Source organism: Gossypium arboreum, chromosome 11 (assembly GCF_025698485.1).
Source record: "Gossypium arboreum isolate Shixiya-1 chromosome 11, ASM2569848v2, whole genome shotgun sequence".
NCBI lineage: Eukaryota > Viridiplantae > Streptophyta > Magnoliopsida > Malvales > Malvaceae > Gossypium > Gossypium arboreum.
Window position 1 is genome coordinate 32,632,833 of NC_069080.1, and position 72,089 is coordinate 32,704,921.

At 33.3% G+C, this 72,089-nt stretch overlaps 2 protein-coding genes and 1 long non-coding RNA gene across 6 annotated transcripts; 2 read left to right on the forward strand and 1 right to left on the reverse strand.

Moving 5' to 3' along the window:
• Window positions 1-11,968: 11,968 nt before the first annotated feature.
• Window positions 11,969-14,205, reverse strand: LOC108463802 (uncharacterized). Of its 4 annotated transcripts, none has more exons than XM_017763727.2 (4): window positions 14,019-14,205; window positions 13,844-13,915; window positions 12,513-12,998; window positions 11,969-12,422 (listed from the first exon to the last, which is right to left on the reverse strand). In XM_017763727.2, exons 2-4 carry the CDS (start codon window positions 13,853-13,855, stop codon window positions 12,369-12,371), a joined length of 552 nt encoding a protein of 183 aa, XP_017619216.2. In that variant the 5' UTR covers window positions 13,856-13,915; window positions 14,019-14,205; the 3' UTR covers window positions 11,969-12,368. The 4 variants fall into 4 exon arrangements, with proteins under 4 accessions (XP_017619216.2, XP_017619218.1, XP_052878217.1 ...); XM_017763729.2 differs by having other exon boundaries at window positions 12,513-12,887; window positions 14,019-14,202; XM_053022257.1 differs by having other exon boundaries at window positions 12,513-12,890; window positions 14,019-14,202.
• A 3,143-nt stretch (window positions 14,206-17,348) lies between these two features.
• LOC108463803 (uncharacterized) lies at window positions 17,349-19,029 on the forward strand. The gene is made up of 5 exons (XR_008274584.1): window positions 17,349-17,639; window positions 17,866-18,046; window positions 18,167-18,267; window positions 18,350-18,711; window positions 18,847-19,029. It is a non-coding gene; the product is annotated as an uncharacterized LOC108463803 (long non-coding RNA).
• A 4,367-nt stretch (window positions 19,030-23,396) lies between these two features.
• LOC108463801 (uncharacterized) lies at window positions 23,397-27,977 on the forward strand. Its single transcript, XM_017763726.2, has 5 exons — window positions 23,397-26,025; window positions 26,111-26,416; window positions 26,489-26,655; window positions 26,927-27,392; window positions 27,471-27,977. The coding sequence occupies exons 1-4, from the start codon at window positions 25,756-25,758 to the stop codon at window positions 27,132-27,134; spliced, it is 951 nt and encodes a 316-aa protein (XP_017619215.1). The 5' UTR covers window positions 23,397-25,755; the 3' UTR covers window positions 27,135-27,392; window positions 27,471-27,977.
• Window positions 27,978-72,089: the final 44,112 nt, after the last annotated feature.

Consider the following 72,089-nt stretch of genomic DNA (forward strand, 5'->3'; position numbering starts at 1 on the left):
TTCTATCCCATGTCTGTGCCACAATACTTTCACTAAGGCTATACTTTTGTTTCTTAACTGTTTAACTTCTCGAGCCAAAATCTTTATTGGTTCCTCCTCATAGGTCATATCCGATCGAATCTCAATTTCATTGGGAAATCACATGTGAAGGATCAGAACGATAACGTCGCAACATTGATACATGAAACACGTTATGAATCTTTTCTAACTCTGCCGGTAAGGCCAACCGATATGCCACTGGTCCAATTCTCTCAGTAATCTCGTACGGCCCAATAAAACGCGGACTCAACTTGCCTTTTCGACTAAATCTCAGAATCTTTTTCCATGGTGACACCTTCAAGAACACTTTATCACCCACTTGAAATTCAATCTCTTTTCTTTTTAAATCAGATATGACTTTTGTCGATCTGAAGCGACTTTCAAGCAATCCCGAATTACTTTTATTTTCTCTTGGTTTCTTTAACTAGATCAACTCCGTGAATCTGTTTCTCACTAAGCTCGGTCCAATATAAAGGAGTCCGACACTTACGACCATATAAGGCTTGACGGTGCCATTTGTATACTTGATTGATAATGTTATTGTAGGCAAACTCAATCAAAGATAGATATTTCTCCCAACTACCTCCAAATTCTAAAACACAGACATCTAAGCATATCTTGAGTACGGATTACTCTTTCCGTTTGACCATCTGTTTGTGGATGAAATGCGGTACTAAAGTTCAATTTTGTACCCAAAGCTTCTTGTAACTTTTCCAAAATCTCGAGGTAAATCTTGGATCTCTATCGATATTATAGACATAGGTACTCGTGCAACTTCACAATTTCAGCAATATATAATTCGCTAATTTATCAAGTGAGTAATCAGTGCGTCTTGGTATAAAGTGGGCTGACTTTGTTAATCTATCAACCACTACCCAAACAAAGATCCTTCTTTTAGGAGTTAAAGGCAAACCGTTACAAAATCCATGGTAATCTTGTCCCATTTCCACTCGTGCACCATTACCGGTTGAAGTAATCCTGAAGGTACTTGATGTTCACTTTTACTTGTTGACAGATCAAACACTTAGTTACAAATTCGAAATGTCCTTTTCATACCGCCACCAATCTGACTTCTTTAAATCATTATACATTTTGTGCTACGGGGTGAACTGATAAATGACCATTGTGCGCCTCATGTAATATTTTCGAATCAATTTATCATTTTTCAAGACACATATTACGTCTCGAAACATCAAACAGCTTATCTGGTCCAACTCGAAAATCGAGTCATAACTCGATTCGCATTGAGTTCTCTTGATCCGCAACTCACTATCATTCTTTTGAGCATCACAAATCAACTGGAGAAATAACGGTTTAGCTCTCATCTCGCTAAAATTGACCCGTCATCGACAATGCTAACCCGTGTTCATGGCTCTCAAAGTGAAAAGAAATTTTACGCTCAAGGCCAAGAACTACATTTGCTTTTCCGGATGATAATCAATCACTAGATCATAATCCTTTAATAATTCAAGCCATCTTCATTGTCGCAAATTTAGGTCCTTTTGATTCATCAAGTACTTCAAACTTTTGTGATCGGTAAAAATTCGCATTTTTCACCGTATAAATAATGTCGCCAAATCTTCAAGGCAAAAACAACAATGCGAGCCCAAATCATGTGTAGGATAGTTCTTCTCATGCGGTTTTAAGCGCCTCAAGCATAAGCTACTACTTTGCCCTCTTGCATCAACACACATCCAAGGCACATCAATGATGCATCACTATAAATTACGAACTCCTTTCTCGACTCGGGCTGTACTAAAATTGGTGCTTCATCAATCGTGCTTTCAACTTTTCAAAACTCGTTGACATTTATCAGTCCATTCAAACTTAACATTCTTCGCAACAATTTAGTCATAGGAGAGGCAATTATCGAAAATCCTTCAACAAAACGCCTATAATACCCGGCCAAGCCTAAAAAGCTTTTAACCTCAGATACATTCTTGGGCGGTTTCAATCAACGATCGCAGAAATCTTGCTTGGATCCACCGAATACCATCACCGAGACTATATGCCCCAAAAATCCGACTTCACGAAGCGAACTCACTTTTACTAAACTTGGCAACAGTTTCTTTTCTCTCAAGATCGCAATATAGTTCTCAAGTGTTCGGCATGTTCAAACTCATCTCGAGAATAAATTAAAATGTCATCTATAAACACTACTACAAACTTATCCAAATATGGTAGGAAAATCCGATTCATTAAGTCCATAAATATGGTGGAGCATTTGTTAAGCCAAAAGGCATCACCGAAACTCATAATGTCCATACCTTGTCCTAAAGGCGGTTTTCAGACATCGACTCCTTAACTCTCAAATGATAGTAACCGGACCTCAAATCAATCTTTGAAAACACTGTGGCCCCTTTAACCGATCGAATAAATCATCAATCCTCGGCAATGGGTACTTGTTCTTTATAGTCACCTTATTGTCGACGGTAATCAATGCAAAGTCTCATTGAACCATCCTTCTTCTTTACGAATAATCTGAAGCACCCAGGGAGAGAAACTCGGTCTCACAAATCCCTTGTCTGTTAACTCCTGCAATCGAGCCTTCAATTCTTTTAATTCAATGAGCCATTCTATATGGAGCAATCGAGATCGGTGCAAGATGCCGACAACAAATCAATGGCAAAATCTATCTCTCTGTTTGGAGGTAACCTGCAATTCCTCCGAAATACATCCGAAACTCACAGACTATAGGTATCGATTCAAATTTCAGTTGAGACATCTCAACATTCATTACATAAGCCAGATAAGCTTCACACCCTTTTCTCATGTATTTCTGTGCAGACATGTGCGAAATCACCATAGGCAATTTATTTGATTCGTCTGTTTCAACCCACAGAATTTCTCCATTTTCACATTTTAACTCTAGTGTCTTTTGTTTACAATCTACCTTAGCATCATACAATGTTAACCAGTCCATTCCCAAGATAACGTCAAACTCACCAAATGGTAATAACATCAAGTTGGCCGGAAAACAGTGACCTTGAATCATTAATGGGCAATTCTTGCAAACCTTGTCAACTAGCACATATTGGCCTAAGGGTTCGACACTTTAATCGTAAACTCAAGAATTCAACAGCAACTTTTATTGGATACTAAATTCATGCAAATATAGGAATGGGTGGACCCGGATCAATCAATGCAATAACAATAGTATCATAAAGAGAAAATGTACCAAGAATGACATCGGAGATGATGCATCTTCTCGAGCACGTATAGCATAAGCTCTAGCAGTGCTCTAGCTTCGATCTTGCCGTTAAATCTTTCATCACAGTTCTACTACTAGTCCCACCTCCAAGATTTCTCGGTGGTCTACCTCTACTAGCGGTGGTATTCATCTAACACTGAAATCTTTCTTCTTTAACCTTCTCCGGACAGTCTCTAATAAAATGCTCATGAGAACTTTTTGAAACAAGCTCGCTCGGTCCCCAACACTCACCATAATGTTGCTCGCCACATTGTCGACACTCGGGCTTTCTAGGTCGCACATTACCCACACTTGCCACCAAGTAGCTTGAGCTTTAGACCCCGAATATGCTCTACCACGATCTCGTGTAAATCCCCAATTGAAACTGTCATTCGAGGGTTTGTCTCTTTGGACCTCTTTGGTTGAGATTGAAATGGCTTACTTATCTGTCTTTTTCGACATCTCGAGCCTCAATAGCGACTTTTCTTCTTTCTTTGTTCAATTCTTGACTTTAAGAGCTCGATCAACCAATACTACAAATTCTTTCAACTCCAAAATCCCTACAAACACTTTAATGTCCTCATTCAGCCCATCTTCAAATCTTCTACACATAATGGCCTCGGTGGACACACATTCTCAGGCATACTTGTTGAGTCTTACAAATTCGCGTTCATACTCTGCGATGAGACATTTTTCCTTGCTTCAATTCAAGGAACTCCTTCCGCTTTTGATCAATAAATCACGACTTATGTATTTCTTTCTAAATTCTTCTGGAAGAAATCCCAAGTAACTTTTTCTTTTGGCACCACTGCAACCAAAGTCTTCCACCAGTGGTAGTAGAATCTCTCAAAAGTGATACTGAGACACTTTAAGCATTCCTCGGTGTACATGAGAGCTCATCAAATACACGGTAGAATTTTCAAGCCGAATTCCGCTTTCTCGGGATCATCATCAACCTTTGCTCTAAACTCTTCGCCCTTGTTTTGAATCTTGTCAACCGGAGGCTTGTTCATTCTTACCAAATTTATACCTTGAGCACTCTGAGAATCGCCCGAGGTATAGGAGGGGTGGAGGAGGTTGAGCATTTGGATTTGCTCGAATAAATTCAAGATACCAATTGTTCATCATTTGGAGAAAGGCGTCCAGCCTCATCTCCTTGTCCCAATGTCTCAGTCTACTTTCCACAGTAGCGGTCCCTTGTGCGGGAGCCAGCGCATTACTAGCAAACATCATCACCGCAGTTCCTTCAGGATCCATTACTATATTAAAACAAAACACGCTTTAGAATAATCAGAGTCACCACACTATCACAATATTTTTATGGCATGTATAGCTAGACTTTTACACACACTTTATTAGTCCGAGAACCGACTAAACCATAGCTCGATACCACTAAATGTAACACCCCTTACCCAATTCATCGTCAGGAACAGGATACAAGGTATTACGAACATAACATATACCAAGATAGAAATATGTCATCCCATTTGATAATGCATCGTATAACATATATCTTGAACAATATTAGCCAACTTTTATGGCTTGTACAAAGTAACTGGTCGAAATCAGTAACTAATATTTTAAACCTAGACAAATATGACACATAACAAAATAATTTTTGCCTACTATACATGCCATAATTCAAAACATTTAGTTCAAATACCCCAAAGTATGATAGTGCGGGTAGATCTTCACGATCCTTGACTCTGAGCAAGTGGAGAACACTATAAGACAAAAGAGAGAAACGAAGTAAGCTTATAGCTTAGTAAGTAGTATGTAAATACTAATTTAAGAATCTAACATGTTTACACAACAATTCAAGTATGTCTACTTTAACTTCACTACTTATTCTACTTGATTAAGCTGTCTCTGCTGTGTCATATTCACTAAATAAATCATAACTCGAGTTACAAAACTCGAAATTCATATCCGTAAAATTTCCTTGAATCTAGACTCATAAAGCTTCTTGCTAAATTTTTTTATAATTTTGGTTCAGCAGATTAGTACAGTTTATTAGTTAAAGTTTCCCCTGTTACACAGCTCGACTGGCCTGACCTCTGTCCACTACGAATTGAATTTCTCTCAGTACATAACTCAAACAACCCTGAAGTCTGTTGTATTTAAAACTAGTCTCAATAAGGAATTTAGGCATGTAAACTATATTTCTTAGTTTGCTTTGTACAATTTTTAATGATTTTTCAAAGTGGAAACAGGGGATCACGTATTCATCCTGAGCAAGTCAGTTACAATTGTAAATATCTCAAAATATAGAATTCCTTTGCTTGCCCTGCTTCTTTTATATGAAAGTAGACTCATTAAGCTTTAATTTCACATCTCATTAAACCTCTAATTATATTCCTCCTATTTTTGGTGATTTTTCAAAGTCACGTCACTGCTGCCATCTAAAAACAGTTTTAATACTAATTTCACTCTTTCACACATTCTTTATGCTAACCTCATTTTATCGTATATATGTATATGCCACAATTCATTTTCACCACATTTCATTCACTATAAGTGTAGGTCCAAACCACAATGTCACCACAAAACCATCCCGTTGAACAATTCGGATCAATCCTCGATATTTAACGGTTTCAAACACTGACCCCACCATCATACTTCATTTAGTTCGGCTCTCTTGTACACATGGGGAACACTTAGTACCACTCATGCGACCTAGCCGATTTGTCTCGTAGCTCTCTTGTCTACATGGTGTCCTTCACTTGGAATCACGCATGCGACCTAGCTACATTTATCTTTCACGTAGCTCTCTTGTCTACATGGTGTCCTTCACTTGGAATCACGCATGCGACCTAGCTACATTTATCTTTCACGTAGCTCTCTTGTCTACATGGGATACATCTCGTATCACGCATGTGACCTAGCTACTACAGGGTGTCTCGTAGCTTTCTTGTACACATGATGTGCACTCAGCATCATACATGTGACCTAGCTACGCCCTCTATTTCATTCGATCTCTCCAATGTTCAACCGGATCTCTCTCTGTATTTATTTCCATTCTTCCCATAGTCAATTTATATTTTAACATCAGCTAGTATATTTATATAATAGGCTGAAATATAAGAATGTACATGAAATTATTGTAATATTTACATACAACTTACCTTGGTGCAAAATATGGAAATTTTGCAATTTAGTCCAAAACTTTTTCTTTCCCCGTTCGAGGTCGGTTCAGCGCCTTTCTTGATCTATAATAACACATTTAGCTCATTTAATACTCATACTATTTATTTCAATCCAAAAATCACATTGTAGAAAAATTACATTTTGCCCCTAACTTTTACAAAATTACAATTTTGCCCCTAGGCTCGGAATTTAATTTCAGCCCTTATTCTTATGTTTTATGATATGCTGAACATTTTCTCTTCTACAACAACATCAAATTCCCACTCTATCATATAGTTATGAACATTAGGTATTTTTACCGATTATCTTGCTTTTACTCGTTTTCACTTAAAACCGAGTAGCACAAATTATTTAACACAATTTAAAACCTCATATTCTATCATAAAACATCAAAATACACAAATTTCACCTATGGGTATTTTTCCAAATATGAACCCTAGGTTAAATTATTACTAGCATAAGCTTAATCGAGCTTCCGGATTCCAAAAACGTAAAGAACATTAAAACGGGCTTAGAATCACTTACTATGGAGCTTGAAAGTTGAAGAATCCTAGCTATGGAGAGAGTGAAGTTTCGCAGCAACTAAATAGGAAGATGACTATTTTGTGTTATTTTTCCCATTTTATTTCATTTAATATCAAAATGACTAAAATACCCTTACTACTAAACTTTCCAAAATTCCTTCCATGTCCTAAATTTGTCCATGAACTTAAAATTGGTAGAATTTCTATTTAAGACCTCCTAATAAATATTTCAAAACAATTTCATACTAAAATTTCTAGTATGCAAATTTTGCAACTTATTCGATTTAGTCCCTACTTTCAATTTAAACACTTTAGGCATAGAATTTCATCACAAAATTTTCACACAATCATGCAATCATATCATAAACCCCAAAATATTTATAAAACAATTATTTCTATCTCGGATTTGTGGTCACGAAACCACTATTCGATTAGGCCCTAATTGGGTTGTCACACACGGCCGTGTGAAAGCAGGCATACATCTCGACTTGCAAGACAGTAGATGACACTTGGTGTGCCATGGCCGTGGAAAATCTGGAGGGCTTACTGACTTGGGTCAAACGGCCGGCTACACGCCCGTGTACCAGCCCGTGTGCCACACACGACCAGTAGACATGCCCGTGTGTCTATGCCGTGCCAAACCTGTAGGGTATACTGACTTTAATTCGAAGGGTACCCCCAGGAGATACACGGCCGTGTAGCATAACTATGTGTCACACACAGCTGAGACACACGCCTGTATGGACAAAAATAGGCCATTTGCAAAGCTAATTTGCCACCCTTCTCTCATGCACATAAAGTAACCAAAATAGTTCCAATTCAATACATATATAGACAGCCAAAAACATGCCAATTCATACACATATCATGCCATCTATCCGCAACCATTTCAACTAGTCAATTCCACACTAAAAAACATATCAAATCAATATGCCAAAACCATCAAGACTTACATAAGTTCTAAATGCATTTCCTCATTAGCTTATCATCTATTTCATGTCATCAAAACACACCATATCATCACCCCAAAATCAAACCACAATATACTAACTTCCAAGCAATAATACTCCAACTTACAACTATCCAAAAGAGCAATCATATACCATACCAAACAACCCAACACTTAAGTCATTATATACATCACATATACCACTTATCAAACATATAATTCAAGCCAACTTAAATGGCCATATACACCAATATTTACAAGCCAAATCTCATGGCTAAATCATAACTCAAAACATACTAATATGATACTAGCCTATACATGCCATAAACCATATATATAAAGCTCCCAAAAGTACCAACAAGATGATCGATAGTGTGATGGCGTTCTCGATGATCCCCGAGTCCAAGCTAGCTTTGATAATTTATAAAATAGTGAAAAATAAACACAGTAAACTTTAAAAGCTCAGTAAGCCATATACAAATAAAGTTATCATAAGAACATTTGCATATCAATTCAAATATGCCAAGCATAGCTAATTACATACAAATTCACAAACCTTTCACATTGAACATATATTCAATATCTTAATCGAGTTCATCAAATACTTCCTCTTTTCAATATTCATATGAATCTTGTACGTACCTAAGTCATTTACCTCATTTACATATTCTTTCTCAACTTGACTTTGTCGGTTGAACCACTCGGAATCGTTAAGGATACTCGGCAATCACATATAGCTCGTACAATGCCATATCCCAAATATGGTTTTACATGTTATCACATATCGATGCCACTATCCCAGACAGGGTCTTACACATAATCGATTAACGATGCCAATGTCCTAGACATGCCAATGTCCTAGACATAGTCTTACATGTAATCTCATCTCAGTAACCTAATGTCATGACATTCATATCCTATACTATTCCTAAGGTTCGTACAGGACTTTCAGATGTCGTAACTCTGTCGATTCTTACTCGTAATTGTTCGTTCAACGTTTATAACAGTCCAATGTCAAGTAAACACATATAATTCAATTTAAAGGCATTTATTCGCATATGAACTTACCTCGTAGTCAGAATAGAGGGGCCAGATTGACTATTCAATAACTTTCGACTTCCCCTGATCTAAATCCGATTTCTTTCGTTCTTGATCTATATACATTCAAAATTAACTCTTTTCTTCATCAACACATTCAATTTAATCCACAAACACATATTTGGGAATTTTTTTACTTTAGCCCCTAAAGTTCCACATTTATTCAATTTAGTCCCTATTTCTCAAATACATCAAATTCACACAATTCAGTTTAATCTATGCTTAGCTAATTACCAAAATACCCCTATCAGCCCATATTTCACATTTATTCACACTTTTAACCCCACATTTTCATCTTTTCACAATTTAATCCCAAATTTTTATTTTTACCAAAAATCACTTTACAAAACATGATAATCTATCAACAAATACTAATTTTCCATCATCAAACATTCAACAGCTCAAGAATTCATCAATGGCACTTCACAAAATCATCATCAAATTCGAAAATTAAATCACGAGCTAGTTAGAACACGAAGCAACGATCACAAAAACATAAAAATCATCAAAAATCGAGTTCAAAACACTTACCAAATTAGTTTTACAATTGTTGAACCCTAAAACTCCATTTAACATTCTTCTTCTTCAATATTTAGTCACCATTAAGAAAGATGGACAAGATTTCATATTTTGTTGTATTTTAATTAACTTATTTATAAAATTACTTATTTACCCTTAATAAATAAACATTAAAAACATATAATGGTTGTCCATAATAGTCCACTATCATTTAAAATGGTCTAATATCATTATAAGGACCTTTCATTTAATAAGCCATAGCAATTTGACATCTTTACCAAATAAAATGCAACTTTTGCATTTTACACGATTAAGTCCTTTTTCTCAAATTGAGCAATTAAACAATAAAATTAGCTCACGAAATTTTCACACATATATAATCACATGTTATAAACACCAAAAATACTATTAAAATAATTTTACGACCTCAAATTTGTGATTCTGAAACCACTATTCTGGTTTAGCTAAAACCGAGCTGTTACAACTAAAAACTGGGTCGTTACAATACAAGTGCGCATATGACCCTATTGGTATGCCAATGGTATCCTAACCTTACTAAGTTCACATGGACATCAATTATACATATATTCATTACCATTCCCTATAAACAATCATTTTCACATGTTTATACCCTGTAATTATCCACATTTACATATCCTTCCTTGTGATCATTCACATTTTCATATTCATACCCTATACCATTTCATATCAATCAACAATCTTAATTCATTTCAATTCATTGCAAGTCCATTTCATTTTCTAACCATGTATGCCAACATAATCAATATTCAAAGCCATGTCCAAGCATAGATAAAACAAACACAAGCACACAAATATAACACAAAGAAGGGTAGTAAGTTCCATTTGAACTTAACTTTTCAAAATACAAAACGAGTGGATCCTTCGGGGAGTAATCCATAATTTTTGTTTTTCCCTTGTTAGCTCCACTTTGATCCAAGACTTGATCTCTATAAATATTTTATTTACCGAATCAATACCAAACATTATTACACAATATCATGAGATGCATGATCCTAAATAAATTTATTTTACGATTTCCCACATATTTTACATTTTATTCAATTTAGTCCCTAAACTCCGGATAGGCATAACTTTCAATTCCTAGCTTTGGATTAAAATCTAATTTCATATATTTTCATTAGGGACTTATACTTTCTATTTCCAACCTAATTTCATGATATATTTTATATTTATTCAATTTGTTCCCTAATATTCGAAAGTTAACAAAAAAGCTAATTAACTTTACAATCTAGTCATTTTAATAATCTCAGCTCAAAATCTATCAATTTCAAGTTTAATTCATCAAATTATTAATAATGGAAACTTGCTAAAATTATAACAATTGATCAAATTGGTACATGGGCTAGCTAAATTAAGCTCCCGTGATCACAAATCCATAAAAATTACAAGAAAAAAGCTTGGTTTACTTACCAAATTAATGGTTGAATGCTTATGAACTCAAAGCTTTTCTTCTTAGGTTTTTCCTAAGCTTTGAATGGTTGAACATTATGGAATATGACAATCCTCCACTATATTACTATAGTCTTAGATTAATTTAATTAACCTTGTTTAATTACTTAATTAAACATAACTTAATTATAATTTAGCTTAAGTGGAATATGTCATCATCATCAATATTTTCCATTTTGATATTTGATTAATTGCCATATAAGTTCTCAAGCCTTTTGTCAATTAAAACTCTATAGTGATTGGATTTTTATATTTTATTCTCTAAGCCTTAATTAACTATTTAATCGAAAAATTTATTCAACCATTATTCAATATATTTTTATATTAACTCCATAAATATTCATATTTTATATTTATAAACTCGATTTACGAAAATGGCGTCCCAAAATCATATTTTCCTATACCAATGAAAATCAAGTTGTTACATTTCACCTAACCAAACCCACCCCAAACTCGATTTTTCCAAAAAAAAATTGACCCTAATGGCTCGGGTTGGGTTAGAATTCGTTGGATTTAGGGTTTTTTACCATCCCTATTTATAACTAATCACTTGCCCGTCCTTGATTCCACTTAATTAAATGCAACAAAATGCTGACAGTAATAAAAGTATCATAGAAACTATTGTATTAAGAGTTAGATCAAATTGATGGTTTCTGTTAAAAATTTTATCCATTTGTAATGTTAAAAAAAAATCTCATAGTGATATTTGAAGTGCCATGTGTACCTCATGTTGACATATAAAAACTAAATTTTAATAGTAAAAATAAATAATTATTTAATAATAGAATCAATTTACTCTTCTAATTTGTTATTTTTTTAGTAGAATAATTAAAATCTAATCTCACTTCTAATACAAGAGCCTTTAGCACAGTTTTACCGGTGAGGTTTAAAAATTTATGTGACAAAGGATATCAGGCCCTTCATGCCATTTTTCTTAGTATATATATTCTCAATCAATGTTTATAATTTTTTTAATCAATCGATGTCAATACTTAAATACTATAAGTTCACTTATCCGTTCAAGATCCCAACTTTCAATAATAATAGTAAAATACATGAACAGATCCAAATCAAAAGAGGAAATTACATTAGTAGATCCGAGCCAGAAAAACATGACTTAATACAGATCTATCAGTTGCTGAACATTACAACTAAATTCTTGAACTGCAAACATTTTGTACAAAGGAACAGCTAAACAACCAAATCCTAAGACATTAAAAAACAAAAGAAAAATAAGAACAGTAAAATCCCAAATGAAGCAGAGAAAAAAAAATCAAACCAACCCCACTATTACAAATTAATTTAGATCTTCAAAAAAAAAAAAGAAAAAGAAAAGAAAGCCACCCTCCAATCTTCCTTTAAAAAAATACTCCATATTTCTACAAGTTATGATGCCCTTCAAGAAATGTAACTATATTCCAATCTCCACATTCCTGTAACCTGACCCTCCTTCAGTCAAAAGTTCCTGCAATAAAGGAGCATTGATGAAATCAGATCAAACAAACCTAATAGTTAGCTTCATAAATGAAATAAAGGGTTTGTTTTATTTTCTTACCTGTGAAGTTTTGGCGACATGGGTGTCCTCATGAACAAAAGCAAACCTTTTATTGTCACCCATTCTCTCCATGGACACTTCATTAATCTTATCAGCTTTTTTGGAACCAATGTGGGTTCTCTTGAGCCCCAGAAATCCCTTCCACCTTGTGGAACCCTTAGGAGGCGTTAGTGTCACATTATTATCATCATCATCTCCAGCAAGAAGCTCTTCCCTCAAAGTCCTTTGCATTTGATTATTACAATTATCTTTAAATGGCAAAAGCTTACCCTTAAAAAAAAGCTCATCAGCACTCATCATGGAGTAGTTTGATACTGAGAATTCAAAGTCTGACGACACTGGAGCCTCCCTTGAGTTCCTCTCTTGCTTCATAACCTGCTGAGTCTCAACAAAATCATTTGAGAATGAGATTCTTGGACTCATTGGGGGGCAGTGATGATGATTACCTTTGTGCTCCGAATTATACATGTCTAAGCATGCCATGAGCTTTCAAAACAACATGGAAAACAAGGAAAAAATTTAATAAAACCTAATAAATTCTATAGGGACCCTCCCTTGATACTATTACAACTAACCGAGTAGATGTTTGTATTTATATATAAGGAAGCATGGGGAGCTTGATGTATGGTTGTTTTTTTGAATTCATGCATGTTATGCCCATGATGTGATCTTTTTTTTGTCATGACATGTTAATTGCCCCTCTCTCTCTCTCTCTCTCTCTCTCTCTCTCTCTCTTTCTTTTTATGTTTGTTTTTCTCTGGCCAGAATTGGCATTCAATGATGACCAGCTTTGAATACAAAATCCTCCAAGTATTAGTTATTTTTAAAAAACATCTTTTACTGTTTTTCTTTTCTCTTGGAGACTGCACGAAGGTGAAGATCCTAAGAAGCTTTCTTTTGCTCCAAAGCTCTACCATAATCGATAAAATAATAAAATAGTAGAAAAAATGAACAAAAGGTGAATCAACTATTCAAAATTGTTTTTTTTTTTCATTTCTGTTGAGTATAGTTAAAATTTTGTTGAGTGAAGTGAAAGTTAAAAAATTTGTATAATAATAAATTTAATTTTTAATTTTATATATTATTTGGATTAATTATAATTTTAAAAATTAATTTTCAAAACTTATAAAAAAATTTAATTTAATCTTCAAATTTTACCTTCTTTTCTGCTTCCCCACCTCCACAGTGCCACTATCATTTGTATTTTGTTCAACTATTTTGATATATAAAAGAAAAGAAAAATATTCTAAGAATTCTTTAAAAACACCAAAGCTCACGTAGGATAGCACCAAATTAAGATGAAAAAATGGCAATGGAGATGGGAACACCACATTGGAATTCATTTTTTAGCAGTACTTGCTTGACCATCATCATCATAATCCCATCCATCAGTGCTGGTTGATCTGCATTTATATATACATATAAAAAAAAATATGAATGATGATACCTCATAGAAATTTAAAAAAAAAAAAAAGGTAAAAGATGAGAGGTTTTGACATTCTTTACCCTCTTCTATAGGACCAATCCCCGTATGCTTCGTGTTTCTCAAACACACTTGGAAAACTTTCTATGAAGATTCCAAGGAACAGTCTTTAGTTTTTTTAGTCTTAAATCCGTTTTCACTTTTTCCTTTCTAGAGTTTTATCATACACTCATTAGCCACACCACCTCTATGCATGCATATATATAAAAATTTGTGAACCACAAAGATAAGCATCGTGGTTAATTATTTACTCCAATTAATACTAGTAAAGTTGGTATTGGGTTTCTTTCTTTGCATTGCATTTGACATACAAGAATAGCATATGCTAGCTGGAGGGACAGTTAAACTTAGCCAAAACAAGTAATTTTACTTTTTTAAAACTTGTGGCTCATTGCATGCAGATTATTAATTATGAAGACAGTGAAAATATTAATTAATTTTGTTTTCCATTGTTATTGTAGGCAGAGTTAGGGAGATGGAAACAGTTGCCATTGCTGGCAAAGAAAGCAACAGCAGTGTTATTTATGGAATAAGGTAAAAAAGAAAAAGGACATTGAATGTTTTTAGCTAAAAGTTGTAGGGTTTTATTAAAAAAAAAAGAGAGATTCAGAAATGCAGAGAGGTCCAGAGAGAAGCAGCGGCACTTTGAAGGAAGGGGGATTGAGTTGCATTTGGCTTCAGCTTGACCATGCTTCGACTTGTTAGTAAAATATAGCAGTGAATGAGCTGGCGACACCGACTGATCAATAGGACCACGTGATCTGAGGTTTTTTATTTTTTCTATAAAAAGAAATTCCATTTTTAACTTCTATTCAGATTTTGTACATGTTATGTGAGATTACTTTTTTGCCTTTTTCCTCTTCTTTTTGTGTACCCTTGTGATTTAATTACCTCCTCAAATCTTATCCTGGTTTAGAGTTTTTGTTTTCTTTTTTTTTTTTTTTCCCTCTAATCATTAAAGTTAAAGCACTGTTCGGTACATAGCCATACCAGAGGCATCAGCCTGCAAAAAGTCCGGTGGGAAAGAGCAAAAACACAAAAGATCATCGCTGTTGCAATTTTTACTAAATCCACTACTCAAAACGCTACTCCCCAACATGTCAGCAACGGGATTCCCCTCCATGTAAATATGCTGAAGTCAAACCTGGTCCAACTTACAATCAGCAATAAAAGTTCCAAGAGAACAAATATTCATAGCATACAATTGATATCAATTTGAGCATCAATCTTTGCAACAAAACCATCAATACCTACAGTAATCACATTAGGAATAAATCGATAGGAACGGGTCACCCATTTGCCATGACTGTAACGGATAACGGTCTCTTGCATGGTTTAGAGTTTTACTACACTATTTTGTTTGTATAAAAGAGGTGGGAATATGATAGTAAAATATACATTATACGTATTGATAACATTATTCTCAACATATACATTTTTTTCATTGATACTTATGTTAATTTTCTTTTAAAAAGAGTAAAATTCCCCTGCCCTATTCTCTGCTCCCATCTGTGCCCCTACTCAAAATTAACCGCGTCTACAAGTCTTTTTTATTATTATTAATTTTTATTTCATCTACAACTAATGTACAAATTGTAAAATTAATTATAATTTCAGTTAAAATTATTTTTAAAAAAAAAGGATTTGCGAAAAGAGAACTTGTAAAGAAAAACGGAAAAGAGGCTAATTTTGAGAAGAAGGCACGGATTGGGGCAGGGAACTAGGGCCAGGGGATTTCTACTCGTCAAAAATCACCTCATATTAGTCTAATAGGTAAAATTTTGACGAGATTTAAAACATTAAATCAAACAACTAACTTCTTTTATTTGATAAACCGGAAAATTAAGGGTCGAAACAAAATTAAATGAAAAGCATTTCTTTATTTATATATTATTTTCACTTTTTTATAGAAAAATCTTATTATTTGTATTTGTTTTATTATGAATTATTAAATATGTTTTAAAAATTTTAAGGCATAATAATTTTTTGCCCTTCAAATTTATTAAAAAAAGTCTTTTGAGTCCTCTATTTATTTTTTTTTTTTTGCCTTTGAATTTGTAGTTTTGGTCAAACCAACCCAAATGGATTGAAAAGTCAACATTTAATAACTTTATTGATGTGGCATACACAAGGATTGTCACATAGATGACACGTCAACATTTAATTAATTTTTAAAATTTTAAATAATTTTTAAACAATATTAATCATTTTAATTTTTAAAATAGTTTTTATTTTTTTGAATTTTTAAAATTTAAAATTTAATTAAATGCTTACGTGTCATCCATATGATAATCTATATGTATGCAATGTCAACAAAGTTTAAAAAAATTAAATTTTTCGTTCATTCTAAGTGATTTGACAAAAACGAAAATTTAGATCTAAAAAAATTAAATGTAAAGTTAAAATAACTATTTTTCTATAAAATTAAAGAATTAAATTATTATGTGAAAAATTAAATCACTGAAAATATTATCTTTTAATTTATTTAATTTTCTTCGATATGTAATTAATCTTTTCTTTTTAAACTTCAACAAAAATATGAAATTCAAAAGAAAAAAAAGCAGGAAAGAAGAACGAGGTTGTAATACAAATGGATGGGGATTTGCTCCATATCTACTTCTTTTTAATTAAATAATATTTATACTAATAAATTTATATACGTGCAAAATAATTATGGAAAGAAAAATTGATAATATTTTCAAGCATGCTAGTACTGTATTAATTGATGTATAATTGTTCTTTCTAATATTGGTTTGCATTGATGTATTTTACTATACTATTTTAAATTTATGGATATATTTAAAAGAAAATTTATATATACCTGTAAATATATTTCAATTATACGATATACAAATATAAATTTTAAATTATTAATTACGATCAATAACTTAATTTATTGATTGTATTTTCTTTTAATGTAACTATAAAAAAGACAAAAACAAATAAGATAAAATAATTAAAATATTAAAATTTTATATCAATAAGTACAAAAATCATATGTACCGATGCAACTGATATTAGACTACATAAGCTTAAAATCAAAATTTGAATCAAAACAAAACATAAGTTTTGATTTAAGATAAGGATGGAACATATTGACCAATACAAAATGGAATTGCCAACACCATCTATTATATTTATATTTTTTATATAATATTAATTTATATATATAAAATCCATAATATAAATATTTTCAATCAAATAATTTTTTTTATAGAAGACCTGGTAGTTTTATTAATTGAAAAATAAGAAAATAACTAAGGGCCCAACATGCCTTTTGATCCAGGCCACTTACATCCAAAAAAACCAAACAGAAATAAAACCGGCCTCACTACACTAGTAATGGTGAAAGCCTCCTAACTAGCGATTGAAACTAAAAACTTAATGGTAACTAAATGCAATAAATGAAACGGCAAAAAAGAAACCTAATATCTACCCCGATCATTTCAAACGACTGGATTCCATTAAAGCTCCGAGTTGTCATTTAAATATTCAATCCCTTCTGACGATAGCAGTTTCCAAGGGTTTAATTTTCTTGCTATCTTCTTTTGAAATCATTTCTCCCAAACATTTCCTCAGTCTGGGTTTCTTGGCCATATTCTCTCCGATTCTATTGTGTGGCTATTCAATTCTTCTCCTATCAGGTATGAGTTACCTCATCTATCTAATGCTTCTTTTGCTAGTCTATGTTCTTGCGAATTTTTTGATCTTTGAATGTGCTGAAAGATGATCTCTTGAAAGCAAGTTTTCTTGTTCTAGATGTCTTTGATAATAGCTCCAATCACGAACTTATTTGTTGTAGTCGTCTGACATTTTCTGATTGTTGTTTTGGAATCCCCTATTATTTTAATCGAACGAACTCCCATCAAGATCCCTAACTTTGTGCATTCTAAACATGCATATGCTTCTGCTGCAAATGGAGAGGGAATGTTGTTATGAATAATCGTCTTTAAATCCAAAAGTTCTCCCCTCAGACCCCATACCACCAGACCTGTGGCCGATTTATAATTTCTACTATCAAACACTGCATCAAACTATATTGTAACCCTCGGTATGTCCTCCTTGCTTCTGTAATATCTGTTTATGTTACCTAGAAACTATAATACTTTCGCTCCTTCATATTCTGCCATATGCCTCCTTATGTTTTGTGCTAATTCCCTTCTTGTTGTAGTTTTCCTTTCATGCATGAGCCGATTCCTGGAAAACCATATTAACCATAAAGCGTAACAGAAGAGTCGGCATTGAGCTTCAGTGCCTCTTTTGAATACCCAGGTTAGCCACTCCCATAGACTTTGGTTTATGTTTTCCATGACCCAGGATAAGTTTAAAAGTTGCCAAACTTCTGTTGTTGTAGGATATTGACGAAAAATATAGAGGCTATCTTCTGCCCAAGCATGACAACGGGGGCACTTATCATCTGCAATGACTCTCCTGTGCTTAAGATTAACAAGTTTGGGAATAAAGTCCCAGGAAATTCTCCAGATAGTAATTGAGATTTTAGAGGATAGTTGTAAATTCCACAATTTCCTGTAAATTTTTTTAGTTTCGGCATGTAATAAATAATTACTAGGATTCGGAATAGCATCTTGTAATAGTTTCTAGGCACTGCGCACTGAATATTCGCCAGATAATTCCCCTTTCCAAGCTTGAGTATCTTCATAATTGGACTCTGCTAAAGGAATTTGCAGAATTTTCTGAGCTGTGTTTGCTGGAAAGGTACTATTTATCAACTCCATCTTCCATTTTCTGTTTGTATCATCAATAAGATCTGACACTAATTGTAAACCTCTATTGTTGGATCTGCTGGTTCCTTCAACTTTATCGATCCCTTGTATCCAACTGTCTTCTCAGATTGAAATTTTGTCACCTTTGCCCACTCTCCAGCACAACCCCTTTTGAAGAAGTCCCTTCGCTGGCCAAATGCTCTTCCAGGTAAATGAAGGTAAGCTTCCCAACTCTGCATGTAGGAAACTTGAATGCGGGTAATATTTAGCTTTTAAAACTCTGGCAATAAAGAATTTGGGAAATTAATAAGGCGCCAATCCTGTTTAGCTAATAATGCAATATTAAATTGACCAAAGTTTCTAAAACCTAAACCACCATTTTCTTTTAAAAAACAAAGGTTTTTCCAAATGCACCAATGAATTCCCCTCTTTCTTGTCCCTTCTACCACCAGAATTTTGAAACAATGCTATCTAATTTTCCAAATGCACCAATGAATTCCCCTCTTTCTTGTCCCTTCTACCACCAGAATTTTGAAACAATGCTATCTAATTCATCACATGGGACTTTAGATAATAAAAAACAAGCCATCGTGTAAGTTGGAATAGCTTGAAGAATGGTTTTAATGAATACTTCTTTTCCACCCTGAAATAGATACCTGTTACTCCAATTATCTATATGTTTTTTGAGACGGTCCTTTAGATTTCGAAAAGATTCTTTTTTCCTTCGCCCACCATATTCGGTAGCCCTAGATAGCGTTCTGGTTCGTTCAAACTTCGGACCCTTAATATATTGACAACAAGTCTCCTATCTTCCTCCAATGTGTGTGTGCTAAAAAATATTGTTGATTTGTCAAAATTAACACATTGTCTCAAGCAATTTTTAAACTCTCGGAGAATTTCTTTGAATAGATTTACACCATTACTTGTTGCTTCTCCAAATAGTATGTAGTCATCAGCGAACAATAGATGGGATACTTGTGGTCCTCTTCTACTAACTTTGACACCATTAAAGTCTTCCATTCATTGTTAGTCTCAGTAAACTCGACAGTCCCTCACCACAAAGGAGAAATAAGAATGGACTTAACGGATCACCTTGTCTAAGTCCTCTTTTTGGTAGAAACTTCTCTCCTACATGTTTATTTATGAACACTGAATAGGAAACTGTCGCAACACATTTCATAATAGCGTTTACCCATTTTAGATTGAACCCCATCCGTAGCATTATCTCCTTTATAAAATTTCACTCAACCCTATCATATGCTTTACTTATGTCAAGTTTAACGGTCATATACCCTTTCCTTCCTAATCTCTTCTGTTTCAACATATGCAAAATTTCATAGGCTAGCAGCACATTATCTGAAATTAATCGACCTGGCACGAATGCACTTTGCGCATCACCAATACATTTACCTATAACTCCTCGAAAACGATTTGCTATCACCTTAGCTAAAATTTTATAAAGCACGTTGCATAGACTGATTGGCCGAAACTGTGTCATAATAGAAGGGCTGGTGACTTTTGGAATCAGCACTATATTTGTAGAGTTGATTGAACTTACCTCCTTATCCCCGTTCAGTAATCGCAAGCAAAAAGAGGTTATTTCTTCTCCCACGATATTCCAACATTTTTGATAGAATATAGCTGGAAATCTGTCTTCCCCTGGTGCTTTCTTAGGCCCCATATCGAACACTGCGTCTGCGATTTCATCTCTAGTGTATGGTGCTGTAAGTTTTTTATTGTCCTCCATGTTGACACAACGTTTAATACCTGATAGCAAATGGTCATAGTTCCCTCTACCTTCTGTCGAAAACAACCTTTGAAAATATGCTCGTGCAATACCCTCTATTTCCTGTAAAGCCACCATTTTTCTTCCATCCTTGTTTTGCAACTTGTGAATGAAATTTGTCTTCCGTCTCCGCGATGCTTGACTGTGAAAAAAAGATGTATTTCTATCTCATTTGTGTTTATACCAATCTCATTTTTTAAAATTTGTTTTTAAATTTAATATTTTTTTAAACAGAAAAGCTTAATTGATAAAAAAATGTTATTTGTTTAATTCAATATAAATGTGAATAGGAGAGTAACTGAACTCAGGACTCAAGGATAAAAATACAAATGTTTAATCATTTGGGCAAAGCTAAAAACACATATTGAAAACATTTCTCTGTTATATCCACTAAAAACACATTACATTTTTTTCAAAATCAATTTAATCTAATAAATTTCACAAAAATTGATCTTATCCAATAATTATGATTAAAAATAAGCACTTTTGAATAATTTATCAAAGATTTCGGCTCTCTTAAAAACAAGAAGGCTAATAAGTCGTGTAGTAAGAAAGGGAAGGCCGATTTACAATCTCTACTACTAGTAGTAGTTGTTGTTGTTCTAAGTATGGTGTATGATAGTTGTTGTTGTTCTAAGTATGGTGTATGATAGTTGTACTACAAAATTAAGAGGACAACTACAAATCAGGAGTCATTTGAATATATATTATCTTCTTCTGCTTGCTGTCACTCCCCCCTAATTTGTTTTTCTTTTCACCTTTTCCAACCTTTTGTCAGCGAACTCCGGAAATTCACTCCAAAATATTTTTAAATTGAGTTAACATCTAATTTATTCTTTGAATTTATGTAAAAGTATTTAATTTTTTTATTTCAATTTGCATTTCAATATGTATTGCTTTAATTTGTTAGTAGTGTTAATTTTTAAGTATTAATATATAATTTACTTTTTAAATTTGTCCAAAAGTATTTAATTGATATGTGAATTTATCCAAAAAAAAACTTAGTTTATACTTAAACTTATTTTGATTTATATTTTTAAAACATTTTTAAATTTTTAATTTATATTTGTCACATATCATATTAAGCGGCTTTCATGTGTCAATTTAGGATTGGTTATCAATGTCATGTCAGTACAAACTAATAGTGTTAGTATGAATATACTAATTTGGTGACAAAATACAAGTTTAAACATTAACTAATACAAAAAAGACACATGTATGAATTAAGTACATTTGGACAAGTTGTAGAGACAAACTACATTTAACTTTTCTAAATTTCCAAATACATTAGCTTGAGATGCAAGAGTAGCCACATTTCATCATCAATTGTGTATGACATTTAGAACCTCGATTGGTTAGATATTCATTAACAGTCTAATAAGTATTAGGATTGAAGGATGGTTTGTAAAGATGAGTTTTAGTATTATAAAGCATTTTAAAAATTAGTGATATATTTTGATATTAAACTGAGATTTGTATAACATTTTTCTGATATTGAGAAATCATAGAGGATTTCGAATATTAAAAATTAAAATTAGTTGAATGTAACCTTTAAAAATAAATATAAGAATTGATTAGATTAAACTGAATCAACCTTTTTTGGGCCCTCATTTTCTTTACCTATTGCCACTAACATAACAACAGCACATGGATTTTGAGTATCCAATTAAATATCAACAATATGGTTAGGTCTAGGGTCTGGGAAAGGGCACACATTCATTTGGATTATGGAGTCTAAGGGTCATTTTTTTAAGTTTTATTTCCCCTTGTTTTAAAAAACTTGGGAAAAAGACAGATAAAACATAATAGTTTCAAGGATCATGTTGAGCTATGGTAGGTCTGAGTAACATGGGGAGGGGGGAGAAGAACAAACACAAAGAAAATTTCTCTACTTTTTAAAAGATACGATTTGAATTTTTACTCACAAAAGGACATGGTTGTCATTCACATGACCCAAAATTTAATAATTCTAAAAAATAAATTCAGCCAAATGGGGTACTGACAAGTGGTGGGTTTTCATGAATCAGTGCCTGCAAAAGAGGACCAGTCAAAACTCCCCACATTGAATCCAAAATACACACAGTGTCCTTTGGGTGAGAATAGGGATGGCCTGAACCACAAGTACTGCACACACACACACACACACACACACACACACACACAAACACACTAACTTTTGGCCTTTGAGGCTTCGTATCTAAGATTTTACTGTCTCTATTCTGGTCTCCTATCTTGCCAGCAACTGCTTCAACCTTTTATGATTATCTAAGAAAATTTTCAAAGAAACTTAAAGAAAAAGAAAAACCCTTTTTTTCCTTTCTTTGAATTTCTTCGTTTCTTTTGAGTGGAAAAGAGACATTGTTTAATGTGTCCAAAGAAATTAGCTCGTTTCCCCATGTTGGATCAGAAAATCTCCAGTGGAGCCAATGAAAATGTGTTCTCAATTATTTTAACTTATGATCATAATATCATTCCTTGTGCTCTTATCTATGATAATTTTTTGTATTCAAAACTTCTCTAATACTCAGATTTCGATTAAATTTAAGCTTTAAATGGCTTAACCCAATATAAGTTATCGGTTGATACAATTGTAATTTAAATAGTTATTGTTTCCTTTCACTTCATTCCATGTAAAATTTGGGGTACAGTACGGAGGGAGTATCACATGTGGGTTTTCTGCTTCTTTTAATACTCCCCATTGATGAATGGTTAAAATCCTTCGTTCTCCAGCAAACATATATATATATATATATATATATATATATATATATATATAAAGAGAGAGAGAGAGAGATAGAATCCATTAATAAATAATACAATTTTTTTAAAGATTGATGAAATATTTTGTACCCATCCTTCGAAACTTCGATACAAACTTCAAGGGATAGGCTGTGTAGATTTAGAATGCAAGGAAACTATATCATTCTACCAATTGATATGCAGAGTATATCTATCTCTATTTATAAAAATAAATCAAAATCTGGATTGAAGTAAGGAGGAAAATCACAACAGAAGCCTAGAATGTTTAAACTTCATTACGGAATACAAAACATATGTGTAGTTTTACTTGTACTATTGCAATCTTGCACTCATAGCATCAAACACATAATATAGAAAATTTAACTTCCTATTGCTATTGGGCATCTTTTAGCATGTCTCTTTAGATGAATAGAAAATTTATAGTATCTATTTATTCATTGTAGGGTAAATTACACCAACAGTCACCCAACTTTGGGGTTACTGACAAAACAGTCACCTAGGTTTCATTTTAGTCACTTAACTTTCAAAAAATAACAAAACGGTCACTAACGTTATTAAAACGTGACAAAATAGTCATCGGTTAACGATTGTCGTTAGAGTTTTAATGGGATTGCTGACGTGGCAAGTTAACCAGCTGATGTGGCAAGTTAACTTACCATGTTGGCAAAATCGCTGATTGGGGCAGTTTTAGGGAAAAAATGGGTAAGGGTAATGTTTTAGGGTTAGAAATAGATTAAGGAAGGGGATTTGGGGGGGGGGAGAAAAAGGAAAATCAATTTGGGAAATTTCAATCCTAATTTAGGATTTTTTTAGGGTTTAAACTGAATTGAAAATCGATTAAAGAGGGTTTAGGGTTAGAAATTCGTTCAATAATCCATTAATAGGGTATAAGGTTTAGGGTTAATGATTGTCTACTTTGTTTAGGGAGAAAAGAAGACGAACCAGAAACCATTCAATTTTTTTATTGCCAGGGACAATGGGCAATAGAAAAGAAGCTACCAGTGGTGTTACATCCACTTTAACGGGTAAGTTGTTGCATTTAGTTTTAAATTTTTTGGATTCCAATGTTGCTATTTCGATTTAGGGTTATTTCTAATTCAATTTTAATTTCGATTCTGATTTTGATTTTGATTTCGATTTTAATTTCAATTTTAAAACACTCACTGATTTTGATTTTGATTTTGATTCCAATTTTGATCTCGATTTAGATTTAGAATTTGATTTTGATTTCGATCTGGATTTCAATTTAGGGTTATTTCGATTTTGTATTGTATGCCATGTGCATGATGTTTATTGTTTGTTTCTGCCATTGTATGAATGCTATTATCAAATTGATGCGTATTGTGTATATCTGTCATTGTATGAATGCATTATCAAACTGATGTGTATTGTGTATATCTGCCATTGTATGAATGCATTATCAAACTGATGTGTATTATGTATATCTTCCATGATGTTTATTGTGTATATTGTGTATATTGTGTATATCTAGCATTATCAAACTGGTTATTGCCTGTTATTTCCTGCCATGTGCATGACAAAAATGGTTGTGTTTGTTTTCTACCATTATTAAATTATTTTTTGTATTGGTTGTTGTCTGCCATGTGCATGACAGAAGTGTTTGTATTAAATTATTGGGCATTTTGTATTGGTTATTGTCTGACATAAATGGTTAAAGTGTTTGCCTATATTGTCTACCTTTCTTGATGAGTACTTTGTTTGGCAGGTTTAATTGATGAAAATTTTAAAGAGAATAAAGAAAACATGTCTGGTAGTGATGTGTCTGGTAGTGATAGTGATGCATCTAAAAGAGTTAGTTTAGATGGTTTAGACATGGATGGTATAAAAGTAGATAAACTGTGTGATAGTGATGATTCTGTAAGGTTAGATAGTGTACATGAATCTGACTCAGATGACCAAAATTGGCCTGAGTTTAACTTAGAAAATAACATGAGTAATCCTAGACTTAAGGTTGGAATGTTATTTAAGTCTAAAGATAGTCTAAAAAAAGCTGCCAAGCAGTATGGTAGGTTGAATAGTTATTCTATTAAGTTTCCAAAAAATGATTTAAGAAGGTTAAAGGCAGTCTGCAATGAAAACTGTTCTTGGTTCATATGGGTTTCTAGGCTAAACCCTAATGACCCTACTGACCAGACTTGGCAAATTAGGTGTTCAAACCCTAACCATACTTGTTCTAAAGTCTATAAAAATAGGAATGTAACCTCAACTTGGATAGGTGAACAGTATAAAGAAAAATTCATTGCTGATCCTGATTATTCTCTAAAATCATTATAGCAAGATGTCAAAAGAGATTTTTGTTGCTTGGTCTCACTAACCAAATGTAGGAGGGCTAAACTTAAGGTATTGGAATTAATTGAAGGAGCTTATAAGACTCAATATGAGAAGATTTATGAGTACTTGTTGGAGGTTAGGATCCAAAATAAGGGAACAACAACAATCTGTTATTTGGATAACAGATTGTTTCAAAGGATGTATGTTTGTTTGCTGGCATGCAAAGATGGCTATAGGGCTGGTTGTAGGATGATAGTAAGTTTAGATGGATGTTTCTTAAAGGGCTACTATAGTGGCTACTTGCTTGCAGCCATTGGGATAGATGCAAATAATGGCATCTATCCACTTGCATATGCTGCTGTCGAAAGTGAAAACCAAGCATCATGGCTTTGGTTCTTGGAGTTGCTTGCAATAGACTTGGAAATTGTGAGCTCGTACCAGATAACTTTCATGTCTGACAAACAAAAGGTAAAACTCTATTTATATATATATTTTTATGTTGTTTCTATTTAGGGTTTGTCAAAGAATTAAACTATTTTTTTCCAAATTGCAGGGACTTTTGGAAGAAATATGTATGCTGTTTCCTAATGCAGAAACAAGACACTGTGTTAGACACCTACATTCCAATTTCAAGAATGCTGGTTTCCAAACAAAGGAGTTGAAAGATTTGCTTTGGAAAGCTATCGGAGCAAGCACTACAAGGGAGTTCAATGATGCCATGGATGAACTAAGAAAAACCAAGCAACATGCTTATGACTGGTTGAAGAAGAAGAACCCTACTCACTGGTCAAGGTCTCACTTCTCAATTAGGAGCCATTCTGACATGTTGGTGAATAATCTATCTGAATCATTTAACAAGGTAAATCCCTATGTTTTATGTTTCTTACTGATCATTAGTAATTCACTTATCCTTTATGTGGTTTATGGACAGATGATATTGGAAGCAAGAGGTAAACCTATTCTGACTATGATAGAAATAGTAAGGACCAAGATTATGTTACTTATTGTCAAGAAGAAAGAAGAAGCTGACAAATGGAAAGGAATTTTGTGTCCAAAGATCAAGAAAAAGCTGGATGTAAATATAAAAGATTCATTAAGGTAAAGATTCTTTCTAATGCCTATATTCTGACTTAATGTTGCTGATCACATGCACTGATTGTTAGAAAGCTATTGACTTTTTTTAATATGTATGCAATGATTTTGGAAAGCTGTTGACTATTTTTAATATGCATGCAATGATTGTTGGCGTGTTGCCTATTTTTTAATATGCATGCAATGAGTTTTTTTATAATATGCATGTAGGGACTACTTTTTTAGGGGGTGTGTGTGTCATTGTATGTTTTAACCAAGCATGCTTACTGTTTTTTAGGTGTGTTCCATCACATGCTGGTGGGGACAAGTATCAGGTTGAATGTGGTCTACGCAGCCAGCATGTGATGGACTTAGTTCAGAATTCCTGCTCCTGCAAGAATTGGGATCTCACTGGCATCCCTTGCATTCATGCATTAGCTGCCATTCATGTAAAAAATGAGTTCCCAGAGACGTATGTACAAACCTGGTACACCAAGCAAACCTAGCCTCAAATTTACTCCAATTTTGTAAGTCCAGTAAGGGGTCTTAAACAATGGGCCCCTTTGTCAAACATGCTACCAATACTACCTCCTCTACTAAGAAGGCCACCTGGCAGACCTACTAAAGTGAGAAGGAAAGAACCTGATGAACCACAAACAATAGAAAGGTTGAGTAAGAGAGGGGTGGAGATGAGGTGCAGTAAATGCAAAATAATAGGCCACAATAAGAGGAGTTGCAAAGGGGAAGTTGTCCGAAACATTCCAGTAAGTAATTTGCCTTAACTTTTAGTATACTTCTATCTATGAATTTGTTTGTTTTTCACATTTCTTTTATTCTTGTAGGTTAAAAGACATCAAGTTGGTGTTCGAACCCAGCAACAGGCTACCTCAAGTTAGCAAGAGGGTACCCCAACTCAACAAGGTGCCCCAAGTTAGTTACCTACTGCCCCAACTCATCAAGAAGCTGCTCTAAGACAAAAGCTCCCATTAAAGAGAAAATCAAGCACAACCATTTTTAGATGGATGCCTTCTACTCAAGAGTCATCCATGACAGACCATTGATGATGATGAGAATAGACTGCATTTTGTTAACCTTTTAAAACTGTGTAAACTTGCCTGCTACTGATTATTAACTTAGGCAATAATTTTCGGGAAATTTTCCTATGATTGCTACTGTTGATAAAGTTAGGCATAGTTACTGAATTTTTTTGTAAATTTCCCTACAATTCACATCTGTCCAATTGTAATGAATTGTAGAAAAATTTGGTAATATTTTGCCCCTTATTCCTCTTGTAAACAGTTTGGCATTTTGGCCTTAATATATGAGCAATTTATCCATGCTATTTGTTATCCAACTGTTAAGCAATTTGTATACCAACTGTTATCTTTTCTAACTAGCAGCCATGTATACCAACTGTTAAGCAATTTATATATCAATTGTTATCTTTTCTAACCAGCAGCCATGTATACCAAGTGTTAAGCAATTTGTAAACAACAACATGAGCTGGTTAGCTAAGTATACCACCAGCCATTTTTAACACATGTTAAGCAACAAAAATATTCCAACACAATTTGTAATCAACAAAAATTTTCCATTTCATTCAAGTGTTTGTAAACAACAAGAGATGGTTAGCCATGTATAACAGTAGCCATCTATACCAACATAAGCAACAATTTACCAGCAACAAAATTACAAAACATAAGCCGATTTTCAATTAACATAAAATGATTTTTAAAGTTTTGAAAACAGCAAAATAGTAACAATTACAAGCAACAAAAACCAGGTTCTTCTCTCCCTCTTCCTTGTATCCTTTAATGTCTTCATTTTTTTCAGCAAACCCAACAACACAACTCTTAAACGGGGCGTTAATGGTGGATCAAATCAGCTGAAAAATCGACATGGTTTTCGAAATGCATTGCTGAATTTCTTACACCCAAAAAACCTCCTACCTGGGTTGTTATTGGATCAAGACGTGTTTAATTTGGCTGGGTTTCCACAATAGCACACCGGAATCACTTCAGGCATATCCATTTTTCCTCTTTTCCTTCTTCTTCTTCTCTTCCTCCTTCTCTTTTTTTTCTTCTTTTTCTTTTTTTCAAACCCTAAAATGGTGTTGGTACTATTGTTAAAGTGTTAGTAACTGGCCAGCTAGACTTAAGATTGACAACAAGGACTCCGTCAACTACCACGTCACTTTACTGTGACGTCTGTGACGGAAAATGGCAAAAAGGACCGTTTTGTCACTTTTTGAAAGTTAAGTGACTGAAATGAAACCTAGGTGACTGTTTTGTCAGTTACCTCAAAGTTTGGTGACTGTTGGTGTAATTTACCCTTAATTGTATTATAATGTTTAAAATGATCGAAATTACATTTACTTTATCTTTTTATATATATATAACTTCATTTGATGAATGTAACTTAGAGGTCCCTCTATTATAAAGACATAATAAAAACCGATCAAATTAATCTATTTATTATTAAATGAATTAATTTAGTCATTATACTATTCAAATGAATAAAATAAGGCCAAATTGAAATAGATTTAACGTTTACTGTTTAAAAAGATCATTTACAAATTAACAAATTAATATTTATAAAGTTTTTATGGTTCTATAAATGAAATTTTTCATTTGGAATTGAAGTATGGCAATAAGTATTATGGTTAGTCAGTAAGAGTTGTTCAAGATGTGGTTAAAATCTTAATTTGGACCATTTATTATACACATTTTGTTGTTTTAACCTCCCTACTTCAATTTCAATGATTTCACTCTATAAATTCATGTAAAGAAAGTAGTAGGGAAAACAATGTCTAATTATTTAAAGTAAAGAACTTCATAACACATTAAATATCCTATGAAATTTAATTAGAAATATAGATTCTTGCCAGCTTGTAAAACTAATTGTTTTCTCTTTCTAGGGGAGGGTTACTTGCATTGTGGCATTCATTTTCAAAGCCTTTAGTTTTGAGCTCTGGAGCAGTACTTTCTAGGAAATAGGTCTTAAGCATTTAGCATGAGCAAACCTATGAGTTACTTTTTCAACTACAAGGATCCTTTATCACAGATTCCAAGTTATCATTACAAAGGCTCTCAATCTTTCACAGATTCTATGGATGAAGATGATGAGCGAGGAGGGTGATGGCTATGTGTTAACAGAAAGGCTCGCTCAATTTGCTGCTATGTTCTTTGTTGGTGAAATTTTCAATTTGTTAACATTATTTTTTTTTGTTTGTTACTTATAAAAGGGAAGTGGCATGTTGCTCTGGTGAAGTTGTTGTCGGGTTAGTAATGGCAGTGGTAAGGTGGTGGCAGCGTTAGGAACTGAGGTGGTTGGCAATCGGATGGTGGGTGTAGGGAGATGGACTAGCGCAATTGATGCGCTAAACATGCATTACCAATATGATTTTTTCTTTGCATGTTGTAATTTATCCTCTTTTCTTTTTTCTTTTCCTTTTATAATAATATAAGACAATTACTCCTATTAAGATGATATCAAAATATATAGTTTTAGGTATTAATAAAATAATGTCACATTATTAATTTTTAAAACATACAAATATTATTCTACACTTAATCACATATGATATCATTTCTAATTTAATTCAATTTTAATTAAAATAATTAAAATTTTAGAGAGAAAACGTTGACTAAAAATAAATAAAATTTGAAAATACTTATATCAATAATTAAAAATTAAAAAATAATAATCATAAGCACAAATTGAAAAGAAAAAAACTAAAATCAATCTAGAAAAAAAGAAACACTAGTAAAAAATCAAAACTTGAAAATTTTATAACCACCATTGGTGGTTTTTATCAAATTTTAAATTTGATTAAAATTTGAAATAAAAATAAAAATAAAAAATTTACCTGCCTAGAAATTAAAAGAAATAAAAAGGATTAAATTTTAAAATTATAAAAGAAGAAAACATGTTCATTTATTAAAGTTTTAAATTTTTAGTGCAAAATTTTTAATTTTAAATAATTTAATTAAATTTAAATTAAGTTAAAGAAGATATTAAATATAAATAAATATATAATAAGATTTTTATATTTTTAAAGTAATAATGTGGCATTTTATTATTAATGTCTAAAAATTATATATTTTATAAGTATCCTCATATAATTCATTCCCATAATATAAATAGGTATATATTTTTATATATATAATGGCCATCAAGTCTAATACGAAATTAAAAGGACCAAGACTCAAACACATAAACGGGCCCACCAATGAATTAAAATATAGTGGTCCAAAATGTTGAATAAAATACTCTTACCCAACCTTGAAATTAAAAGGCCTCAAAACATTTTAAATATGTGACATGAGACTTAATAAAAATTAAAATCAAAAGGCCCAACATATCCATTCTTATACTTAAGATTTTGGAAGATAAATAAATTAATTGTATCAAGATATACATACAGTTGCATATTAGTTAAACCTAATATTTTAGTATGTGATTAAGTGTACTTTGGTTGGTGTGTTTGTTTATTTGTGGCTAATGTAAAAATAGCGATGACAGTGAAATTAGATATTATAGTGATAGTATAACGTGAGATAAAAAAAAAAGAAGCTAAACACACTACACTAGAGATAAACACCCATCCAAAACGACCCTAAGAACTATTGTCAAAACGCAATTTTCATGGAAGGATTTTTATCTATTTCTGCAAACAAACATACTTTATGTTGTATAAGATTGGTTAAAGGATGTTCTCTTTATCAAGAGCATAATAGTAGCTTTGAAAGTGAGTTAACTCTCTACTTCTAGCAAAGCTACAAGTCCTGATTAAAAAATATTATCTAATATGTTATTTCACTATCTATAGAATTGTAATATATTATCTAAAATATTTTTCTTGGATTAGTGGTGGAAGTTTTTTTATTATGGTACTCCTAATTTTCAAAAGTTGGCTCAGCTTCATCATTCGACCGTGAACAAAATTACAGTGTTTTTAAAAGAATACACACAAAACCAAAAAAATAAATTAGATCATTAAAGGTTAAATGGCCTTGCCTTTGTGCATGATAACTTTTCGTTTGAAGAACAAGTATGTACCAATATATTATTACTTTTTTATTTAAATATATTAAATGAAACATTGAAACTTTACCATATTGTTTTATTTTGTAGAAATTTCAACAACATTTTGGATCCTATCTACTATGAATGTATTGTCAAAATCAACACTTGGATCATTGAAGATGAGAGTTCAGTACAACCAGACTTAAACTTTGAAGAGTTAGTACTAAGGTGGTTGAAATTGAACAAAATGAAAATGTTAATGGTTAGTAGATGTTTGTATTGAGGCAGTTATGAAAGAAGTTGAACAAATTGTTCAAGTCTCATAACTTACCGTATTTGAAATTAATAATCTTTTAAGACAAAATAGTTGGGCCATGACTTTGTTGATCTTGTGAACATGTGCTGGCCTATCTTTGAAGATCAATCATTTGGAGCGACAAATCATTGCAAATTGGATAAAGCAAAACCGAATGCCCTAGATTAAGGAGATTAGATCAACTAACTTGAAGACTTATCTTGAATATTTTTGAATAATCTTTATACTTTATTAGGATATTATTAATGTTGCTTCAGTTGGTATTTCGATAGGGATTGTGATTGTAATTTATCCTTAGGTTAGTAAAATAAAAAATGTTCATATATATGAGACTTTCCTAAGTGATGATACCAAAAAAGTTTTTTAGCACTTTGTTCAAAAGGAAGTGCATTTTGATATGCTTTTTTAGACTTTATTAGGAAGTGATCTAAATCTTTTACACATGTGTGAGGTTGCCACATGGTGAAAGGTAGGACTTAAATCATCACTTGTACAAGGTTGAGTATAGTGGGTTATCTCTTCGGGCAAGGCCCTGTAAACATAGGTGGGAATCGAATTACCTAACCAGTTGTTTTTAGTTATTATTTTTCTTTTTAAGCTTTTGCTAGATGAGTTAAACTTAAATGTTGATAATAAAGATTTTGTTTTTGATGACGAAGTTTTTGTAGTTCAAGAGGGATTAGATATTTCATCTTTTAATAGTGGTGGTGGAATCAATGACCAAGATGATAATAAAGACAATTGAAATGTTATGAAGGTTATTAAAATGTTTTTAGTCTATTTTTTTTTTAAGTTGGACGGTTGGACTTTTGATTATGGTGTTTGTAATTAGTTATTAACTACTTAACTTTGTTAATGTATTTTTAATTAGTTAATTTTGTATTGGAATGTGTTTATGTTTTAACTTTGGTTGGATGAATATTGAAATTTTGATAATATTACTTTTTAAAATTTTAATTAAATTTGAAATATTTAATTGATGCTTTTATTAATATTGTTATTTATTTGTATTTATAATCTTTAAGATTTTTTATTTTAGATTTTAAAATTTTTCTAAGACGGTTGAATTTGTAGTCTAACTAGTTAAACCAATCGAACCAAAAACTAATAGTTTGAATGGTTCGACTATCGACTCAAAATTGAAAAAATTGATAAAACAAATGAGTAGAATCATTCCAAAATAGGAATCGAGCAAAACTTAGTGTTTGGTTACTAAGGATGTTCACCTTATACCCACGTCATGAGATTGAGTTGTATGAATTGCATGCTAGTAATATATGCATGTATGACAATGATTTGCTTCTAGATTTCTACTAGTGGTATATGAGTTGTGATATTTTTTTTTTTGAAGAAAAGTAAATAATAAGCGCATATGGTTTGATTTACACTTTTGTCACTATTTTGAAATGGTTCACCTGCAAACTTTAATTTGTTGATACACAATATCAATGAAGTTGAAGAAAGAGAAGGCATCATGACGAGGAAGGCTAGTTCACCTACACTAGGGCTAAGATCCGAAAGATTAGAAATGAAAGGGAGAAGAAAATGGCTTGACCTTTTAAGCTTTGTTAGAACGAAAGGATATGGTTATCAGGTGGTTCCCTCTTTAGGAAAGTGCACTCATTAAAAACTGATGGCTAACAAAGGACTCAATTGGGTGGTCAAGAGTAGATGGTTTCTTTCATGAGGGGAGGGGGATAATTAATCATTAAACGACCATTTAGACAGTACAAGGTGAAGGGTTGCTTGCGGGTCTCTTCGGTGAGTTCTCATGATGCCACGTGTCTTCATCAAGGTAGAGGTATAACAATAGTCCCCTCACTTAGTCAATAGGTAGGTTATAAAGTGATTGTGCCTCCAGACTACTTGCAGGTTGCCCCTATAGGTGGTAGTTGTTGCAAATGAAACAAAGGGATGGAGGATGCAATTACTAGCTCGATGATCCAAGATTGTACAATGCCTTATGAGAATATTGAAGTTCGTTCTACCTCTTTTAACAATGTGTTGGCAAATCCCAAAAGGGGTATATATAGGAGGTTTTGGTGGGACCCACATTATGGTTAACATTCATGTCTTGTCTACCTTGGCATATCCCAAAAGGGGTATATATAGAGGTTCTCATAGTCGAGCCGTTCATGTTAATTTTTTTATATTATTTTTATATAATACATCAAAAATACTAAAACATTAAAATAAAATATTTCTCAACATATTGAAAATAGTTTTTTTTAAAAATATGTATACTCAAAATAACACTAAGATAGATGCAACTTAACAAGCAAATGTCTCTAAAATAATAACAAAATTAACAATAAAATGAGTGTTATACAATATCCAAACAATAACAATAAAATAGTAGTAACATAATAGTGAAATGATAGCAAAATAGGAGAAAACAATAAGAAAATAACATTAAAACAACAAAAAAAATAGCATTTTTTCTTTTGTACATTCGGGCCAGGCTCAGCTTAGGTCAAAAATGCCTTACCCAAGGCCTGGCCCATTTTTTAAATGAGCCTTATTTTTTTCCCAAGCTCATTTTTTGGGCCTATATTTTTGCCCAAACCATCCCAGTTTTTGAGTTGGCCTTTGGCCCAGGTCGGGTAGCCCGACCCATGAACAGGTCTAGGTATATATAGGGGTTTTTAGTGGGAACGACATTGTAGTGAACATTCATGTCTATAATAATTTATCCCTCCTTTCTAGTCGAAGGAAATGTTATAAAGTGACATTACCTGGGACGAAAAGTAATAGTGTATCATGAGTAAGGTCAATGTGATTTAAGGAAAATTTGCTTTTATTTCTTCTTATAAAAATTGTGGTAATGCACAAATATTTTGCCACATCCTAAAAATTACATCTAGTAGATTCGGGTTAGTGGACTGAGTAGCCGATTTGGGTCCAAGAATTGATTTTGTGGAATAAAAATAAAAATATAATAATAGTGGTCTAAAATTAGGTTAAGCAATTTAGAATTAAGTGTCTGGAAAATGATTACTTTAACATGATTTTTTAAAAATAAAATTAGATTTAAAAAGAATTAAGAAAAAGATGTTTTAATTAAAAGATGACTAATTTGTAAAATGTTCAAACTTGAGAGGTGCCCAAAAGAATTAATCCAAGTTTTAAAAATTGATTTCTTTATGCAACTATAAAACCCAATCACGTTTTATTCCCTCGTTCATTTTCTCATTTTAATTTATTCCAAACACCAATCTAAGCATTTCTCTCTCTAAACAAACAGATCATTATGATTTTCTCACCTCCCAAACACTAGATTTTCTCTCAATTTTAAAGAAAACGCTTAAATTCTTCCTTAATTTCCTCATTCTTCTCCAAATGTTTTTGAAGCAATTAAAGCTTCAACTCGTTTTTCCTCTTCAATCAAGGTTAGATTCTGATTCTTGATGATATTTTTATGTATGTTGGTTTTACAACTCAAGATTTGATCACTTGTATTAAGATTTCTATGGATTTAAAGTTTTAAGTTGAAAATAAGATTGAAAATGGTGAAATTCAAATTTCTAAGTTAAATATTTTTATAAATGATTTTCATCTTATTTTGATATGATTAAAGGTTTTAAACTCAATTTAACAGATCATTAACCGATTTTAGAAAATTGATGATTTTCCCTTTTGAATGCTCATATGTGACGATTTTTCCAGAAAATTGAAATTGAGTTTGTAGGTGTTTAAAATATTTTTTATATATTCTAATATGATATATGAGATGTTTAGAATCATGTTTAAGTAATAGATGCTAATGATTAGTTTACCTTGTTTTTAATTTGTATGCGAAAGGTAATGAGAAGCTCGTTTAAGTTTTCGGCAATCGAGCGAAAGCTAAATCGGTGAGTGATCTGGAGTGTTGCATGTAAGCATGATTCATAGAGTTAATCAGGAGCTTAGGTTAGCCTAAAATCCTATCCTAAGTTCTGAGTGTAAGCCTTCTTACTTGATCTTGTTTTACCTTGCAAATAATGCTTGAATGTTGTGAGATGTGATTTATAATGAGTTTATAGCAAAATGTGATGTATTTATGTCAATATATAACTTATGATTTGTTTGTTTGATGCACACATATGATATTATAGTGTGGGAGGGCTTGGCTTCCGAGACTTGCACCTTTTCAACTTGGCTCTTCTCGGTCGGCAAGCGTGGAGGCTTACTCAATTCAAAGACACTTTATGTTACAAGGTGCTTAGCTCTAAGTATTTTCAAATGGTAACATATTTCGGCCTAAAGAGGTTGACAAGCCCTCGTACACATGGTCGAGTATTTCTAAGGCAGCAAAAGCTTTTGAGAATGGTTTTGTTTGGCTTGTGGGGGATGGCAAAAGTATTGATATTCGGAATGATAATTGGGGGTTCGAGGGACTAAATGGGGATTCCTTTCACCACTCACTATTTTTCGATAATGAAAGAGTGTTTAAAGACTTATGGAACCACAATCAGTCAGATTAGAATAAGGAAAGAGTTATCGAGCTTTTTGGAAAGATGGTGGGGGACCAGATTTGCAATTTACCCATTTCAGATAACGACATAAGTGACAGAAGGATTTGGATTCATAACCCTCATAAGTTTTATGCTTTTAAATCGGCTTACTCCTAGCTTCTCTTTAAGAAGATTGGCTTCGGTCCACATAGAGTTTATTGGCAAATCATATGGAAGTTGAAGATGCTCCCGAAGATTCGGGTGTTCAGTTGGAGGGTGGGTCATGATATCCTTTCAACATATGATAAAATATTGTTTATTCAGAAAAATTTTGTGAAGAAGTGTCCAAGGTGTGAGGCCAAGGAGGAAACTCTTGTTCATGCACTAAAAGACTACCCCTCGGCTCATGCCATTCTGACTCTCGGGGGCCTTGACAATCAGCTGATTGAGGGGAACTGCTCTCACTGCATTGACTGGCTGGAGGACGTGTTGCGTGTGATGGAATTGAAGGCTGCTCTAGAATAGTTGGAACAACATGAATAATTTTGTCTTTAAAGGTAGAGAAGACGATGCACGTGTGGTGTGGGAAAGGGCTAAGAATCTCAATCAAGATTTTAGAATCCATAACCTAGTTGAGTTGCTAGCAATTCCAACTACCCCTATTTGTATAACTTGGAGTAAGCCCCTGAATGACTACGTTAAAATCAATTTTGATGCCTCAGTCTCCAATGGTAATGTCGGCTTTTGTGTTATCGTAAGAGATTCGGACGATTTCGTTGTCAGCGGTAGCAGTCGCTTTAAAGAAAAAAACAATGCATGCAAAATGGGCTGAAATGGAAACATTTGATGAAAGCATGAAGGTGGCTACCAGATTAAAGGCGTCGAATGTAATTTTTGAATCTGACTGTACTAGCTTGGTAAATAAAGGGCTATTTTACCCACTAACCTAAAAAAATTGATATTTACAAAAATGACCATGGTTCAAAAAATTTACCAAAATAACTTGAAATAAACAATAAATTTGGATTTTGGAAACCCAATGGCCGACACTAGGGTATTTTTTTAAAATTGTATCATACTGGTATATAAAAATATTAGTATTTGAAAAAAATTTTTGGTGCTGACTAGTATATGGCCGGCACCAAGTTCATTTTTCAGGTTCCTAGACACTTTTTTTTTTACTTTGGAACACTGATTGCCGGCACTAGTGTCATTTAAAAAAAGAAAATTCGGGTACTAGTCAGTAGATGGCCGGCACTAAGTACATTTTTCGGCTCTCAATGCACTTTTTATTTTTTATTTTTACTTTGGGACACTGATGGTCGGTACTAAGTACATTTTTCGTCTCTCAATGCACTTTTTATTTTTATTTTTACTTTGGGACACTGATGGCCAGCGCCATCTTTTTCGGATCCCGAAAATATTTTTTTTTAGTTTTGGGACACCGATAACTGACACCAACATTATCACGTTAAAAAAATTTATTTTTTCTTATTTTGGAACACTGATGGCCGGCACCATGTATTAAAAAAAATTAGTTTTCTTAATTTTGGGAATCAAATGGCAGACACCAAGCCGTCACTCTATATATAGTGGGTGGTTTGGGTTCTGATATTGTAAATGGATGAGAATTTTTTTTGAGAGCCATCAAAATGAGAGTGTTTTGTAGTGTATCATCAAATGAGTTTTTTTGTAGTAGATTGTAGATAAGAGTTTTTTTTTGTAGTGTACAACCGAATTTCGGGGTTGAATTATATACGGTCATGTTTTAACGGAGTTGAATTATATACTGTCATGTCAACCTTAAACATTATGCCATTAAGAGTAGGATGACTTTTTGAGCTATAGATGGCTAATCGAGATGTCCAACACAGATGGATATTATCTATGGTGTAAGAGCGTTTATTTCACAACTTATAAGTGGGGTACTGATGTAATGTAGACCTGATTCAAGCAAAAGACGACTAATTGTAAGGAAACTACTATTCAAAATAATTGTATTATTTCTTTAGAATGTTTGTATTTTTATATCTATAAATTTAATGTAGTTGTTTAGGATTTAAGGTTTCATTTTTATATTTTCGTATTAATTTCTTAGAATATTTGTATTTTTTGTATCATTAATTTAATTTAGTCCGTATTATATGTAGTTTGAATTTAAAATTTTCGTGTATTAATTTTACCAATCTGTTTATAGTTTGTTGGGTGTTTAAATTTAATTTAGTCTGTATTATATATAGTTTGAATTTAAAAATTTTGTGCACTAATTTTTTCCATCTGTTTGTAGTTTGTTGGGTGTTTAAATTTAATTTAGTCCGTATTATATGTAGTTTGAATTTAAAATTTTGTGTATTAATTTTACCTATCTGTTTGTAGTTTGTTGGGTGTTTAAATTTAATTTAGTGCATATTATTTTGTTTGAATTTTATATTTTGTGTATTAATATTCTAGAATGTTTGTATTTTATTGTATCTGTAAATTTAATTTGTTGTGTACTATAACTTATTCAAATTATATAATTTTTTATTAAATATTTTGAAGTCATTTATTCAAACAAATAATTATTTTAGATAAATTAAATTCATATTAAAAACAAAATAATTACAAAATAAAGTAAATATTTACAGATAAAAATCAAAATTGTCGTGATCTAGGCGATGTTCCCTGCGCTGGTGTGTAACGATTCAGCTGCCTCCGTCGGCGATGCCGTGTACCTTGCTGAGGCATTTAATAGTTGCTAGGTCTGGCCTCCAGTGTCCTTTCTAGTGTACTTAGAAAAGTAGTATAATCATATACACCATAATCGGGAGTTAAGAGGTATTGCGTGATCGGAGATATATCCTCAGTAATAGGTATACGTGCTTCCCGATAGAGCTCCGGGTGGTATGAGGACGATCCGGACTGTGTCGAATGTTGAGGCTCAAGGTCGTTACCAAAAATATCCTCGAACGATAGAGGAAATTGGGGCTCGGGATCAAGCTCTATGTTGCATGATAACGAGCTGGATGCTTCATATTGGGGCTCAAGATTGGGGTTCGAGGCAGAATTAGTTTCGGTGTTCCCAAATGGCGGAACTCGGTTATGGCGTGGTCATGTGGTCCTCTGTTACCATTGGGAAGATTCCAGTTTTGCGTCTTTCTGGATCAGCATATAAGGACCTTGGAATATGAAGGGCTTCTCGTGTGCCATATATCATTCTGCGTACTCGTGTATAGGAGATAACCCTCATTCTAAGACATACAAGGCAGGGATGTCGATCATTCCACAGAAAGATATATTATTCATGTTTTTTCGCCCAATTTAAAACGTCCTGACCCGAACCCTTTTTGTCCATTCTGTGGACTTCTTTGATGTTGATGGGAGGGTTTGGGATAGGTTATGCGCAACTGAACTGCCTTAATACACAACCTCCATCGTGCCACCCCACTATATAGAAATGAATCAACAAAACATTTGACACTAACAGCTGTTGCTGCTTGATAACCTATGATGGTATAAGCGCCGCGATCCCTTCCTCGACATATGACATCCATAGAAACTGCATAATATAGACAACACGTTATTAGTTAATTTTTTGTGTAATTATTGTATTTAAAAAAGAAATATTTGGAAGCATATTTTACGCCATCCCCAAAATAAGTCTCTATCATCATACAGTACATAGGTACGGTGAATGTTCACTTGATTCTCGGTACAGTTGCCCGTCTAAAAAAACGAATAAATTATCAAATTATTTTTTCCATGCAAAAATGACTATACTATACTATACAATTAAAAAACAGAAGGCAAAATTAAACTATATATTTATTTGTTCACGAGTGGCCACACATACGGTTGATGGCTCACTAATGCCAGAAATGGCATTCGGTATAATGTCCAAGACTGCAGTAGAAGGTAGTAATTGCCCATTGTTTTCGTAGACGGCCTTGCCACTCGACAAAGCTCGTGGTATAAGCATGCCAATACTGTAGAGCCCCAATTAAATCTTCCGGCAAGCTCAAGATCCTCTAATAAGGGGAGATACATGATATGGACTTTATTTTTATTAACATCTGGAAATAGTATCCCATTTATAAGTTGAAGAATGAACGCTCTTGCAGCGTAGATAATGTCTGTCTGTGTTGGATTGCTCGAAAGATGTTGGAAGTTTTCTCTTAACCAAGTAAATTTCATATAGGTTAATTGTCCTTCCTCATCGTTGGGGGGCACTCTTCCAAGTAACCGCTCTCAAATGCCCCACGAATTGAACACTTTTCTAATCCCAGTCACTGCTTTACAGTTTATAGATAGCCCCAGTTGGACTGCTACGTCTTGCAGTGTAATAGTTACCTCCCCATAATGGAGGTGGAACGTATGTCTCCGGGCTCTATCTTTCAACTAAGGCTGATATTAAATCGGTTGCAGCTCAGATATCTGAATGTACGTGGCTACCCCAAAACCCGCGATGTTCAAATACAGCAAACTTATTTTATCAGGAAAATAATGGGGATCATGCAACTGGGATCTCAGAATTCGGTATTGATCTTGTGTTTATAGTAAATATAGAATGTTATATTTCTCATTTAAAAAAGAATATAAATGCATATTTAAAATTAAATGGGACATTTTTCTTCTTGTTTACTTTATTCACATTTTTAGAAATGTGGTTGTTGTCATTTAAAATAATATTAGGATTAGGATCCATTGACTAATCGACGGTGCTCGGCAATGATCGACGGTTATTGGAGGTGATCGGTGGTCATCGGTCGACGGAGGATAGTGGCGGTAGGTAGTTAACGACGGTGGTTGACGTTGAGCGGTAGTTATCAGCGATGGTGATCGGGTTTTGGGTTAAAGTATATAATGGGGGACCATAGTGGCTGAGTAAGGGTAAAATTGGAAAAAAAAACTTATTTTAGGTACTGACCCATTGGGTCGCGTCGCACCAGGCCTGCTGGTGCCTACCAATAAAAGGCCAAATGGGCCCTTTGACGCTGACGTAGGCTTGACACAGACCCTGTCCTTTCAACTTTTCATTTTCATTTCCATTTCCATTTCCATTTAAATTTATTTTTTTCTAATATACAAAACTTTTTCTTCATATTGTCGAAACCATTTTTTATTTGGAAAAAACGGGAATCGACTTTTAAAATCAAATGTGGAGTCGCCACCAATCTTTTTGTTTTAGGTGTGATTGAATCATCTAATAAAATATTTTGTTTCATTTAAATCAATTTTGGTCTACGTAAGTTTAAAAATGGGTTTAGGAGTCGGTTACGTGTGAAGAAGAGTTAGCACCCTCACTACGCCCAAAACTGGTACCAGATTGATTAATTGCTGTCCTTATGTCTAGGGTTTTTTCAAAAAAAAATTTTGAAATATGATTCCTTTTAAAGCGTTTGAGTGGTTTAAGCTGGTTGTTAAAACTTTCTCGTTTTAAAGGTATAAAGCATCACATCCAGTACGATAGGACATGATCACTTATACTTTTGAGAACACGATTGAGTTTTCACTTCCCAAAAGCTTTTAGGTCAAAAATTATAAAAGGATGTTCAAATATTTAGTCCAACAAAAAATCAGAACCCAGCACGGTAGGGCACGATTTCTCGAATTTCTAAATATTGAACATTGCCTTGTTTGAAAGAAATTTTTAAATAAATGATTATAAACTAGCTCAAAACACCTTAATTTTATTTGAAATAAAATGAAATAATTGATTTTACCGAGTTGAAAATTTGTAAAGCAACATTTGTAAACCAAAAGAAAAATAATAATCATGAGATAATATACATGCATAAAATATAACACTTGGTAAATGAAGATAACATAACCTTATTTAATCAATCTAATTAAACAATTGAATTCAACTAATCTAAGTGAAATGAAACCAATCTACCAAGCATGTATGAAGAACAAATGATAAAACAATAAGGGAAAAAAATATACAATAATGATCCATAACTTAATATAATACAATTAAGATAAAATGTATAAAACAAAATGGAGATTAAGAACCAATGTGGTGTAAGGCAATTTTAAAATAGTGTTGAATTAATAAACACATAATATATAATACATGAATTGATGAATTGGTGAATTTGAAAATACTTGTGAAAACAAATTAGAGGTATATATGTAATCATTAAAATATGTATTATAGAACGAGGACTTTTAAATCAAATAATATATAGAGTGTCAAAGAATACTGGTTTCAAATTGACAATGTACATCCAATAAAGGAGAACTTCAATAATGTATAAAATATGAAAAGAAAGTACGTAATGAAATATAATCTTAGGCAACAAATTTATACATAATAGAAATACAAATCATATATATATATAAATAAATTTAGAAATAATTATTTGTAAAAATAACATGGAATGAGTAATGTATACAAGATTAAATTAATTTAGCTATATATGTACAAATATATATAAAAGCATTTGGATGAAATACTGTATAATATTTTAAAATAATATGATATAAAGAAGAATTTCAAAATAATAATTTATAAACACAAAATGAAGTTCCTAAAATAACTTTACATATACATAAAAGCATTAAGTAAATTTTAAAACAATAAGTATTTTAAATAGAAAATTCCACCAAAATAATATACGTACAAATATACACAAAAATATTTAAATGAGATATTATACAAAATTTTATATAAATAATATGATAAAACAAACTTCAAAACAATTATACAAATAAAGCCAAGCAAAATTATCGAAATAGATTAACACATACATAATAATATTGACTGAGTTTTAAAAAAAATATAAATGTTTCAAATAGAAGGCTCAATCAAAATACTATCGTGCACCAGTATATATATATATTAATAAAATTTTATACACAACGTTAAAAAAATATAATATAAAAACTTCAAAACAATAATTCTTTTAAACATAGTAAAATTATTAAATTATTTTCAATACATAAAAAAATTAAAGGAATTTCCTCAAAAACAATGAGTTATACAAATAGAAAACCTAATTAGGATAAATTTAAAATGAATGGGGATAATGTATAAATTTTTGAAATTGAATTGAGGACTAACGCACAATGTGCACAAATGCCAAAGGACTAAAGCTGGAAATAATCCTGGTCCCAAAAAGCAGGGCTTAAGCGCGGGCTGAATTGATGCGATATCCTAATTCCATGTGCAATTTAAAAACAAATAAAGTATGAATAGGGCCTAATTCAAAATCAGCGCGAAGGAGAAGGGCCACGCTCGCAAATTCCCCAATTTAAGCAAAGGCACTCGGATCCGGCCTGCTAAGCGGGTCAGCGCGCGAATCTTACCCTCTTGGAACAATGCCATTTTTAGCACAGCCCTTAAACCCTCATTTTTGCTCCTTTTCTCCTATTTTCTTTTCCAATTGCATCCCACCTTTTAACAAACATCTATAACCTAAAATCAATCTGCTAGGGCTTCATTTAGCAGCCGCCGAACCCACCATTCAATTTGATGGTCGACGGTGCGCGAACAGAGACCCGATCTTGCCAACAAAGGTCACCCATGGAAATCTGGTAAGTTAATCCTTCTCCTTTTCTTCGTTGAAAAAAACTCACATAATGTATTATTCTTTCTAAAAACAAAGCAGAAATTCAAAAGAAAAGAAACATTCAACCTTCACCCCGAATCTCTATATTTTTGAGATATATGGGCGTTCATCGGTGCCGATTCAAGTATTTTCATTTTTTCATGGTAATATTGTGAGCAAATTGAAAAAAACAAAAAGAAATAAAGAGATTTTTGGGATCACCTTTGGATAATTTTATGACTGCTCTTTTTTAATATTTCGTATGTATTTCAGTGTGCGTAGTAAGCGTGCGTAAAAATTAAAAGATTACATCAATGGCTTTTTATATCCGGATTTACAAAATAAGTAGAAAATTGAAAATCCTATTTTCCTATTGTCATTTGCTGTGTATTCTGTTATTGGCTCCTTCTGGTGTATTCTTTTGCAGGTTCAGCGTATAGAGGAACGAGGGGAGGTACGCGTGAAAAAGGCCGTGCGGGGAACCGCTCGTGGGAGCCCGGCCCTTTGGCACTATTCTAGCATATTCCAGAAGTTTCTCCGTTGCCGAGTTTCTTTGGGTTCTATTGGGTCTCGGATTTGGGCTATTGGAATCGGGTTTGGGTATTGAGTGGATAGCTTGGGTTTTAATTTAAGCCTGAAATTCTGTACATGAGTTAGGATTATTGGGTCATTTGGGCTAGATTTATTGGGTTAAGGATTTTGTATATAATTGTTAGGCTATAAATTTGGGTTTCATTTAGGCCCTGAATTTTGTAAATAGACGTTGGCTTCATAAATACTTTAGTTTATTTATTTCTATTTGATACACATATTTTTTGGTTTTTGGTTTTTGATTTATTATAGGCCTGGGCAAATTGGGCCTATTACAGCTGCCCATCTTTGCTCATTTTCGTATAATGAGAATAGAGCAAAGACTTTAAAAGGACCAACTTTGCCCGGTTTTGATGAATCTTGACTTCTTTGGGGAAATAGGACTGGCTTAAATCTGCTCCATTGCCAATATCTAGAGATAAGATTCGCCATCTTCGATCTGTTCCACCACTACTTGAGGAAATAAAATCTTTAATCTTCAGTCCGCTTCCTTGCTACCTCAGAAATAGAAGACTCATTCTTCAACCTGCTCTCTTGCTACCTCAGAGAGATAAGGCTGGTGGCTTAAATTTGCTCCATTACCGATACATGGAGATAAGATTTACCATCTTTGATCTGCTCCGCTGCAACTTCAAGGAGATAAGATCTTCAATCTTTAGTCTGCTTTCTTACTACCTCAGAAAGATAAGACTCATTCTTCAACCTACTCTCTTGCTACTTTAGAGAGATAAGGCTAGTGGCTTAATCTATTCCATTTCCGATACATGGAGATAAGATTCGCCATCTTCGATCTGCTCCGCTGCAACTTTAGGGAGATAAGATTTTCAATCTTCATTCTGCTTCCTTGCTACTTCAGGAAGATAATACCACTATCTTCAACATGCTCTCCTACTACCTCAGAGAGATAAGGTTAGTGACTTAAATCTGCTCCATTGCCGGTACATGGAGATAAGATTTATCGTCTTTGATCTGCTCCACTACTACTTAGAGAGATAAGATCTTCAATCTTTAGTCTGCTTCCTTACTACTTCAGGAAGATAAGACCACTATCTTCAACCTACTCTCCTGTTACCTCAGAGAGATAAGGTTAGTGGCTTAAATTTGCTCCATTGCCAGTACATGGAGATAAGATTTATCGTCTTTGATATGCTCCGCTGCAACTTCAGGGAGATAAAATCTGACTTCACCAATGACGCTCATTGTCCTTTGAGGAACATGTTCTGTAGACTCCATTTTATATACGCATGTTTATGTCAAATAATTAGGATGCTATGATTGAAATGAATCCAATGCTCCTAACTAAATGTGGTATGGATAATATATGCAGAAATGAGAATGATTCCATTTTAAAAATTTAGGGTATCATCACTCGTTGTTTATTAATACACTATCACGAATATATTCTCGCAACCATCATCTCAACAGAGTAGCCTAAAGCAACGATCATATTCTGCTCAGCAAGCTTGCCCCACTGTAATTCTAATGTCCCTTCCAATATTCTTTTTTGAAGTAGAAACCATGCAACTTATAGTTGAATTTCCCTTTGTTCGATCTACTACCTCACTCCTCAAGTGTCATAGCTAGATTTGCATGTTTGACAAAAATATCATTTCCCCTTTCCTGAGAATATTTCATTTTCATATTTTTTCAAAATTGTTTCACCAAACCCCATATCTTGTCTTTTTATTCAATCATCATTTGGACAGAAATCCCAAAAAGGCGATTCATTCAAATATATCCTTGAACTTTGGTGCATTCTAGGCAATAATCCTGTTTCAGATTCTTGTATTATCTAGAAACTTCTAGAGTAATATCCAAAACTTTTATTGTTAAAACATTACTAGTTCATTCATCATTATATCAATGCAACATGATAGCAATCAAATCGCAATAATAGATAAGAATGGAATTGAACTTGAACTCAAAGTGAATAAATCATCAAAAGGACAAAGATGACCATTGATTTTGGGGCTGTATATCTTGAAAAAGAAAGAATAATTCAAAGATAACCAATTTGTTGGGAATAAAATGAAGACTAGGTACCCTTGATATCGCAAACTGAGCTTCTCTGTATGAACTTCTTGAAGACCAATTCAAACTTGACATGTGTTTAGGAGATCAGAAGTACTCTGTCAATGCACCAAGATGCCACATACCCCCTTCCTTGTTAATTCGAGTATAGCAAGATCATCGCCTTCCCACTTTGGATCAATCATTTAAGCCGCCCTTTTTGGGTTTTCAACTCAAATCCCCTTTGGTCTCAAGGCGCCCTTTGCGGGTTTTCACCTTGGCCTCTCCTTTTCTCTTTTTTATTTTTTCATTTTTATTGAGTCTCAAAGCGCTCTTTGCGGGTTTTCACTTTGGCTCTTTTTTATTTTTATTAGCTCTCAAATCGCCCATTGCGGGTTTTTACTTTGGCCCCCCCCTTTTTTTTTAAGAAAGTCTCAAAGTGCCCTTTGCGGGTTTTCACTTTGGCTTCTTCCCCTCATTAAGTATAGTACTTTTTGACTGAATCCGGGTTCACTGGATTTGACAAGTTTCTTCCATCCATTTCAGCCAGGATTAATGCTCATCTGGAGAAAGCTTTCTTCACCACATAAGGCCCCTCCCAATTTGGCATCCATTTTCCTCTGAAATCTTTTTGTATAGGAAGAATCTTTTTCAAAACCAAATCTCCTTCATGAAATTCTCTTGGGCGAACCTTTTTGTCATAAGCCCGCATCATTCTTTTTTGATACATCTGACCATGCTGGATAGCCCTTAGTCTCTTTTCTTCAATCAAATTCAACTGATCATATCGAGACTGTACCCATTCTACTTCATCCAACTTCAATTTTGACAAAACTCGAAGAGAAGGTATCTCCACCTCAATGGGTAGAACTGCTTCCATTCCATAAACTAATGAGAAAGGCGTTGCCCCAGTAGAAGTCCTGATAGATGTTCGATAAGCATAGAGGGCAAATGACAACTTCTCATGCCAATCTTTGTACATTTCGGTCATCTTTCCCACGATCTTCTAGATATTTTTATTGGCTGCTTCTACTGTCCTGTTCATATTTAGGCGATATGGTGATGAATTAGGTGTCTGATCTTAAATTGACTGTAGACCTCTACTATTATGTTGTTGTCCAAATTTAATGCATTACCAGATATAATCCTCTCAGGCATCCCATATCGACATATAATTTCCTTCTTTAAAAATCTGCTGACTGCTGATTTAATTACATTGGCATATGAAGCAGCCTCCACACCACTTGGTAAAATAATCAATGACTACAAAGATGAAATGATACCCATTTGACGCTTTCGATGAGATTGGTCCTATGACATCCATGCCCTACAAGGAAAATGGCTATGGGGAAGTCATAACATGCAGGGGCGAGGGAGGTACATGAATCTTATCACCATAAATTTGACATTTGTGACATTTCTTAGCATAATTGATACAGTCTCCTTCCATAGTTGATCAATAATATCCAAACCTCATAATATGTCTGGCCATTGTGAACCCATTAGCGTATATTCCACAAACACATTCGTGCACTTCTTCCAAGATTTTTTTAGACTCTACAGCATCCACACATCTCAAAAGTACCTGATCCTTTCTTTTTTTGTACAGGATCTCTCCATCCAGAACATAATCACAGGTGAGCCTTCTCAACGTCCTTTTGTCATTCTCCGTGGCTTGATCTGGATATTCACGATTTCTCACATATCGCAATATATCTTGATATCAAGGATGATCATCTCTCTTTTCTTTCTCTATATTATAACAATAAGACGGAGCCTCACAAATACTTATCTGAATAGGTTTTATATCTTCTTGTCTACTTACTTTGATCATTAAAGCCAAAGTAGCCAAAGCATATGCCATCTGGTTTTCATCGCAAGGGAGATAATTAAAGGTAATATCATCAAATTCTTTAACTAACCCCAACACCAACCTTCTATAATTGATTAATTTGGAATCTCTTGTCTCCTATTCACCTCGAAGTTGGTAAATTACCAACGCAGAATCTCCATATACTTCCAGTGACTCGATCTTGCACTCTATAGCTGCTTGGAGCCCCATAATACATGCTTCATATTCTGTCATATTATTCGTCCAAGAGCGGCAGTTGAACTTGGATGGCTACTTCTCTCCATCTCTGTGCATATTGCCTAAAACTTTCGTTTAGTTTCTTCTTCATATTCTGCAGAGTAATTCTATCAGGAGTCATATCTGTTACATGGTTGTACTGCTTCATGAATGCTTGTGCCAAATCTCTCCATGAACTAATTCTATTTCGACTCAATTGATTGTACCATTTAGCTGCTACTCCCACCAAACTGTCTTGGAAGCAATAAATCAACAATTGATCGTTATTAACATACCTAATCATTTTTCTGCAAAACATAGTGATATGAGCTTCAGGACAGCTCATTCCATTGTACTTCTCGAATTCTGACATCTTAAACTGGTATGAAAGTACTAAGTCTGGGACCAAACTCAGATCTTTACATCAACTCCAGGATGTCTATCAATTGCTTCCATTGCCCTGACCTTTTCCTCCATCCATTTACACCGCTGCTCCAACTGTTTCTGCAATTCTGTCCTTGTCCTTTCCTCTTTCGCAACTTCATCCAAATCAGGCACCATTGGATTATTTGAATTATTACCAGGATTAAAACCTGAGCCAGCTTGAAAATTCATTGGTACTTAAAATCTAGCCTGAAACTGCTGAGGCTTGATCGTAACAGATGGTTTCTGCAGATTAATCTCAAGTTGTGTCGGTACATGTGTTGGAGTGAAACTAGGAGGATACTGAGGGTCTTCATTATTTTCCCCAACATTATCCATAGGACCTTTTCCCTTATTCATCCTTCCTACTAGTAGTTGAGACAATTGATTCATCATCTCTCTTTGGGACTCCATCATTTGTTCCTTCATCTCTTACTGAATCTTAGCTAACTACTCTTGCATCTGTGACTGCATTTGTTCTTGCATATCCTTTTGCATTTGCTCTAAATTTTCAAGCATTTTGTCCATTGACTTGGTCTTTTTCCTTCTACCGTAGGGATGTGCATTTGGTGTGTTTTTGTTGGTTTCCAGATTACTGAAATAATTTTTAATTAATTAGAATCTTGTCATGGCCTTTAATGCATATGATGTAATGTAATGCAAATGCATGAATGCAAAGGAGGCATCATCTCTGATTCAATTCCATTTAGAAAACTTTACTAGAAAATAAGATTCTTTACATAAAACTGAGTTACAAATAAGACTTTGCCCTAATGCTCAGAGCCTTAATTTTTTTAAGCAATGAATCTAGTTCCTGTCCCCTATCTGACTCCAACTCATACTTCACACTTAATACGTCTGCTTGTACTACCAATGACTGTAGGTAATCAGTAAATTTGTGTCATAGATTCTCCTATGATGTAATCTCTGCTTCTAACTTGATCTTGAGAGTGATTAAACTGATCCTTCCATTGCTCCTCCTTTACCTCCAAGAACTCGATCCTCATTTCACAACTTTGCAATGCCGTTTCAAATTCTTCTATTTTCCCTTTCATCTCTTCGATCTTGCTTAAGCTTGCTCTTAACTCCATCACAAAATTGCGATTCCGATACAGACATAGAGATCTCTCCAATTCCGCTACTCTAGCCGTTAATTCATCTTGTTCTTTTTTACTCTCCGATAAACTTTTCTCCAAGGCCTCGAGCTTGAACCTCCTGGAACCTTTTTTCCCACTGATCTGCCTTAGTCTTTTCTTCTCGAACTTCCTGACGCCATTGTTCTGACGTTTTACCTAACCCAGCAGTCCTTATCGACAGGCGCAACTTCTTATAATCTGTCTTCAAACTTTCCAAATCCTCCTCTACTTCAATCTTCCTTTTTCGTAAATTTTCTGCCTCTGACTTCTGAACATCCACATCTAATTTTAAGTGTATTTTCTCTTCCTCCAACTGCTCGATCCTTTTCCTAAGCTCAGAACTCTTCTTCTCAAAGTCTTACCTTATAATTTCCAACTCTGACGGGGCAATTTGTAATTGTTCCTCCGTTGGTCGGGTGCCTTCTAAACTTGGCTTAGGAATATTATCATTGACCCTTTTCCTAAACCATCCATTATATTTAGGTGTCACCATGGAACCAATAGCCAACCTCTTCATCCAGTGAGTTTGCCTCCAAGCATCAGATAGTTCCTAAACCTTCTTCTTATAGTGGTCACATTTATATGGGAACTCACACTGAGCAAGCAATGGAGTATACCCAGTAACTCCCCAAATTCCTGACAATGGTACCTAATCAATGTTTCCACATTAATACAGGATCTCATCAGGAATCATATAAAAAGCTCTCCACTCTATATCCTCCTCCTTGAGATTTTGAAAAATTTCCATCCATTTCTCCTCTGAAGTATCATCTCTTTTTTGCATAGCTACTTCCTCCTTTAATAGGGAATAGCTTTTAGAGAAGACCTGGTAAGAAACCCTGTTCACTTTTCAAAAATACCCATGAAACCAAACCATCAACAACTGTGCACATCCAATAAATCTTCCATCGCCTGCCTTCCGACACATGCTCAATGATCTGAACGTCTCAGCTAGTATTACAGGTATAGGTATGATTCCCTTTTCAAGACGATCGAATAAGTCAGTGACTGCCTCATCCACATGCCTTAAAGCCTTAGGAAAAATCACTAATCCATAGATGCTTAAGGCGAAGATATCGAACCTCTTCCTTTCATCCAGATGTGTTAAAACCAAATATCTCAAATTCTCCCAAGGAATACATTTACTATCCCCCTTTTGTTGAATTCGAGCAGTGACCCAAGGCTCGCTCATCCCCGAAATAGTCATCAATTTTTTCGTAAAAGTTGGAATATTAAAAACCTTAGCATAAGCTTTTTTGACTTGAACTTTTGGACACCTCAGTAGGGTAGTATATTCCTCCACGGTAGGCACCAAATCTACTTCCCTAAGAGTGAAACAGTTGTAAGCAGAATTCCAAAATTGAACCATAACTCGGAACAGATGCTTGTCCACCTTAATATTGAGCAAGTAGGCTATATCACCATAACTCTGATAGAACAACTGTTTGGTTCCCTCATCCCATCAAGCCCATATATCTTGCAACTCTTGCAACTCATTCTGTGTCACATTGATGCGAGTGAAGTTCTGCAGCTCTGATGTATATCTTTCTGCCAGGCTATCCTCTTTCTCTGATTGTAACTTCTCTGACCATACATGAATGGCGCATTATCCTCAACTTTATCAAGAAATTCATTCTCCATGTTAAATCTTCTAACTTAGTAATCGAATAGGGAATCAACACCTCCTTTAGTATGCAATGTTATGCAATGTTATGCAAAACACAATCAAAACAAAATAACACAAGTTAGTATCAAATATAAGTGATAAAATACAAGCACAACAAAAATAATCAAACTCATATATAGGCAATTACTAAGGCTTAACACGGCTCTACCTAAGGATAGCTCTTAAGGTTCGCTATATGTGGTTCAACTCTAGAGAGATGGTACCTGAACCAGCGGATTCCTCAATCCTTACCTATTATAGGCTCATATAGATCGAGTTCGGTTCAGGGGAATACATTTCCCTATGACCATGCGGAGATGAAAATCTCACGAAATCATAAGTATGAATGTGTCCCGGAAGCAATCTACTAGCCCATACAGAAGTGAAAACCCATGGAGGCATAGCTTCTCACTCCCACTTAAAGGTATAACGACAACGGTCATGTAATGCAATGCAATATTATTTTACAAGACTTGGACTGCAACAATCATACAGACAATTTTAACAAAGAATCATGATTTTCAAATTAAATTTCCAATTTAAACAAAAGGACAACAAATAATTAATTTTATGGCCTGACTCTCTTGTTCAATTCCCAGTGGAGTCACCAAGCTGTCGAAACCATTTTTTATTTGGAAAAAATAGGGATCGACTTTTAAAATCAAATGTGGAGTCGCCACCAATCTTTTTGTTTTAGGTGTGATAGGATCACCTAATAAAATATTTTGTTTCATTTAAATCAATTTTGGTCTACGTAAGTTTAAAAATGGATTCAGGAGTCGGTTACGTGTGAGGAAGAGTTAGCACCCTCACTACGCCCAAAATTGGCACCAGATTGATTAATTGTTTTCCTTATGTCTAGGGTTTTTTCAAAAAAAATTTTAAATATGATTCCTTTTAAAGCGTTTGAGTGGTTTAAGCTGGTTGTCAAAACTTTCTCGTTTCAAAGGTATAAAGCATCACATCTAGCACGATAGGACATGATCCCTTATACTTTTGAGAACACGATTGAGTTTTGACTTCCCAAAAGCTTTTAGGTCAAAAATTATAAAAGGATGTTCAAATATTTAGTCCAACAAAAAATCAGAACCCAGCACGGTAGGGCACGATTTCTCGAATTTCTAAATATTGAACATTGCCTTGTTTGAAAGAAATTTTTAAATAAATGATTATAAACTAGCTCAAAACACCTTAATTTTATTTGAAATAAAATGAAATAATTGATTTTACCGAGTTGAAAATTTGTAAAGCAACATTTGTAAACATAAAGAAAAATAATAATCATGAGATAATATACATGCATAAAATACAACACTTGGTAAATAAAGATAACATAACCTTATTTAATCAATCTAATTAAACAATTGAGTTCAACTAATCTAAGTGAAATGAAACCAATTTGCCAAGCATGTATAAAGAACAAATGATAAAAAATAAGGAAAAAATATACAATAATGATCCATAACTTAATATAATACAATTAAGATAAAATGTACAAAACAAAATGGAGGTTAGGAACCAATGTGGTGTAAGGAAATTTTAAAATAGTGTTGAATTAATAAACACATAATATATAATACATGAATTGATGAATTGGTGAATTTGAAAATACTTGTGAAAACAAATTAGAGGTATATATGTAATCATTAAAATATGTATTATAGAATGAGGATTTTTAAATAAAATAATATATAAAGTGTCAAAGAATATTGGTTTCAAATTGACAATGTACATCCAGTAAAGGAGAACTTAAATAATGTATAAAATATGAAAAGAAAGTACGTAATGAAATATAATCTTAAGTAGCAAATTTTGTAATAGCCCAAAATTGGGTCTAGTTGGAACAGAGGTTTCAGGACCACAAAATTCGAGATAGAAATAATTATTTTATGATTATTTTGAGGTCTATGATATGATTGCATGATTGTGTGAAAATTTCGTGAAGAAATTCTATGCATAAAGTGCTCAATTTGAAGTTAGGGACTAAATTGAATAAGTTGCAAAACTTGCATTCTAGAAGTTTCTAGTATGAAATTGCTTTGAAATATTAATTAGGAGGTCTTCAATAGAAATTTTACCAATTTCTAAGTGATGGACAAAAATTGGACATGGATGAAATTTTTGAAAGTTTAGTAAGGAAGGGCATTTTGGTTATTTGGTAATTAAAAGAAATAAAAAGGGCAAATAAAGCCAAAATTGACTCATCTTTTTCATGGAGGCCGAAATTAGCATGAGGGAAGCCATGGATAGGGTTTTCAAGCTTTCCAAGCTCAATAGTAAGTCTGTTCTAACCCTGTTTTTCAAGTTCTTTACGTTTTTAGAATCCCGGTAATTTGATTAAGCTTATTCTAGCAATAATTTAAGCTAGGGTTCATATTGGAAAAAATACCCATAGGTGAAATGTAACACCCCCTACCCGTATTCCGAGCCTAGAATAGGGTACGAGGCATTACCAAACTTAATATGATCAATTATGTAAAAAAAATCAGCCATAAAATTTTTTCTAAATTAAAAACTTTCATACATATGTTTAACGTACCTTATATGGGCCTACGGGGCCCAAAACATACATTTAGGGTGGTTCGGGACCCAACCATAAATATATGAAACTTTTGCAACACTTAGAAAATTTTCGCACTTTGGAGAGTCACACGCTCGTGTTTTCAACCCGTGTAACTCTCTGTTTATAACTTCATCACCCTTGTCAGTCGTACACTTCATATAAATAACAAGAAACGTGTATGAGCTTAATTCTCATTCAATTTCTCATATATATACACAATTTCACATTATGTAATGATACAACATGTATCAGCCATATCTCTGTAATCTAAATATATTTTCATAACAACTTATCTTGATTTCAGACTATTTCATATTTAAGCTTAAATAACCAAAGTATTTGAAATATCATCTTTATGCAAATAGTACACATGAGGTATATAATTCTATAATTATGAATAAACACATTTATCAAACATTTTCCATATTCATATATCAATGTCTCATGTCTCCATATATCAATAACCGTCATTTTCATGAATTCCGAGTTCAATTTCATAATTATTTGTCTCGTGTTCAATTTATTCCATATCGAAATTTTATTCATTAAAACATTTGAATTATCAATACATATGGACAATACATTCAAGATGAACAATTATATAATCACAAATGAATTCATTTATCAACCAAGTTCTATACTCGTATCTTATCAACTCATACTTCCTTGTATCACATAATTCCATGTAACACTTACCAAACTTTGTCAAATTAGTGAACGTCTTACGAAATTGAGTACTTCGTTTTCTCGATGCCATAGTTCAACTATGGTCTTACACATCTTCACATAATGATGCCATAGCCCAGCTATGGTCTTACACATATTCATATATCGATGCCATAGCCCAGCTATGGTCTTACACGAATCACATATCTCACTGATGCCATATCCCAGATATGGTCTTATACAGTAGCATATATCACACCGATGCCATATCCCAGATATGGTTTTATACAGAAATCACTTGTCACTTGTCACTTGTAGCCGAAGCTACCACTATTCACTGATCAGGTAGCCGGAGCTACCATTTTTCACTGATCAAGTAGCTGGAGCTACCACTTTTCATTGATCAGGTAGCCGGAACTACCACTTTTCACTGATCAGGTAGCAGAAGCTACCACTTTTCACTGATCAGGTAGCTGAAGCTACCACTTTTCACTTGTCATTTGTCGTTGATTAGATAAGTGTAGCCGAAGCTATCACTTATCACTTTCATTTTTCCTTGATCAGATAAGTGTAGCCGAAGCTATCACTTATCACTTGTTGCCATGGTCCAACCATGGTCTTTTCCTTCAATTCATCTTGTCACTGAACTGAAATGCTCAATTTGATCATTTATTCAATTTTCATGCTTTTACATTATTCACGATTTTATCATCAATAAATATGAAATAACACATCATGAAATTTATAAAATTAACAAATAATCACTAAAATTTAGCCATATCAACTCACAAGTTCAATTTTTGTATTATAACGATAATCATAATTTCATAATAAATATACCAAATAAAACATTATATCATTTCTAATCCAACACTTATCGATTATAATCGGGCATGTGATCAATTTATACTTGAGTCATTTATATATTTTTGTATATTTTCCTCCTCCTCCTCTCCATCCACATCCTTAGTATAAACAACACACTTGTAGGTAACATTATCCATAATTTTCACTATCTACTTATGTGAATATTCAAGTTGCCCATCTGTGTTATAGTCACTAAATTATTTTTATCTTGAGCTACAGAACTCCAAATTAAGATCCATAAATTTTCCCAGAAACTAGTCTCATATTTCTTCTTACCATAAACATTTCATAATTTTTGGTTGGGCCAATTAATACAGTTTATTCATTGAAGTCTCCCCTGTTCTGCTGTCTGACAGTTCTGACCCTTCTTCACTAAAAATTAATTATCTTCTCGTACAAGATTCGAATAATGTCCTTGTTTGTTTCTCTTGAAAATATACTCATTCAGGATTCTAAAAATATAAATTTAAGCCTCTAATTATTTTTATCCAATTTTTTATGATTTTCTAAATTCAGAATAGGGGAACCCAAAATCATTCCGACCTTGTCTCACAAAATTTATTGTATCTCATGATTTACAATTCCATTGCTTACATAATTTCTTTTATAAGAAACTAGACTCAATAAGCTTTAATTTAATATTTTATTCATCCTCTAATTCGATTTATATAATTTTTTTATGATTTTTCAAAGTTAAACTACTGCTACTGCCCAAAACAGTTTTAGTGCAAAATACTGCTTTCCATTTTACCCCAAATTTCACAATTCATACAATTCAGTCCTTGCTCAATTAACCCCCCAATTAAGAGAATTTTCTCAATTAATACTTTTTCTAGACATTATAAGTAATTTCTTAACTATTGAAATTCAGAATTTCCATATAAAACTCTAGCTTCAAACTCTTTTACAATTAGGTTCCAAACATTCACTTTTTATTCAATTCTTTCAATAAAATCAGAATATAAACAATTTAAAGCTCTAATTCCATGCCAAATCATCATATACTTCCAGCACTCATCCATAACAACTTCAAAAATTAGACATGGAATCAAAAACTAATGAAATAGTAAGTTGGACCCAATTGTAAAAGTCCAAAAACATAAAAATGTCAAGGAGAAAGTAAGAATTAAACTTACATGAAGCTAGAGTATGAAAACCAGCTTGAACCCTCCTCCATGGCTGTTTTTCAGCTGATGAATATGAATAGAAATGAAGAGAATTCTAGATATTCCAATTTAGTCCCATTTTTATTTAGCCAATTTTGTCAATTTTCCAATTTTGCCCTTATTTCACCCATTTCCTGATTTTTCTCAGCTATTGCCGTCCAAAATATCTCCTTTGGGCTTATTTGCACTTTAGGTCCTTCTTCATTTGATAATTGAGCTATTTAATCCCTTTAGCAACTTTTACACCCTTTTCAATTTAGTTCTTTTTATTTAATTAACCACTCAAACGTCAAAATTTTCTGACTAAATTTTATTACTACCTCACCAACACTCCATAAATATTTCTAAAAATATTTATGGCTCGATTTATGAAGTTGAGGTCTCGATACCTCATTCTCGACCCAATTTACCTAATTAATTCTTTTAAATCACCAAATTCACTAATTCAAAAATGCTTTTATATTCACATTTGACTCATAGGTATTAATTTATTAAATTTTTAACTCACCCGTCGGATTTAGTGATCTCAAATCTCTATTCCCGATACCACTAAAGATTAGGCTGTTACATGAAATGTGTTTATTTTGATGTTTTATGATAGAATATGAGGTTTTAAATTATGTTAGACAACTTGTGCTACTCTGTTTTGTGTGAAAACGAGTAAAATGGCTTAATCGGTAAAAATACCTAATAGTCATAAGTATATGTTAGAGTGAGAATTTGATGTTGCCATAGAAGAGAAAAGTGATCAGCATGTCATAAGACATAAGAATAAGGGATGAAGTTTAATTCCCGAGCCTAGGGGAAAAAGTGTAAATATGCAAAAGTTTAGGGGGAAAATTGTAATTTTTCCAAAGTTTGAATTAAGGACTTTTTTGAATAGTACATTAATTAAATAAGTAAAATATGATGTTTTAGATCCTGGAAAAAGAGATTTGAACCTAGAATGAGAGAAAAATCAAAAATTGGGAAAGTTGGTAAAATGACCGTTTTAGTATCATGGTAAGTTCATATGTATAATAAGCATTAATTTATGCATGTTTCAATGTAAAATTGATATATTTATTATGATTTCGAGGTGTTGAAAGTATGTAAGTTGGTATGATAATAATACAACAATAATCTTGTAATTTATATTTGAAAGTTAAATTTAGTGAATTAATTGAATTATGTTAAATTAAATGATTATGGTGCCAAGTTTATGAATTGATTTAAAAATATGTCTATGGTACATGAAGTGCATTGAATTATCATACATAAATGTGATTTCTATGATTATGGATATTATGGGAAATTGTAAATTCATATATGATTTTTAATAAGGCAATGTGTTATTGCCTTGATATTAAATGAGATGTAAGTTTATATGTAAGTAATACATCAATACTACTTGTATTATGATATTTTATAATAATATTGGAAATATGTTTGTGGATAATTACTTGATTGGTGAAATTGTTAGAAAAGAGAGAGAAATCCCGGTTGAACCTTCGGAAAGATTGGATGATACAGATAGTATGTAGCTAGGTCACATGTATGGTGCTAAGTGCACATCATGTGTACAAGAGAGCTACAAGACATTATGATGTAGCTAGGTCGCATGGGTGATATTATCTGTACACCATGTAGACAAGAGAGCTACGGGATATATGTAGCTAGGTCACACGTGTGGTTCCAGGTGAAGGACACCATGTAGACAAGAGAGCTACGAGATAAATTGGCTAGGTCACATGGGTGGTACTGAGTGTTCACCATGTGTATAAGAGAGCCAAACTATATGATGGGTGGAGCTATGTGCTAAAACCACCAAGTATCAAGGATTGATCTGAAGTGTTCAACGGGAGACTCTCTATGTATTGCTTTGTGAGTTTTGTAATGAATAAGTGCAGGAACTTGGTTATGTGAATGATGTGTTCATTAAGTGACCAGGATGTGGTAAGGTTATAAACAAGTAAGTTATACATGAGGATGATTTTATGGTGATCTTGTGATCATGGGCCTATACTTGTGATGTATGAAATGTGGTGAAAATGATTTGTGATATGTATGTTAAAACGAGGTTATTACAAAGAAAGTGTGAAAGAGTGAATTAGCAATAAAACTGTTTTGGACAGTAGCAGTGATGTAATTTTGAAAAATCACAAAAAACTAGTAGAAATTGAATCAGAGACTTAATGAGATACCAAATTAAAGATTAATGAGCCTATTTTCATATAAAAGAAACAGAGCAAGAAAAGGAGTTCTATATTTTGAGATATTTATGTTTTCGTGAGACTGGTTCAGAATGATTACGTGATCCCCTGTTCTGACTTTGGAAAATTACAAAAATTTGGAGAAAAATAATTAGAGGTTCAAACTTATATTTTTAAAATCCTTAATGAGCCTATTTTCAAGATAAATCAACAAGAACATTATCCAAGTTCTGTACTATGAGATAATTAATTTTTAGTGAAAAGAGGTCAGAATTGTCAGAAAGTGAAACAGGGGAAATTTTAATGAATAAACTGTGCTAATTGGCTAAACCAAAAATTATGAAAATTTTATGGTGAAAAGATATGTGAGTCTAGTTTTATGGTAAATTTACAGATCTTAATTTGGAGCTCTGTAGCTCAAATTATAAATAAGTAAGTGACTATGAGTCGCGTGGATAGTTTGATGTGAGCATTTATTAGTAAATTGTGAAATCGTACTTACAAGAATGCTATATACATTAAGGATGTGGAATGGAGAGGAGGAGGAGGAAAATAAATATATGTGGAATACATGGAAACTATGGTATATGAAATATTGATATAATGAAATAAATGATATGTGTTTATAAGAAAACAGAAAGAGAATGATATATATCATGACATGTATATATATATATATATGACTAGTCTCAATGTAATGCTTGTTGGGTATGGAGTTGAATTGAAATGTTTCAAGCAAACATGTTATTTTGCGCCTCTGAATAGTGGTATTTTATAAAGATATGATCTAGTTTTAAATATGAATGCTTGATGATTAAGCTGGAGATATTTGGTAAGATGATAGTCTTGGTATAAATGTATAAGTGGTACTATAATAAACAAGGTAAAATGAGTATGAGAGACACATGTATGATGACATACAAATGCTATGTTTGTGGTTTAATTGAGAATATTTAATCATTAAATGTATACCATGTTATATGCTTTTGATTTTTTTTAAGTGTGTAAGAGATTAAGGTTGACCAAAGCTTGGAAAATAGCCTAGGTATATTCCACACAGGCAGAGACACGACCATGTGTCTCAGCCGTGTATGGAACACGGACTTTGGGACACGGGCATGTGGAGCCTTAAAGCATGAAATTTCTAAGATTTTGTAAGTTCTTGGTTTAGTCCCGAACCCTTTCTAAAGTATGTTTTGGGCTTCGTAGACTCAAATAAGGGACTATGTGTAAGTAAATGAACGTTTCGAAATATGAATGAAATTTTATGGCCCGTATTTTAGTTTAATGTTTGTATGTTTGTCCGTAACGCCTCGTACCTTATCCCGGCCTCTGCAGGTAAGGGTGTTACAAATTTATATACATAATAGATTTACAAATCATATATATATATATATATATATATATATATATAAATTTAGAAATAATTATTTGTAAAAATAACATGGAATGAGTAATGTATACAAGATTAAATTAATTTAGCTATATATGTACAAATATATATAAAAGCATTCAGCTGAAATACTATATAATATATTAAAATAATATGATATAAAGAAGAATTTCAAAATAATAATTTATAAACACAAAACGAAGTTCCTAAAATAACTTTACATAAACATAAAAGCATTAAGTAAAATTTAAAACAATAAGTATTTTAAATAGAAAATTCCACCAAAATAATATACATACAAATATACACAAAAATATTTAAATGAGATATTATACAAAATGTTATATAAATAATATGATAAAACAAACTTCAAAACAATTATACAAATAAAGGCAAGCAAAATTATCAAATAGATTAACACATACTTAATAATATTGACTGAATTTTAAAAAATATATATAAATGTTTCAAATAGAAGGCTCAATCAAAATACTATACGTGCATCAATATATATATATTAATAAAATTTTATACACAACGTTAAAAAATATAATATAAAAACTTCAAAACAATAATTCTTTTAAACAGAGTAAAATTATTAAACTATTTTCAATACATAAAAAAATTAAAGGAATTTCCTCAAAAACAATGAGTTATACAAATAGAAAACCTAATTAGAATAAACTTAAAATGAACGGGGATAATGTATAAATTTTTGAAATTGAACTGAGGATTAACGCACAATGTGCACAAATGCCAAGGGACTAAAGCTGGAAATAATCCTGGTCCCAAAACGCAGGGCTTAAGCGCGGGCTGAGTTGATGCGATATCCTAATTCCGGGTGCAATTTTAAAACAAATAAAGTATGAATAGGGCCTAATTCAAAATCAGCGCGAAGGAGAAGGGCGATGTGCGCAAATTCCCCAATTTAAACAAAGGCACGCTGATCCAGCCTACTAAGCGGGTCAGCGCGCAGATCTTACCCTCTTGGAACGGTGCCGTTTTTAGTACAGCCTTTAAACCCTCATTTTTGCTCCTTTTCTCCTATCTTCTTTTCCAATTGCAGGCCGCCTTTTAACAAACATATATAACCTAAAATCAATCTGCTAGGGCTTCATTTAGTAGCCGCTGAACCCACCATTCAATTTGATGGTCGACGGTGCGCGAGCAGAGACCCGATCTTGCCAACAAAGGTCACCCATGGAAATCTGGTAAGTTAATCCTTCTCCTTTTCTTCGTTGAAAAAAACTCACATAATGTATTATTCTTTCTAAAAACAAAGCAGAAATTCAAAAGAAAGAAACATTCGACCCTCGCCCCGAATCTCTATATTTTCGAGATATATGGGCGTTCATTGGTGTCGATTCAAGTATTTTTATTTTTTCATGGTAATATTGTGAGCAAATTGAAAGAAACAAAAAGAAATAAAGAGATTTTTGGGATCACCTTTGGATAATTTTATGACTGCTCTTTTTTAATATTTCGTATGTATTTCAGTGTGCGTAGTATGCGTGTGTAAAAATTAAAGGATTACATCAATGGCTTTTTATAGTCGGATTTACAAAATAAGTAGAAAATTGAAAATCCTATTTTCCTATTGTCATTTGCTGTGTATTCTGGTTTATTCTTTTGCAGGTTCGGCCGTACAAAGGAACGAGGGGAGGCACGCGTGAAGGAGGCCGTGCGGGGAACCACTCGTGGGAGCCCGATCCTTTGGCACTATTCTAGCATATTCTAGAAGTTTCTCGGCTGCCGAGTTTCTTTGGGTTCTACTAGGTCTCGAATTTGGGCTATTGGAATCGGGTTTGGGTATTGAGTGGATAGCTTGGGTTTTAATTTAAGCCCGAAATTCTGTACATGGGTTAGGATTATTGGGTCATTAGGCTAGATTTATTGGGTTAAAGATTTTGTATATAATTGTTAGGATATAAATTTGGGTTTCATTTAGGCCCTGAATTTTGTAAATGAACGTTGGCCTCATAAACATTTTAGTTTATTTATTTCTATTTGATACACATATTTTTTAGTTTTTGGTTTTTGATTTATTATAGGCCCGGGCAAATTGGGCCTACTACACATATTAATCACAAGTAGTCTCATTTCAATTTATCTTTTTTTCAATTCATTTCATATTTTTTCATATTAATTAGAAGTAGTTTCAATTACATTTTATTTAATTTTTTCATATTTTGTTTAATTTTTTTCTCAATTTAAAATCATTCCATTTCAAAATTTTAAATTTCATTTAAATTCAAAAATTTTCTTATTTCATTTTTTTTGGAGGGGGTTTAGGCCTGACCTGTTAGAACACATCGTAGTAGGCCTAGTGCCTGTAGGTCGTTTGCTGGTGCCGACCATTGAAAGCTCATTTGCCAGGGGCCTGCCACAAGCCTGACACAGGCCTGGCCTGTCCTTTCAACTTTTCTTTTTTCATTTCATTTCATTTCCATTTCATTTAAATCATCTTTTTTCTCCATTTAAATTTAATATTTTCCTCATTTCATTTAAATTATCTTTCTTTCCATTTTAATTTACGTTTTTTCATATTAATTTTCTCTCATTGTAATTTATTTCATTTAATGTGTTTCAAATTAAATATGTATGTATATTGTATTATAATTCAATGCGTTTTAAATTAAATATGTATGTATATTGTATTATAATTTAATGTGCTTTAAATTAAATATGCATGTATATTATATTATAATTTAACGTGTTTTAAATTAGGAATAAGAAAAAGTATGTATTAATAATTATATTTAATCAACTATATACTTTGAATAAAGTATATCATTTGTATAAGTTTTCATATTTTTACAATGTTTTTATAAGAACATGTGCTCAATAATATATCATTCGTCATCGTCGAGTCTGGCATTACGAGACGATTGACCGGAAACATAGACATGATGTGGGCAAGTTGATCGGTTGTATTCAGATGTTCGACACACAGTGCACCGTTTGGGTTCGTCTGTCTCCCTAACGTCCATGTCATTTCGAATTCTCGTTGATTGTGGTCGACCTTTAGGATGTCTACGGAGACTACAGTCAGGCACCATCTCGAAAGCAGGTGGTGGAACTTTTCAGTTTAAGACATCGAGGATTATAGGAAATTCGTTCCCCCATATACGCAATGTGCGTTGCAACGTGTAGATCTCGTCTATGAATTGTTCAACATTTATCGTACATGCAGCATGAATATGCGTACACGGATGTAGAAAAGTCTAAAATATCTCGCACTTTCAATGCCTGTTTCGTAGATCAACTGCGTACGATCTAGGTGGAAGACTTGAACGATAGCCGATGTACTTTTGAACTCAAAAAGTCTCCAAGTCATGCGAATACAATTTTGCGTTCATTATTTGTGCCCTTTGACTATTTACCGCCATGGCCTTTCGAACGGCCTCAACGTACACGTGCCCGGCCTCGATCTACTTAGCTTGTCTCAACCCTATCCACGGAACTCCCGATCGTCTTATCGCAGCAAGTAATCCTTTTGATCTATCTGATATAAGGAAAATATTGTCTTCTCTGACAACATGCCTCTACAGATTTATAAAGAAAAATTCTTAAGACTCGAAGCACTCACGCTCCATGATGGCGAAAGCAATCGGAAGTACATTTCGATTGTCGTCGTGTACAACAGCAATTAGGAGTATTTACATGTATTTGTCGTACAACCAAGTCCCGTGCACCTGCACAATCGGCTTGCAATGAGGGAAGGCCCTAACACACAGCTCGAACATCTAAAACAATCGGTGAAAAACTCGTTTCTCCAATTGTATCTCTCCGTCCGGGCCTTTATACAGCAGTGTTTACAAATCAGTTACTATTCTGGGCACATACTCCCGCATCCCGGCTATCCACCCTTGAAGCTCGTTTTATGATACATCTCAGCCACCATACAACTCTCACATCGCCATTTGCTTTGCCCACCTTTCCTTTCGGTATGACACTTTATACTTAAATCGAGCTTGCATGTCTGTAATAAGGACCGACACTTGATTGATGGGTGACTCTTTGACCAAAGCGATGATGCAGTTGCATATAGTTTTTGCATCTAACTTTTGATGGTCTTGCGACATACAAACAGACGTCTATGTGTGTGGACCTTCTAGTTTCCTTATTATCCACATCTGTGTCCACTGCATTAACGCGGCTCGAGCACGCTAGTTACAACCACTTGAGGCTTCCAATATTCTCCTACGTACAAAGATTGCGTCGACTTCGTTACTTAAAAATCACACCTAACTTCAAGCTAAGTTGTTTTATAGCATGTAAATAGCCTTTTTTGTTATCGAATTGTTGTCCTACGAATAACTCTTCATCGTCAAATTTATCATCAAGTGGGTGAGCCGACACAATGTTTGTATATTCTGGGAACTTACGTGCAAGAGTCACATCAGGATCCACGTCGGTCATGAAGGACCCTAAATTATTTCTTATAACTATACCAAGGCCTGTGTTCCCGCCCGAATGGGGGTTTGCATTTTCACCCTCCACCGGGCCTTCCTCGTCTATGTCTTTAGAGATGTCATCCAAATTCGGGTCACTAAAATCATCGTTGGGATCACAGTGGAATTGATCATGATTATCAGACCCTTCATCACCATCTTCTATGGTGGCCAACACCTCTGGATGGATCTCTAGACGAGTACACAAGTTTGGGATGTTATACGAACATCCACCGGTGTTTGTATTTTCGGGAGTTGGTATTGATCGTCCACAACTCGGCTGATCTTCCCAGAAGACGTTAAGATCAAAAACAATTCCAAAACGCTGACTTGTTGGAATTACAACTTGAATAAGATTCGGTTCAACTATCTCCACGAACAACTCAACCGGGTTGGGATTTTTTATCTTAGGGGGCAATAAATTGCAATCATTGTCATTAGATCATCATCATCTTCAAGCTCCATTTCTAAGAACTTGAGCGGCTTTGTTGAAACCGGAAATTTGTAAAGCAGTCTTGACATTTGCTTTTCGCAACAGGTTACTATCTTTGTACTGATTTTCCATTTTAAATCCGCTAATGAAACACGCTTGTTGTATCTCATTCCTATTTTTTTCCTACTTTGAAATACACAACCTTCTTCAGTTGTTTTTATCATTTCTCTATTGAAATGAACATAAACAAACAAAATTTGGGAACTCATCTTAAAATTTTTTTGCTTCCTTCTCAACAAAGAAAAAACTAATATTTTTAATCTTGATTTTTAACTAATAAAGCAAAGAAAAAACCAAAAAAAAACTCAAATGGAAGACAAAACACTTATATATATCTGATAAAATTGGTACCGGCCATCTGATTCCCAAAATTAAGAAAACTAATTTTTTTAATACTTGGTGCCGACCATCAGTGTTCCAAAATAAGGAAAAATAATTTTTTTAATGTGATATGCCGGCCATTGGTGTCCTAAAACTAAAAAAAATAAAATTTCGGGACATGAAAAAGGTGGTGCTGGCCATCAGTGTCTTATAGTAAAAAAAAAAAATTGCATTGGGAGCCAAAAAATGTACTTGGTGTCGGCCATCTACTTGCCAACACCCAAATTTTTTTTAAATGACATCGGTGTTGGCCATCAGTGTCCCAAAGTAAAAAAAAAATGCATTAGGAGTCGAAAATATACTTGGTGCTAGCCATTTATTGGGCAGCACCCAATTTTTTTTTTTAAAAATGACACTGGTGCAGGCCATTAGTGTCTCAAAGTAAAAAAAAAAAGTGAATTGGGACCCAAAAAATGTACTTAGTGCCGGTCATCTACTGGCCAATATTAAAACTAAAATTTCTTTAAATACTGGTATTTTTCTATAATAATATGATACGATTTTTTTTAAAAAAACCTGATGCCGGTCATTGGGTTCCCAAACTCAGAAAATTTATTTTTTTAAAGCCTGACACAATAATCAGGTAATGATGTGGTCAAAACACAAGGTGGTGCCGGCTATTAGGTTCTTAAAACCTAAATTTATTATTTATTTTATGTTATTTTGGTGAATGTTTTTGAATCAAGGTTATTTTTATAAATATTAATTTTTTTTTAGTTAGATAGATAAAATAGTCGTAAATAAAGTGAACAACATGGAGAAATATATCACCGTGTTAAGGAGCTGCATTAATGTTTTATGCGAACAAATGGAAATTTTTGACTCGGTCAAAATTGTTTGGACAAATCGGAGCAGTAACAATGTGGCCGACTTCATTTGTAACTATGCTATGTAATTGGATTTTTAACATGAATTTTCCGTCGGATTTTCGTGATCTTGTAATGTTGAATGCAATTAATTGAGGTTGACCTTATGGTCTTTTATTCAGAAAAAAGAAGAAGGGTAGGCTGCTGCGTTTGGGGACTTGGTTGTTTAGAACCATTTGGACTTGGCTGTTGCCATCTTTGTACCATCCTCTTAACTGATTTGTTCTTATTAAATGAGTTTCCCTTAGGTTCAAAAATACAAAGAAAAAAGATTATGTCAGACAGTTTGGATTTTCTTTTTCATTTAAACTGAGATTGGGCTTAGTTTGAGCAAACTACAAATAGGTGTTATTATTATTGTTGTTTTTATTTGCTTTAGATCAATATCACTATTCAGAATAATATAAAATAATTTATAACTAAGCTTAAATAACATTTTAATTACATACATATTAAGGTGGTGTTTTGTGATCTGAAAATTAAGTGTTAAAAAAGTAAGAATTAAATTTTTAATATAAAATTTTATAAGTGTTGAATTTACATTGTAACATTGGTTGTTATATTATTTAAAAATTAAGTATGAAATATAATTATATTGTTTAATAATATTTTTTTGACAATTACTTATTTTATAATTTTAATTTTAATTTATATAATATTTTATATTATTTTAATAATAAATATGATAATTTGAATGTTATTTTTTTAAAAAATGAATAGATAATTTATATTTAACATAGTTTTTAAAATTGAATTAACTTAATCTTTTTAACATTAAATTCATGTTTTTTTAAATTTTGAATTAAGTGAAAATTTATTAACACGTATAAAAATTATAAATAAGGTTCAATTTTTTTTATAAAAGTGATATAAAACTGAAAGGTTTTTTATAATATTATTATTGTTATAGAAATTTCTTAAAAATAAATCTTATTGTTTTCTACCTACTATATAAAAGGAAAGGATTGTATGAAATTGTGATTCCACATCATCCCTATCTCTATCCTTTTTGATTTTTAGCATTTTTTTAAAGAGGAAAAAACTGAAAATCAAGAGAAAAAAATTGAAAATCAGGAAAAAAAATTTGATTTATCATTCTACTATTAAAAAGAATAAAAATAACATAAAATTACAGTTTCATATAATTTTTTTTCTATAAAAGTGGAAAATGGATCCTTATAAAAAAAAGTACAAAAGGGAGGAAGTTGCCTAAAATAGCACCGCGGTAAAAAAGAGGTGCAGCAGCCATGCATGGTAAGGAACAAGTCTTCCAAGTTCCAACAAAATAAAGTAATTGCAAAATAGGCTGCAGATTAAATTAAAGAACCCGAATTTAAATCCTTTCAACGGTGGTGTTCGATAAAAAAGATGAAATAAAGGGCATGTCACAACCACAAATTGTTCATTTGTCACCACGACCACCATTATATGTACACTACACACCCCAATTAGGATGCTAGCTTCTCACCATTCCCATTCTTATCTTTTCGGCTCTTGAAAAGCTAATTTGCTAATTTTAGCCAGATAGAATCAATCAATCAATCAATTAGCCTAATTTTCCAGTTTCCCATGGCTCAAATCAATTCCACACAAGCTAAGGAAAATGAGGGGTCAGCCTTGGTGCAGTCCAAAGAGTCAGACCTGGAGGAGCAACCTCAAGAATCGGAAGACTCTACCACCAAACCATCATTCGAGCTCAACCAAAGAATCTGGCTATACTTGCTGCCTCATTGGTCTTTATCGTACTGATTATAGTATTTTCAGTACTGGTATTTACCACCAAACATCCAAAGTTTCAAGTGCGGTCCTGTAACACCCCGAACTCGAGACCATTGCCGGTGTCGGACACGAGGGGTTAACAAGCCAAATCCACATATTGCACCCACCAATTTGACATTTCCAGACAGGCTGAAAATCTGCGTCACTGTCGCCTTAAAAATCATATCTCGAGTTTCAAAACTCGGAAACTGATTCCGTAAATTTTCCCTGAATTTAGACTCATATATCCATCCATGGATTTATTTTTAGAATTTTTGGTCGGGCCAATTGGTACAGTTTATTAGTAAAAGTCACCCATGTTACAGGGATTGACTGCTCTGACCTTCGCGCGTTACAACTTGAATATCTCCCTGTACAGGGCTTTAATACTGGTGCCGTTTGTTTCTAATGAAACTAGACTCAAAATGGAATCTGCACATATAAAGCATGACTTCTAATTCTTTCTAGATAATTTATAGTAAATTTTTAAAGTCGCGACAGGGGACCCAGAAACCGTTCTGGCCCTGTCTCACAATAGCTTTAATATCTCTTAACATGTAACTCCTATGACCGTTTCGTTTCTTCCATATGAAAGTAGACTCATCAAGGTTCATTTACATAACTTATTCACTATTTAATACCATTCCTACAAATTTTGGTGATTTTTCAAAACCACACCACTGCTGCTGCCAGCATCTGTTTTCAAGGTAACCATTACCTATTTCATGATTTCCACGATTCAATTGGCCCTTTTGCATACATAGCACAAAGTGTGATCACGATTAACCATTCCAATGGCTAATCTTTTCAAACAATTCCATACCCCATAATGATCATCATACAAACGATTATAGAATCATACTAAAACGTATATAAGCCATTTTCGCATGGCTATCCAAGCTTACACAAAACCGAAAGGTACATGACCTTCAACAATAGGGTAGTCCTATACATGCCATTTCAAAGTTCAACCAAAATTATACCAAAATGGAGGCTTTGATAGTGTAGATGACTTGACTTTAATGATCCCGAATCCGATCGCTAACGAGCAAAATCTATAAAACAGATAGCCAAAGCAACGGGGTAAGCATTTTTTTATGCTTAGTAAGTCTCAAACAATAAAATCAGCTTTAACTAAAGCATTACATTCACATAGCCAAATGAATCATTTCATTAATACACATTCACATAATCATACTTACTTCACACTTCATCATTATACACTTTCACAAGATATCAACCAATTCAATAGCTGAAAACTCGTTAGTCGATTAAGCGAATGTTACTCAAACATATCGACTTTTCCAATGCACATATAAACATACCTTATTCTTTGGGCTTTTCGAGCGTACTAATTAAATTTATTACAGCAACCAACGCTCACCTCCAGCCCAAGCTTCTTCGGAATACAACCGGATATAACCACATGCACGAATGCCTTCGGGTCTTAGCCCGGATAGAACGACTTGCACAAAAGCCTTCGGGTATTAGCCCGGATTTAACAACTTGCACGAATGCCTTCAGGTCTTAGCCCGGATGTAGTCGCTAGCACAATTGCCTTCGGGTCTTAACCCGGATATAATTACTAGCATAAATGTCTTCGGGACTTAGCCCGGATATCATTCAATTGCTCATGCACACATATACATCAATAATCATTACACATCCATATTTCATTTTCGTTACTAAGGCTCAAACACAAATATATCACTAGCATAATCGCCTTCGGGACTTAGCCCGGGTATCATTCAAATACTCATACACACATAAATCAATAATCATTACACATCCATATTTCATTTCACATAATTCGAGTAGGGTCATTTCTTGAGGACTTACCTCGGATGTTGTCGGACGGCTTCAACGGCTATTCGACCACTTTTTCCTTCCCTTTATCGGATTTAGCTCCCCTTTGCTCTTGAGCTTAACGAATACAAGTAGAAGTATTCAATATTTTTATCAATAATGTTTACTTGTCAATCACATTCGCATCTCATATCATCTCGCTTTATTATAATTTATCATTCAACCTTTAAACCAAAACGCCATTATATGACCACATATACATACATCCATATATTTAAGCTCAAGAATTTTAATATAACATCAAGTGCTCAAATTACTCATGTGGCCGATTATACATGGTCATAATACACAAAAATCAAAAATAAATTCCAAGACTTTCACATCATATATGTACTAAGCGAATCGTTGGCCAAGTTCACATACATTCTTCAACAATTCCTTCTTTAAACAAACACATCTAAGCCTTCCTTTCATATTATCAACTCCAACCATATACATTATTCAAGTATAACATTTTCATATTCGCAATAGTATTACACATAATAGCCGATTCTTCTTACTTTGTATTTATGCATCTACTTGATCATTCGTTTAGTTCAAGCACCCATACACCAAGATTCATCAAGTTTAGCATGAAACATAACCTTAATCCTCAATAACCATTATGGCCGAAAGTTCTAGTCACCCCAAAATCACAATTTCTAACATGGGTCACCTAAAAAATACTTGGTAACTAGCTCAATTTCATCTAAAATTTCAAGGATTCATATGAATTTCTCACCTTATTTATGGCTTAGAAACCAAATGGTTGCTCTCTTTTCTCCCTTAGAATCGGCCAAGAAGAATCAAGAACAAAGACTTGTTTCTTTCACCCATTTCTAATTATTCCTTAAATCATAAAGGCAACAACTATTTCCCTAAACATCTTCCATGGCGAACACTTGTATTACTACCACCTTCAAAATTTTTGACATGGGCAAGTAAAGGACTTAGTAACTAGCTTCATATATGCAAAGATTTCAAAGACTAACATGGATTCCATACCTTAGTTCAAGCTCAAGTGACCGAATGCTAACTCTTCCCTTTTCTTCTTGAAGGATCGGCTAAGCTAGGAGGAAGATGAACCAAACTTTTTTTTTCTTTGCTCAATACACGGCAATGGGGAGGGGGCAACCACACATACCCTTTTTTTTCTTTTCTTCCTACTAACACCAATATAATAACCATTCTAACATCAACCATTAGCAAAACATGTTGGAAACATGTTCCCTTTGCCCATAATTTGTCATGGCCGGCCACTAACCTTAGGAAATGGGATAATTGACATGCAACTCCATTTATTTCACTTCATGCATTATTAGGCCACTTAAAAATTCACCTATCACATTTTCAAGTCCTAACACATGGGTCCTTTCTTATAAATTAGCACCTAATTAATAAAAATCAAGACACGAAATATTTACGCATACAAATTCCACATACAATAAGCACAGAATATAACACCTAATTATTCTTGTGACTCGATTTTGTGGTCTCGAAACCACTCTCCGACTAGGGTCACATTAGGGGTGTCACAGGTCCATTGCGGTTGCGCTGTTGCGCTCTCAACTATAGCACCTCTCCCAACCCTTCATTCAGCATGAGTTTTGTTGC

Excerpts from the sequence above, each read along its gene's own strand:
- LOC108463801 (XM_017763726.2), top strand. The coding sequence starts at position 25,756 with ATGTATGTTTGTTTGCTGGCATGCAAAGATGGCTATAGGGCTGGTTGT. Across the intron at positions 26,417-26,488 it reads TATCTGAATCATTTAACAAG|ATGATATTGGAAGCAAGAGG; the intron begins GTAAATCCCTAT and ends GTTTATGGACAG. Across the intron at positions 26,656-26,926 it reads AATATAAAAGATTCATTAAG|GTGTGTTCCATCACATGCTG; the intron begins GTAAAGATTCTT and ends ACTGTTTTTTAG.
- LOC108463802 (XM_017763727.2), bottom strand. Across the intron at positions 12,423-12,512 it reads ATGTCGCCAAAACTTCACAG|GAACTTTTGACTGAAGGAGG; the intron begins GTAAGAAAATAA and ends CCTTTATTGCAG.